Source organism: Camelina sativa, chromosome 18, assembly GCF_030686135.1.
Source record: "Camelina sativa cultivar CO46 ecotype springtype chromosome 18, ASM3068613v1".
Lineage (NCBI taxonomy): Eukaryota > Viridiplantae > Streptophyta > Magnoliopsida > Brassicales > Brassicaceae > Camelina > Camelina sativa.
Window position 1 is genome coordinate 3,459,477 of NC_141897.1, and position 67,110 is coordinate 3,526,586.

Below are 67,110 nucleotides of genomic sequence, written 5' to 3' on the forward strand. Positions count from 1 at the left end.
AAATTAATTGATTTACAAATATGATATGACATGATAGTTTGTTGTATTTTGATTGGTTAATTAAGAGGGAGTGAATAAAAATGGTTAACCCCTAAGGGTGAATCGAAGAATTTTTCTTACTAAATTGTTGCGTTCTTCGATATTAGATTTTTTTGATCACACTCACAGAGGAAAAGCCTAGGAAAATATATAAAAATTAACTAAAAATTAATTAATAAATAATAAGAAAACGAAATAATTTTTTTTTAGTTTTTGATATATTATCTTATTATTGATATTTTTTTTCTACATACAGGTTAAAGAAAATCATTTTTCCACATAATTAATATTTTTCAGTCAACCATTAGCCCATTATCTTTCGAAATAGTCTTTTCTAATGGACCGATTTTGAGAGGCGCATCCAAATCTTACTAATATTGATTATCAATATCATGTAGGTATCCATAAGGATTTGTTGACTTATATTGATTACCATATACTATTTTTTTTTTAAGTCTTTGTTCAAAATATTGTATTTATGAAAACATAATGAGTTGTCTGTATAAGGCAATATATAATTTAAAACAGAGGAAAGTTTGACTAAGTACATTAACTTTTGAATATAGAAAGCAATACTACCTTAAAAAGTCATATGTACATACAAATCCTTGTCACATGTTCATCATTCTATGGTTTCAATGTTATATAAATTATACCATTTGATTGAAGAAAGGAGACCACCATACTTTGATTAATTGTATGAAATAATTTTTGAATAGTCGATATTACGTATGGTTGATTGGTGGTGTCTGGTATAAGGGTTTTCGATGAATTTTTTTCTTTCTTCTTATAAATAATTTGATATTATCGTAATTTTTTCTTTGCAGATGTTTTTTAAAATTTCATCTTTGAAGCATATACATTTAAAGATCTTAAAGATCTAGCAACAAATTTTTGTTGAAACCTGAACTTTATTTTAAAATTTATTTCTTTTGATGAGAATCCTGTCAACGATTAGTTAGTTAAACAAACTTTGGCGCGCAAACCATTTATTCATGCCTTTATTAGTTTTATCGATTTTGCATGTAATTATAGTTTACAAGTTTTCAGTTTAGATTTTCAGTAGCATTAGTCTCTTATTCTTCGCCATATTTCCACCACCCAATTCAAGTATCGATATTACATTTCTTTCTAGGTTAGAGATAACAATAGAAGAAGAAGGCATCGCCTCAAATGAACTGACCGGCACTTGACTAGGATCGCAAAGAAAGTTAAAATCTCTAATTTCAGTCTTTCTTAGCAATCCTATTCAATTTCCGTTTTGTCCATCCCAGGTGTTGTCTTCTTATTCTTTTGTGATCTCTAATCCAGGAAAAATGCACCACTATAACTTGAATGGATGGTGAAACTATAATTATGAACGAGAGACCAATGTTACTGAATAATATAATTACATTTCTGGATTAATAACCATCACATTTCACGTTTGTGAAAGAAAAAATACAAAGAAATTATCAGAAAACTGGATGAATTATAAAGCCTTATCCTAGACCGTGCTTAGTTTCAAAATAGATGCAGTATTTTTGGCAGTATTCTTATTATATTCTTTTGTTTTAGAACTAGGATCAGACCCACGCTACATCGTGGAGAATTGTTTATTAATATATATATGATCTTAATAGCTTGGAATATGCTATATTTTCATTTTTGCAGTCGATTACATTAAATCATATATTTGGGTATTGAGTTTGGATAGAAGAATAGTAAAGAAAAAAAAAAGAGAGTATAAAATGAGTTTTGATCAAATATTAAATAAAAAGTTTAGAAAAAATACTAACAACACAAAATATATAGATAATTCAATTTGATCATTGAAGTAGTAGAAAATAGGAATCAACATAAAATATTATAAAAATATTCAGCTTGTAAAAGTTACACTAATATGTATGATGTGATGAACCATAAGAACAATTTATCATTTACCCAAAAATTTAATCTAATTTATCATTTACTCAAATTTAGCAAAACAATTTAACAACAACACAAAATATAGATAATTCAATTTGATAATTTTAGTAGCAGAAAATAGGAATCAACATAAAATATTATAAAAATATTCCTCTTGTAAAAGTTACACTAATAAGTAATATGTATGATGTGATGAACCATAAGAACAATTTATCATCTACCCGAAAATTTTAATCTAATTTATCATTTACTCAAATTTAGCAAAACAATTTAACATGTACTCAAATTTATCTAAATTGAAATTTAGCAAAACATTAAAGCCAAAAATTTATCATTGATTCTTTTAATTAATATCAAAATCATATTTCTTGAACTGAAAACAAATTAATAAGTAAAACCCTAAACTACTAATCCCACTTTTTTGACTACATCATAATTATCTATTATTTTGTGTTGTTAGAATTTTTGAACTTTGGTTTTATTTTTTATGTTGATGAGTTTTGCTTAGGATAGAATTTTACAGGGTTCTTCTTTAGATTCTCTTGAGTTTCCAGCAAGGGTAAAAAAATAAAAGTAAAAATATAGTTCATATTTTTAAGTTAAATTATTTACTAAAATGTAAAATAGTTCATATATTAAGTCAGATTCATAATTGATTTTGATAGTCGTAATCAGCATCATAATTAAAAATATATTGAATGAAATTTGGTACATACCGGTATAACATAAGAGTATATGAGTTTGATAGATTCACATTGTTTATGATGTTCCTGTAAAAGAAAAATTAAAACATTAATATATATATATATATATATATATATATATATATATATCATATTGGATAAAATAACATGAATATAGTAAACGAAATCATAAATAAACAAAAACATCAGAAAAACATAGAAAAGTTGGAATGAAACAATTGATGTTTTGTTCGTATGACTTTATATAGCGAGGAATGTGTGTCGATTTTTAGGGTTAGTAAATTGAAGTATTCTAGTAAATTAGTTTACATATATAAAGATTGAGATCTTACTGATTGATAGTATAGATAACTAAAGATTGAGATCTTAATGATTTGCGCTATCAATTATCTTGTTATTGAGTTTGATTTTTTTTAGGAATGTTTCTGGTTGAATTTTATATTGGATGATATAGTTTTCCTATTTATTTTATATGTTTATAAAGTTTGATATTTTGGGTTACGTTTGTTGGTCCGATTTAATATCAATAAATTTCAAATAAACATTAATTATGTATGTTTGTTAGTTTCCTAAATTGTAGGAACATATATATTATCGTTATTATTATGATTTATTTTTGGGAGAATTTATTGATGTTTACATTTATGATTTATTTTTTGGAAAACCCGATAATCCATTTATAACACCGCGGTTATTTTTCAACCGCATCCGACTCCCTTAATTTCGGGTTATTTTCAAAATTGACCCGACCCGGAATAACTTTTGTACTTTTATTTTACTTATATAGGGATTAGTACTAATTGTAGAGATTTATTATAGAAATATAAAATTATAGAAAATAACAATAAAACAATTGTTTTACAAATTAATCTACTTTTTATATATAGAGCTCTCTAAATTAACATGTGTCGAGATCATTTGAGTTAGAAATTTGAGAAACTGAACTTTATATAATAACTAGAGATGGATCTGTGGGTTGCACGAGTTTTGTTTAAATTTTAATCAGTATATTATATATAATTGTAGAATATAAATCTATGTATATATGTTTATTAGAGGTCATCCATTCTAATATTTTTAATGATGTGTGCATTGTTTATGTATGCTTGTTTTTAAATTATATATTTGTTACTATTACTTTTAATACATTGTCAGTTAGCTTATATGATTAGTAGCAGTGTATGCATCAACCACATATTGATATAAAATACGGCCTGAACAAATTATTGTTCCTAGAGATGTCAATTTTGAATGTATTTGGTATGCATAATACTCTCGCATTGTAACATATAATCTCTTCGAAGTATATCATTCTCTATATGGAAAGGTTCTTTTTATATAACCTTGTTCACCGTATGGAAATAATAAATGATATTGTAGAGACATGTACGATGGATGTAAAAATTTGATTTATTGTGGTTTGTCCATTTTTGGATGCACTATTATATCTCTCTCACAATTTGGAATAGACATGTCACCCAAAATAAGTCCAGCTATCTCGTCTCCTTTTGGAAGGTCAAATTGTCTACCACCTTCTTTATTTTTGTTTAATTTGATTAAGTATTATTCAATTGTTCCGGATTCGTATCTATCTCTAGCAATTCTGAATACTCTTGCTAACTCGTCATCAATCCACTGAGAATACTTTCATTCTAACTCATTCTTTTTTCTTTTGTCAAGTGCATTAAGACGATTTTGTAGTTCATGAGCGGTATCATATGCGTATAGCTGCACAAAAAGTGGTAGATCTCCTTCGACTGGTAGTAGAGAACTAATTTTATGGTAATTCTGACCATGCATACGAAAAGTGAAAGGACCATTTCATGAATTGATATCGTAATCAATTTTTTCACCCATTGATGTAAAAGCAATCACTGAATTCTATGCTTGTATATTTTTCCGAAACGATGTTGACCGTGACAATAAATCATCTCTTCCTCTCTCTATATATATGACAAAGATATGAGAGACTACATATCTTTATATAATAAGATTTTTTTCTTTCAAGATTAGACCAAGAATTCAATATAACATAGGATTGTTTTGTATATATATAACTAGAAAAGGATCCGCACGATGTGCGGGTATTGAAATTGTTGAAGAGAATAAATCATAAATCCTAAACAATATTTTTAAAATATAAAATTTATTTTATTTTTTTGAAGTAAATATATAAATAATTTTAGTTAGAGAAAAAAAACATATTTGTATCTACCTTCATACACTTATTTATATTTTTTTTTTATATTATAACAATTAGTAAAATAATCTAAAGCTAAATCATACCCCACCAAAATCAGATTTGTATTTACCATCATATACTTATTCATATTTTTATATTTTTAATATATGATAACAATTATTACAATAATCTAAAGCTAAATTATACTCCCACCAAAATTTTTGCCAAATACTCATCATTAAAAATATTATTACTGTCAAATTTGAAAAACGTTTCACAACTTATTACAAAATATTTTTACATGCAAAGAATTCATCAAAGCAACATATAATGTAGTAACCACATACAATTTTACTGTATGTTTCACCATTAAAATATGCTCTTAAACCTTAAATTATTTTATTGTTAAAATATGCTCTTTATCACCACCTATAAAATGTCTTTTAAACAAATTAAACAGATTTTATGTTGCTTGGCATAATTATAGTTCTTATAATTACTAAAATTATATTGCGACATAATTTCTTTAGCCATTAATTTTTTTTACTCCTAAGATATTTTGGATGAACAAATGGTGAAAATTATCTACCCTATTACAATGATTTTATGACCAACCCAATTAAAGTTAAAAAAATTGAAAGAAAGTTAATATCACATAATAAAAATAAAAATTTGAATATTATAATCATGATGGTATATATAAAGCCTTAGATAATTCAAATATGCAAAATAGAAACTTTATAAACAATCCAAAACATGATTTATGTCATAATCATGTTAAGGATCGATGTTTTATTTACTCCTCAGAAGTATTGCATTGTACCAAAACTACTTAGAACTATGACCTCATCTCAAATACTCTCAAATCATAAGTTCTCAACCTATTTCTATATGAATCAAAAGTTCTCATATATTTCTCTATATATCTGGATTTAAACGGTTTACGAACCAAATTTGATATAAACCCACATAAATCAGGTTTGAAACCAATTTTAAAACGGTTTATCTTTCAAACTTCCCAAATTACAAAATCGCTACCAAATACATCAACCACCGACTAATCTTTGAAATTTATAACGCTACTAACTGTAGAATTACTTTTGGAACCTCCATCAGTGGCTCCATCCTCGATTAATTTAGCGGGCTTTATATACTTTGATTTCATTTTGTTGCATCTGATAGCTTCCATTGAAGAACCCGCACGAATAAAGGACCCAAAATAGATCGGCAAAATTATATCAGAAAAAAAAATCAAAGTTTAAAGCTTTGATATAAATATGTAAAATTTTTGTAGATATAATGTTATTTTCTTAATTAGTTGTTCCTATTATGTTTCAAAAATAATTATTCTTTTGACATAACTTATGTTATTTATTTAGATTTGTTATTCACAATTTATTAATTAATAATAATATAAATGAGAAAACACATATAATATAATAAGCGTAAGATATCTGTTAGATTCGCTTCCAAGATATATGTGGTTAAATTTGATGGGTTACTATTTTCTTAGCTGCATAGTTGTAAGCTGGAGTCCCTATATTTTGTTAAATAATATTAGTCAATTATGAAAAAATATGTCTATGAAGCTGAATATGAGTTTTATACTTACGCATTGATTTAGTTTGTCGACTCATGCTTAAAGTGTAGCTATTTTTAGTCGCATATGAGGTTCAGCGGTAAGCGCTTTCTCTTTCATAACAATCCGATCATTATTCATAATGGTTATATTCCTTTTCTTGGCTGACTTTTCGTTATTTCCATAGTTTTGGTTTTCATCTCTAGTGTTCATGTTTGAAAATTCTAATTGAGTTTGATACATCGGAAAAATGTCTTCCTCTCTATATATATGACAAATATCTGAGAGAATACATAACTTTATACTTAAATTCTTTTTCTTTTAAGATTAGGCCAAGGAATTCAATATAACGTAGGATTGTTTTGTATAAGTTTAATTATTGTAAAAATTTTAGGACGATTCCTTTTTCTTTAAAATTACAAAATTTTATAATTAATACAATTTTTAATTATTATTTTAATAATCTACAAAATAATAAGATTTTGACACATGTCGTGATCTTATGAATTAGTAACTTTTGAAACCATATTTTATATAATAAGATATAGAGGGGTGTATTTACAATTATTTTCTTTTTAGGATTAACAAAAAAAAAATTAATATAATAAGATTACAATTATCTTGTTCTTCGTTTTACTTAGCTAGAAAACTGTGATTTCTGATCGTTAAAATTGACACATGACACGATCTGATGAGTTACTGATTTTGATTTTTAATCGTTAAAATTGATATGTGTCATGATCCGGTGAGTTTTTAACTTTGATCTCTGATCGTTAAAACTAACATGTGTCACGATCTGGTTTGATATTAAATCACTAAAATTGACACGTGTCACAATCTGGTGAATTTTTAACTTTGATCTATGCTCACTAAAACTGACACGTGTCACAATCTGGTGAGTTACCAACTTTGAGAACTAAGGTTTATATAATAAGATTATTGTAGAAGGATTTTCTTTAGGAACTACATGTATCTTTATCGTAACATTTTATTTATAATTTATTTTATGATTAGTAAATTTTTTTATTTTTTGATATTTTTTAAAAGATTCTTCTTTTTTTAAATAGAGATTTGTGTAAAGACACTTGTCACAATCTTATGAGTTAGTAATTTTTGAAATTAATACATGTCAGGATCCGGTAAGTTAGTAACTTTTGAAACCATATTTTATATAATAAGATATGTCATTCATAGTATACGACATTTTACATTCTAGTCTATTTTTTTCATTTCAATACAATAATGTAATTTTCTGTCAATTTATCTCGTCTTGTTTTGGTGTCTATTGTATGTATCATAGATATTGACGGTCATATTAAAACTAGAGAGAGCATATGACATTTGGATTCAGCCGAAAACCAAAACTATAGCTAACTGCAAACCACCTTAAAGAGTTTATATTTGAATTACGAGGAAACAAAACTAAAAAATAAAGAAAGGAGCAAGAACAAGCTCACTATGGCGAAAAGTCTTTACATACTATTTCTCATTGATTCCCACATCAGCTGGTTTACCTAATAAAATATTATTTGGAATTACCGATATCATATCTTTCAATAATCCAAACCGCGTGCACGTTTGAATGCTTTATTGTTATCTAGTGATCGGTTTTGACTATCCCAAGTAAACTTATACCGCAAGACTTTATTTATATAACTGTCTCACATTCAACCAAAACACAATCTCGGATACAGATCTGTGGACTTTAAATATGTGGGTTTAAGCTTACGAGTCATGAATTCAATTTTTTTAAGAGGTCTAATACCATCGATGATAAGATTGAATCACTATTTTCTAGACAAGTAATAGTCAATGAGAAACAAAAGGGTTAATATTTTTTATACGTTTATCATTTGTTTCTATAAGAACTAGAGGGTCAACTTATTAAAGATTAATGACTAGTTGGAGAAAATTAATAAAGTTTACGTTTCTATCCTGAAAACGACCCCTCTCCATTCGAGTACATAAATGAAAGTCTAAAATCATGAAAATTAAAGTTTAAAGAAAAAACATAACAAGATATGAGAAAGACAATGTTTGGTCAAGTACTAATTGTGCTTCTTCTTCTCGGCACCCACCTTTGCCGTATCGAGTCAGCTATTCCTTCTGGTCAACAACCATTCCTTCAAACAGGTTCGTGTTTCCTTAACACAAATATATACAAACTCACATATTTATAGGACTTCTTGATGAACATGGTCTCTAAGTAGCACTGAAACGGGTAGAGGGATTAGAAATGGGTACAGAAACGGAGATGGAAACCGGCAAAACGAAATATTTATAGATACGGACACGGCATGGATACTTCAATAATTATATAAGAAAAGATACACCTACCTTGATTGAGAAGTGATTAGAAAAGCTAATGAAAAAAAGAAGAGAGAGGAAAGCGTATAGAAAGTTTGAAAAACGTAAAGAGATGAAAATATACGTACGATAAGAGTGCTCGGAATTAAATTAAATGGATGCAAATATCACTTCTAGTTAAGGTCTAATATAGTTACATGGAAAGGCTATATAGGACTTGTTCAAACATTCAAAGCTTTACTTGTTAATTATAGCTGAAGTCTCCTAGATAGTTATAGTTCAATACCTTCAAAGCTTTACTTGTTCATTTTACCTTTAATTTTAGTTACATAAATTTTCGTTTAAGATGTTTTTTTGGTCGGCGTATTTGTTAATAAATACGGTGAGTAATCATCAATCTAGTACTATATACTTTATATAATTGAATAAAATTAAAATGAAGGGAGGAGAATGATGACTTATCATATGCTGATTGAGGGACCAGTAAGACCATCGCAAAGCCAACAAGGTGGTGGAAAATTTTCTAATGATGATCCTTCCAATCCCACCGATTAGTTTTTCGGTTTCTATTCAATTTCCGATTTCATGAAATCTTGAATTTTTACTTTCTGTTGCTTTTGCTTCAACTCACCGTAATCTATATCTTGTAGTTTACGTGATATTTCCGTTGTTTCTAGTAACAAAATTTCTGTTATCGCCTCATCATGTTCAATCTACGAACGCATAGTTCTTTCCATAACATTTCTGTATACATGTACTCTTGTACCAAGTAGATCATATCTTCTCTTTCACGGTGGAAGTTCCACCAGATCAGCATCTCTTGATTCGTAAGATTGGTGCCTTTTAAGTTTTTAATTATGATATGGGAGAAACTTAGAATAGTCTCTGGAACCTATGGAACGATAAATATTTTTGCCAATTCAAGACATTCAAAGTGACTGACCATGATTGAAAAAGTACTGGAGATAGACATCAATCTTCCAACCCTAATGATACATAATGTAATTGTAAATACTATATAAATTGGTTATACAAGGAAAACAAAAAAGGGATTTGGTTTAAGATGACTAATCACATCACGGATTCACATTTGCTAGGAGCTACGAAACAATTAACGATGGATAATATCATAATAAGATCGGATCTGAACTATTTTTTTCACTATACTTTGTAAAGAAGAATGGTCAATAAGTGAACAACAAAAAAGGATTATATCTTATTTTTATAAGTCGTAAAATTAATTGTTTGTTTTTATAAGAACAAGAGGGTCAACTTGTTAAAGGTATTATTGACTAGTGGAGAAAAAATAAAAGGGCCAACTTGAGTATGTTTTAAGTTTTTATTTGTTTCATTTTATCGTGAAACGTCCCCTCCGCCCTTTCATTTACATAAATATGAGTCTAGCCTCTAAAGTCAAGTAGAATGAAAGATTGAGAGATGAGAAACACAATATCTTCAAAAATGAGTCAAGTGCTAATTGTGCTTCTTCTCCTTTGCACCGTCCTTTGCCATACCGAGTCAGCTCTTCCTTCTGTTCATCAATCAGTCCTACTAACCGGTTTGTGTTTCCTCAATATTTCATGGATTTTTTTTTGGTATAGTGTCTGTATAGGTGTTGATAAATATGAGTAATCAAATCATTAATTAATCTACTGTACGTGTCTAACTAGGTAGGAGAATGATGGGTTATTATAAACAGAATGAAGGGCCAGTAAGACCATCGCAGAGCCAACAAGGTGGTGGACGTGATACTGCTGACGATCCTAACGTTGATTACGGCAAATATTAATTTTCTTTTTCTTCTGCTTTTTAAGTACTGAAATTTCAAGAGTTTTCTGAATAAAAATTTCAAGAGTTTAACATTTGAATCGTTTTCATTTAAAATATTGGAACGTACGGCTTTCCCAATCTTATGTGACCAAAAGCCTCCACCGAAGCTCTTTATTTGATGTAGAATGAGGTTCACAACCCTTTGGGACCTTATCTATAACAACCAAACAAACACTCTAATCATATAAATGTGAGCTTTAACTTCAGACTGAAACCAGAGAATATATGACATTTTTTATCCTGAGTTATCATACAAAACAGCGAAAAAAATAAGAAAAATAACACTAATTAATTTCAAAATCAAATTTTCAAGAGTTTTCTGAATCAAACCAAACAAAAAAAGCAAGAGCTCGCAACTCTCATTCGATAATGGACTGAATCACTCCAGCACCAACAGTCTTACCTCCTTCTCTAATAGCAAACCTCATCCCTTGTTCACAAGCAACAGGCACTATAAGCTCAACAACAATCTTAACCCTATCACCTGGCATAACCATCTTCGACTCCTCATCCTTATCATTCATAATCTTAGTCACTTTACCAGTAACATCAGTCGTCCTCATGTAAAACTGAGGTCTATACCCCGCGAAAAACGGCGAATGTCTTCCTCCTTCTTCCTTCTTCAACACATACACAATCGCTTCAAACTTCGTATGTGGAGTAATCGACCCTGGCTTAGCCAAAACCATACCTCTTTGTATATCAGCCTTTTGTATACCTCTAAGCAACAAACCTACATTATCACCAGCCATAGCTTCATCAAGAATCTTCTGAAACATTTCCACACCCGTAACCGTATAGTTCCTAGTCTCTCTCAACCCCACCAAATCAACAGTCTCCCCAACCTTAACCGTACCTCTTTCCACACGGCCAGTAGCAACCGTACCACGGCCAGTGATCGAAAACACATCTTCAACCGCAAGCAAAAACGGTAACTCGGTCTGCCTAGTCGGAATCGGGATATAACTATCAACAGAGTCCATAAGCTCATAAATCTTATCTACCCATTTGTTCTCACCTCTCTTAACATTAGGATTCTCAGTAAGTGTCTCAACAGCTAACAAAGCAGAGCCAGAGATAATAGGAATATCATCACCGTTAAACTCATAAGACGATAAAAGCTCACGAACCTCAAGCTCAACAAGCTCTAGAAGCTCAGCATCATCAACTTGATCTTCTTTATTAAGAAACACAACCATATCAGGAACACCAACTTGCTTAGCCAACAAGATATGTTCTTTAGTCTGTGGCATTGGTCCATCGGCACCAGAGACAACGAGGATTGCACCATCCATCTGAGCAGCACCAGTGATCATGTTCTTGACGTAATCAGCGTGACCAGGACAATCAACATGAGCGTAATGACGGTTCTCTGTTTCGTACTCGACCGTGGCGGTGTTGATTGTGATCCCACGAGCTCTTTCTTCAGGAGCTGCGTCGATCTCGTCGTATTTTTTGGCTACGCTGTTTCCCATTGAGGCTAAAGCCATGGTTAGTGCTGCGGTTAGTGTTGTTTTGCCGTGGTCGACGTGACCTATTGTTCCGATGTTGACGTGTGGTTTCTTGCGTTCGAATTTTCCTCTTGCGGCGCGTACGGTGAAGGAGCGACGGAGACGGTGAGGGGATGTTGTTGTTGTGGTGGTGGTGATGGAGAGGGATGTGATTGAAGGGAGGAAGGAGGAAGAGAGAGTTAAGGATTGTGGTTTAATGGAGATGGATGGAGAAGTGAAGGAATTGAGGAGTTTAGTGGAGGAGGAAGAAGAAGAAGTAGCGGCGGGTGATGAAATCGCCATTGAATTGGAGCAGAGGAGAGAATTTAGGGGAAGAGAGTGGAGAGATTTTGTGAAGAGAGTGTTTTTTTATATTTTAGGCATGAAGAAGGCAAAAAAGAAAATGAGAGGCTCTTATTTAGTTTTATCCGTTGCATTGTGTGCCGATCTTTATTTATTTATTTATTTATTATTAAAATTGAAGAAACATATGACAGGATAATGAAATTGTTACTTTTTTTTTTTTTTTTTTGGTTTTACAGATAGTGTATTTTTATATATTTTTAATGGGTTTAGTAATGAATTGTGGGTTGGATAAAAATTATTTATGGGATGGAGGAAGTTAAGATTTTGAGTATGAGAATTTTAGTTTTTTTTTTTTTCCAACCAAACACTAACTAGAAAAGAACTTTAATGTTGGTAGTTCAAAAAAACACCACTCGTGGCAGGAGGAAATTATTTAGGATATTAGAAAACGCAGATCAATTCTTAGATACTTGAATTTACGGGTAATTTTAGTTATTCGATCAATTTGGGAAATTTTTGGAGTTGTTTATAATTGAAATATTTATTGAAATTATAAGATGTGTATATCTTTTATACAGAATTATTTTGTTGAGACCATCAAAATAACTTATATTCTTTTTGTTGCACAAATAATATCATTCCACATTTTATGGACAATTGGCCTAAACTAAGTACAGTATGTTATAATTCTTTTTTGATAAAAAATGTTTTAAATAATTTATTACTTTTTCTATTGTTTAAATTTTTTTTTTAGGTTTTAGTTTTGTTTCGCAAAAAATTTCATTTGTATTTTTAATGAATAATTCCCATTTTACTATTATTCAGTTTTTTAATTAGAAAGAAAAAGTTGTTAATGTGTTTATAAAAAATACAGTAGAAATTTAAATGATTTTTTTTAATTTGTGAAAAACATGTCAAAATAACATTTTTGTGTGAAAAAATAAAATATTAAAATTTGTTAATAATTTGTTTTAATAAATATCTAAAATCTGCTCAAATTACTTAAATATCACTTTATCAGGAGTTATGGACAAATTAGCTGGCATAAATGGGGGAGTTTTATTCTAATTATTGTTTGGCTAAAAAAAAAAAAAAAACTCAAGTAATTTACAAGTTCATGGCCATATCGTTTCTTACGTGTAGCCTTATTGACCAACACAAAGATCTATATTGGAGAGAACAAATCGTGTCGTTTTTGTAATCACTCGTTTGTGCTGTTAAAACAGACAAATCCAATCCACGTGTGATTGCGCACTGATATTTTTATTTAACATTTTGGGCTATAGTTTTCAGGAAACGGTCTATGCCGTTTCAGGATAAGTTTTGTCCCGGTTCGTTTTGTTTTGTGTTTGTCCTCCAACAAAACCTATTCCGAAGAGATTTGAACACAAAATCTGACTTTCTAGAATCAAAAACAGTGCCGTTTGTACTGTCAATAAACGGCAAGACACTAACCGTTGTAATGCCGACATTTCAGACACAATCCAAAAGTCACTCCTGCTTTCTGAGGTGAGAGCCTGATACTGCAATCGATATAAAACTCAAGGATAAGACTTTTTGATGCAGAGAGATAGTTGAAACAAGCCAAAAAAATGGCAGCTTTGAGTTCCATGGCTATGTCATGTTTACATTGTCATTCACTTTCTCGCAACCAAAGTTGTTTCCTTTCATCCCCAATTCCAAAACCCTTGTTTAGAATCCCATCTCAGACGAAACCTAGATCCTCATTTTCCTTTTGCCTTAAGCAAAGTGATCGTGGCAGTGATCGTGGCAGAGACGAAGAAGAAGACAAAGAGGAAGAGGAAGAAGAGGAAGAGTGTTCGGTTGTGTCAGCCGTAAGAAGCAGATACAATGAGATTGTTATAGTGGATACTGTTGATTCTAGATATCTTCTTCTTGATTCCACTAGTGAGAATTTCTTAAAACCTCTGTTTTTGGATATCATGAGATCCTCTGATTGTAAACCAAGTTTATCATTTATGTAGGGAATGTGCATAGTGTAATCAACAAAGGAGGCCAGAATTGGACTGGATCTTATTGGGTATGTTAGATTTTTTCCATCATTAAGTTGTAAATATCTTACCTTTGGTTGTTTCTTTATTGATAAGTGAATGTGGTTGTTTGCAGGATGAGTCTGCGAGTTTGCCGCCTATTATCCCTGATGGTCCCATTGCAATCTATGGCTTAGTGAGCACTACGCAGTGAATCTCATACCAAGTAGTCGTCAATGATGTGTTTAACTTTTTGTTCATGTGTTTTAACTTAGGGTGGTGGAACAGCTGCAAGATTGATTCTTGAGTTATGGCCTTCAACGCAGCTTGAAGGTTGGGAGATCGATGAAATTGTAAGTAAGCTATATGATTTTTCCTTGCGGCATTTGGTTTGCATATTGAAATCTTGATTTCACTTTCAATTATGAACAGTAGTTGATTGAGAAATCAAGAAACTATCTCGGGCTGTCTGAGCTAGAGATACCAACATCAGAAGGCGGTAGACTTTGTATTCATATAGACGATGCTCTCTCTCCTTCTCAAGATGATTCAGGAAGATATGCTGGTGAGCATTACAGGTTAATAATGTATGTTGTTTCTCTTGTTCTTGTCTAAATTCTTGAATTTTTATGTCGGTTTAGGGATCATCGTTGATTTGTTCGCTGATGGAAAGGTCTTAGATCAGCTGCAAGAGGTACTTTATAACTGGTTATGGTATTATTAGTATTATATTTAGTCAACTTTTGCGACACTTTTGTTGAATTTGAATGTGTTCAGGTTGCAATGTGGCTGGAGCTGGCGAGTCGGTTAATGCCTAACGGTCGTCTTATGGTGAATTGTGCCGGAATCGAAGCAGAAATACAAAATGGAAAACCACAGTTGGTGTTAGATGATTTAGCTTGGATGTTGAATTCTACGGTCAAGGTCTTGTCAGAAGCATTTCCTGGACAAGTGAGTAACACATTTCATTTTCATATCCTCTTTTGTGACAATGAGAAGAACCAAAAGATCTTGCAATTAATTGTTGGTTGTTTCAGGTTAGCTGGAAGAGAACACCAGATTCACAAGGTCTCAACTTTGTTGCCTTAACTGGAGGCTTACCTGATCTTAGTGAGTGGTCTAACAAAGTTCCATTACGTTTGAGTGAAACAGTGAAGCTATGGAAGCTTTGCGAGACCCCTTTAGATATTGGTGCTTTGAATGCATCTTAATTCTTAACATCAAGATTTCTAATGATTAAGATTTGATCAGTCAATTACAGTGTATGTATGTTCTCTATCTGAGTTATATATGAATTTCACATTTCAACTCTTTCCAAATACTAAGGGCATCCCCATTGGAGGGTTTTAATTTTGAGCCTCTTATGTACTATTTGAATTTTTAATGAATATATTATGTACTGTTTAAAAAATAAGAACCTTGATCTCCTAATTAAAATTATCCCATCTAATGGTGGGATATAATTTTGAGTCTCTTATTTTTGAAAATATAGTTTTTTGAAATTAAAATTTTTCCATTATGAAAACTGTTTCCATCATAAAAAATGTGTTAAACAAAGAAATGCAGTCTGCCTTGAAACAAAAATGAAAACATGCCAAAGTTGTCCAAAACAAAACAATGTCCGATCAATTTTCAGGATAACCATTAGAAGCAGCTTAGCCTATCTTGGTTTGCATTATCTGCACAATTCAAAAGCCACACACCATTGAATCGAAAAGAGAATTTCCTCATGAACTCTTTATTTAAACATATGTACATAAAAACAAAAAAAAGCAGCAGCAAACCATTCTTCTTCCATGTGAAACTATCATAATCAGACAGTTTGCGTAAACAAAAACACCGATTCTAAGTTCTAACCAAACCAGACCTTACATCCAGAGAGGCTAGTTATCATCAAATCCCCATCGTCATAAAAAGTGCACTTTGCAACATCACATTAGAAGATAACTACAGATCTAAATAACCAAACTTTTACAGATAAAAAACATGAACGATCCCAACATTTTCTGATTCCAAGAGCTATCAGACACGAATTATTATACACTTTCTGATTCCAAGAGCTATCAAACACAAAAGGTTCGACATTTTCTGATTCCTAGAGACTATAAAAACAGGAAATATTTGACATTTTCTGATTACAAGAGCTATCAACTACAGTCTAAGCAGTTCCCATCTCAATATGGAGTTGAAGCTGAAAAGATTACCCTGATTCCAAGAAATTAACCAAAACACAAGTAAACTAGTAATTGGGTTAGTGTCAATACCTGGTGGTTGTGTATTATGTGAATCATAAGCATCAGGCCGATAGCATCAAAAAAAGTTTGAAAGAACAGGATTGAAGTGCTCATTAATGACAGAAAATGGACCTGTACCATGGAAAGTTCAGAATATTTACAAAAGCTGTTATCATATCAATCGTAAAGTAGAAGGGGTTTCTTAAATGTGTAACAACTAACTTAATTATGTTGCGAGGATTCCTACAAGATATATTGATGCGCTTTTAAACAGCTAAAAAATATGCACAATGCAAAAGGGAGATATATTATAATATACCTGCAAAGATTTCATAAGATATGGCTCTTCACCAAAGAAATCATCACAAAATATATACCTGCTAAAATGAAAACAAATGGGGTTGGGCGGTGAGGGACAGTAACACAAATATAAAAGGGGAAAAATCAACAGAACTCAGAAGTAATTGTATCCATAAGTATCTTGTGCAAGCTCCTGAAGAGCACTTCATAAGGATATTCACTACCGTACATTACAGAGAATAACCTAAGAAAAATCTATCTGTTTATCCTTTCTCATCCAACTAAAGACTATATAAAGGAGTTGCAGGATGGTGTAACAATCAAACAAAATAAAGAATATCACCTTGTTCATGGTATCAATGTATGCAGCACAAACATCAAACAGGGACAACCAACATGGAACCCATGAAGAGAATTATAAGCAGAAGGGTCACTCTGAAGTTCTTCTCCATCTTCGAGCGTATCAGCACCTGGTTGCCAAACCCTAGTTGGTATCAGAGCTATCTCGGAGGAAGACGCATCTGCCTTCTTCTGTCAATTCAAAAAAAAGACGAAAAAAAAAAAATCCAATTCACGCAAATTAGGTTTTGATTGGTGAATATCAGATTGAACAATTGAGCAAGAGAACAAGAATAAGATACCTTTCAGCTCTACGAAAGTACAACGATCAAAATTAAACCGCAGCCCAACAACATTAACAAAAAACGAACCTGAGCAGGTGTTGGGATAGAGGCCGGAATGGTTTTAGACGGCGGGGCAGGAGGCGGAGGATTCTTAGGACGAGACTGTTGAGCGGCGTCGGCGAGCGCAGGCCAGGAATCAGCTCCCATTACAGGAGCATCAACAGTCTCAAGAGGAGAAGCGGTTGTTTTCCAAGGAGACTTAGCGGCAACAACACCAATTGACGCTTATGATGTTGCGTTGAGAATCGATTCATTCTCCTCCTCCGATTCCAACCGATCCCATCTCATCCGATCGAGAGATTGGCGACAAAGAGAGAGGTGATATGTCTATATTTTGCATCTCCTTAGCATGCATTTGTCATACGTTTAGCTAGGATAACTAGTCATTTTGCATCATTTTAGAATCTCTTTTATACACTTTGCAGGTTTAGGAAGTTTTTGTACCATTCTTGCATGCATTGTGCATTTCGAAGTATTTCAGGTGTTTAGGAGACGTCGGAGACGCACACGATCCAGCCACTCTCAACCTCCACAATCGAGCCACTCTTGACCTACGCAATCGAGCCACTCTCAGGGCACCAGTCGGACCACTCAATCGAGCCATCACTCGAGCCACCAGTCTAGGGATTCAGCTTATGACGTCTTCATCAAAGTTGTAGAGAATTGAGTCATCTTTCCAATGCCGTTTATTTCAAGCCAATCGGAGTTGTAGTTCAAGAGTTATCATCGTTTTAGTAGATGCGTATACATCCAGCTCGAACCACTTTCACCGACCATGCTCGAGCCATTTTCACTTGCACGGCTCGACCCACTCCTACTCACACCAATCGAGTCACTGGACGCACACGGACGAAATCATGCATGCCAGGAAGACGCTCCGTCTGACACGCTTCAGGAGACTCCCGAACCGACGCTCTATCTTGTCGTTTTAAGTTTTAGGGATTCACACGTTTTTACTATATATACATTTTGTTAAGTCTTCGTTTAGGACATCTTATCTTTTATCTCATTTTCATTTTTGTTCTTATGGTTAACCTAGCCACCTAAAAATGTTCTCAGACTTGTAATCTGACATCTCCGAGTTTATTCGGTTTTTGTACTTGATTCCTTCTCAAAAGTTGTTCTTCTCATTTTTATCTATCTTATTATGCTTGGTTCAATGTTTTCTGTGTTTGTATCTTGGATAATTATTTTCGGATTTGAGTAGTGTAGTAGTCCTTGAGGATGTGATAGATTAGGTGGAGGATCTTAGGATGCAGAGTGTTTAAGCTTTGATTTTATGATTCCCTTCTGGACTAGTGTTAGAAATGCTAGTTTCTCTCTGATCAATTGGAACTAGGTTCGAGACATTTTCACACCCAAAAGGTGTTTGATGAATTGTCTTACCACCTAGTGCCAGAGACTTACGTTCCTAGCCTAAGAGATTAGTTGTCTATGATGTTTGTTGACATGAACGAACTTGTATGTCATGCCTGCTCAACCATGTTTCTCTAGCGAGAGCTGGGTATGGAAGTGGTTGAGTCTGAGTAGCTTTTACCAAGAGATTGGATTAGCTAAGTTGTGATGTTCGTTGTCTAGGGATAGATTGCTTGTGGCATGTTAAACACTCTGTAGACTAGGAGACCTCACCGACATCAATTACTCCCATCCTTAGGACCTCTTTCTTCCTGATTTTCATTACATTTCTGAGACTGTTTCGTGTCTTGCCTTTTAGTTCATGCTTAGACTCGTTTTCTGTTTTCATTCATTTTCGCTTCCTGTCATACATTCTCGTTCCTAGTCCTAGAACACATTTCCGTTTTGCATTTTGATTATTCTAGTATTGTTAGAAAAAAACACCTTCTTTGAATTGGCTTGACTTGTGAAATCTTGATTGCATCTTGAGTGATAGTAAGTTTCCCATTTGGATTGACACCTTAAGTACTACAACACATAAGGTTAATTGAACCTACTAGGAGACACAAAAATCCTAGTATCAATTTGGCGTTGTTGCCGTTTGGGAATTGTTTTGTTACATTTAAGATTTCAAGTTTTGCAAGATTAAGTTCTATCCCACTTATCATTCTGAGTACTGACTTGTTTTGGTTGTATGCTTGTTTGTTTTGCATCTCAGGAACCTGTTGATTGCAATGTTGCATGCAAACCAGATCAAGAGGACATCAGAACCTCCTTCCTGCTATCGACGATATCAATCGGTTACAAAGACCAAAACAAACTCGTCCTCTCACTGATCAACCCGCACCAGTCGCTATGGAACAACCGAATGGCAAAATCCGAGACCGCGAAACATTGGTGCTGGGGATGCACCAAATACTCATACTCAGCGTGATGGAATCATCCCTCCCGTCGTGCAGAACAATAACTTCGAGATCAAAAGTGGTCTATCTCCATGATCCAAGGAAACAAGTTTAACGGTTTGCCTATGGAGGATCCGCTCGACCACTTGGATGAATTCGACCGTCTGTGCAGTCTCACCAAGATCAATGGCATGAGTGAGGAGGGTTTCAAGTTGCGACTCTTCCCATTCTTCCTGGGAGACAAAGCTCACCAATGGGAGAAAAACCTCCCCAAGGGGTCTATCAATACTTGGGATGACTGCAAGAAGGCATTATTGGCAAAGTTCTTCTCCAATGCCAGAACTGCACGTCTCAGGAATGACATCTCTGGTTTTACTCAGAAGAGTTCAGAAACATTCTGTGAAGCCTGGGAGCGTTTCAAGGGTTACCAGAGCCAGTGCCCTCACCACGGATTCACCAACGAGTCACTGTTGAGCACTCTATACCGTGGTGTACTTCCAAAAATCCGCATGCTGCTTGACACTGCCTCTAATGGAAATTTCCTGAACAAAGAAGTGGATGAGGGATTGAAACTCGTTGAGAATCTCGCTCAGTCTGACGGCAATTACAATGAAGATTATGACCGCACAGTTCAGGGTGACGCCAGTTATGAGGAGAAGTATAAGAAAGACCTCAAGAACGTCACTGAGAAGCTAGACCGTCTCTTGCTAAGTCAGCAAATGAGCATCCACTACGTTTCTGAGGATGACCCTTTCCAAGTTCCAGATGGGGAGGGTGAGCAGTCTGAGGAGATCAGCCATGTTCAGAATTAGGGTGGATACAACAAAGGTTACAACCCCTACAAGACAAACCCCAATTTGTCTTACCGAAGTACCAATGTTGCTAATCCACAAGATCATGTGTACCTGCCTCAACAACAACATCAAGGTCAACAAAAACCTTTTGTGCCTTACAATACGGGATTCGCTCCAAAAAAACAGTTCCAGCAGGGTTACCAAGCTCCCTCAGGACCACCGCCAGGATTCCGCCCACAACCAGTTCAGCCTACTCCAGCACCAGATCAAGAAATGAAGCAAATGATGCAGCAACTTCTTCAGGGTCAAGCTAGCGGATCTATGGATACTGCTAAGAAGTTCGCTGACCTTAGTCAGAGGATAAAATGTTCTTACAATGATCTGAACGTCAAATTTGAAGCTTTGAATTCGAAGATAAGGTATATGGAAGGCCAATCCGCTTCTACTTATGCACCAAAACCAGGCCAATTCCCAGGGAAATCTGTTCAAAACCCCAAGGAGTTCACCAATGCCATTACGCTGCGAAGTGGGAAAACATTGCCTCCCAGACAAGGAGTACCTGACGTCACTGAGGACAGTGAGGAATTAGATGGGGAGGATTTAGTTCAAGATGAAGCTCAGATCAAAGATCCAGTCGAAGAAGTCAAAGATCCAATCGAGCCAGTGAAGCAGTCCGAACCTGAACCAGTTAAGGAACCTGTCGTTTCTGATGACAATCCTGCGAGATTCATCCCTCCACCATACAAGCCTCCTCTACCATTTCCAGTGAGGTTCAAGAAGCAACTTACTGAGAAATACAAAGCTCTGTTCGAACAACAAGTCAAGGAAATTGAGTTGAGGATGTCATTGCTGGATGCATTCGCACTTGTTCCCCAATACCAGAAATTCCTCAAGGATTTAGTGATGGAGAGATCAAAAGAAGTTCAAGGCATGGTGGTACTAAGTCTTGAGTGCAGTGCAATCATCCAGAAGAAGGTTGTACCCAAGAAGCTCAAAGATCCTGGATCATTCACTCTACCCTGCTCCATTGGACCTATGTCTTTTGATAGGTGTTTATGTGATCTTGGCGCTTCAGTTAATTTGATGCCATTCTCTGTAGCTAAGAGGTTGGGTTTCACAAGGTTTAAAGGTTGCGACATCTCCCTCATCCTTGCAGATAGATCAGTGAGACTTCCACATGGTATTTTAGAAGACTTACCTGTCATGATCAGAGACGTGGAAGTGCCAACCGACTTTGTGGTTCTGGAGATGGATGAAGAACCGAAAGATCCTCTGATCTTAGGAAGACCGTTCCTGGCGACTACTGCAGCCATCATTGATGTCAGAAATGGCAAGATTGATCTCAATCTGGGCAACGACTTCATTATGAGGTTTGACATCAAGGATACTTTGAAGAAGCCGACAATAGGAGGACAAGTCTTCTACATTGAAGAGATGGATAAGTTGGCTGATATGTTGTTGGAGGAATTAGCTGAGGAGGATCATCTCAAAACTGCTCTAACCAAGGATGGAGAAGAAGGGTTCTTGCATGAGCAGACCACTTGTTACAAGAATCTGCTAGATTCCCATAGAGAAACGGATGGATTAGAGGAATTCCAGCAGCTATATGACTTAGAGGAGGTACGTGCAGTTGATACAGAGAGTTCAGAACGTGATATCTCCCGCTCGACCGACGTCAAGACCCGACTTGAAACACCGACGTCCCGCTCAATCGAGTCGCATCCCTCCCACTCGACCGTGATCACTCCTGATCCCATGCTGACGACTGGTCGGAACTGAAAGCTCCAAAGGTAGAACTCAAAACTCTCCCTTCCGGACTCATGTACGTTTTCCTGGGAAACAATTCTACTTATCCTATCACAGTGAATACTAGGGTGAGTGATGATGAATTGAGGTTGCTACTAACTGAGCTTAACAAGTATAGAAAGGCTATAGGTTATTCCTTAGTTGATATCAAGGGAATCTCACCTAGTCTTTGCACACATAGGATCAATCTTGAAAATGAGTCTTATGCTAGCATTGAACCCCAAAGGAGATTAAATCCTAATCTGAAGGAAGTAGTAAATAAAGAGATCTGAAAATTGCTTGATGCTGGAGTTATCTATCCTATCTCTGATAGTACTTGGGTATCCCTAGTGCACTGTGTACCTAAAAAGGGGGGAATTACTGTGATCAAAAACGAAAAAAATGAGTTAATCCCAACTAGAACTATCACAGGACATAGGATGTGCATAGACTATAGGAAGTTAAATGATGTATCTAGGAAGGATCATTTTCCTCTTCCTTTCATTGATCAAATGTTAGAAAGATTAGCTAGTCATCCCTACTACTGTTTCCCTGATGGGTATAGTGGATTCTTCCAAATCCCTATCCACCCATATGATCAGGAAAAGACAACATTTACTTGTCCTTATGGCACATTTGCCTACAGACGCATGCCATTTGGTTTGTGTAATGCTCCTGCTACCTTTCAGAGGTGCATGACGTCAATATTTTCGGATGTGATTGAGTAGTCAATGGAAGTATTTATGGACGACTTCTATGTATACGGTTCCACTTTCTCCTCCTGTTTGTTAAATCTGTGCAGGGTATTGATGCGATGTGAGGAGACGAATCTGGTGTTGAACTGGGAGAAGTGCCACTTCATGGTTGAAGAAGGGATCGTTATGGGACACAAGATCTCTGAGAAAGGAATTGAGGCTGACAAAGCTAAGATTGAGGTCATGGTTCAGCTTCAACCGCCTAAGACAGTGAAGGATATCAGAAGTTTTCTGGGACATGCTGGGTTTTACAGAAGATTCATCAAGGACTTCTCAAAAATTGCAAGACCACTAACAAGATTGCTGTGCAAGGAGGTGGAGTTCGAATTTGATGCAGCATGCTTGGAAGCTTTCAGAAAGATAAAGGAAGCCTTGGTTTCGGCACCTATAGTACAAGCTCCGAATTGGGATCATCCGTTTGAGATCATGTGTGATGCTTCAGACTTCGCAGTTGGAGCTGTTCTGGGACAGCGTATTGACAAGAAGCTCCATGTTATCTACTACGCAAGTCGCACCTTGGACAAGACTCAAGTAAGGTATGCAACCACAGAGAAGGAGCTCCTAGCAGTTGTGTTTGCATTCGAAAAATTTAGGAGTTACCTTGTGGGCTCGAAAGTCATAGTGTATACCGACCATGCTGCTTTGAGACACATCTATTCAAAGAAGGATACCAAGCCAAGATTGTTGAGATGGATTCTGCTACTTCAGGAGTTTGACATGGAGATAGTTGACAAGAAAGGCATAGAAAACAAAGTTGCAGATCACTTGTCAAGAATGAGGATTGAAGATGCTGTTCCAATTGATGACTCAATGCCTGAGGAACAACTTCTGGTCACCCAGGTTTGTGAGCAGATGTGCTACTTCAGGAGTTTGACATGGAGATAGTTGACAAGAAAGGCATAGAAAACAAAGTTGCAGATCACTTGTCAAGAATGAGGATTGAAGATGCTGTTCCAATTGATGACTCAATGCCTGAGGAACAACTTCTGGTCACCCAGGTTTGTGAGCAGATGCATGACACAGAGCTTGACAACCTGAAAATCAGATGCATGGCAATCACTTCTCAGACTGCACCATGGTATGCAGATGTCGTGAATTACAAGGTCTGTAGAGAAGTTCCTAATTACATGGATCCTTACAAGAAGAAGAAGCTTCTCAGAGAGGTCAACCACTACTTCTGGGATGAACCCTATCTGTATAAGAGAGGTTCTGACGGTCTGTTCAGAAGATGCATAGCAGAAGGGGAAGTGCAGGGAGTGATTGAGCACTGTCACGGTTCCACCTATGGAGGCCATTTCGCCACATTCAAGACAGCTCAGAAAGTTCTTCAAGCGGGTCTCTGGTGGCCAACCTTGTTCAAAAACACTCACGGTTTCATCACCAAGTGTGATGCTTTTCAGAGGATGGGCAACATCACAAGGAGGAACGAGATGCCCCAGAATCTGATCCTGGAAGTAGAGATATTTGATGTTTGGGGAACAGACTTCGTGGGACCTTTCAACCCTCCAACTAATGGTAATGTCTACATTCTGGTAGCAGTTGATTACGTTTCCAAATGGGTCGAAGCCATTGCCAGTCCTACCAATGATCACAAGGTTGTTCTAAAGCTGTTCAAAAGTATAATATTTCCAAGGTATGGGATACCCAGAGCAGTGATAAGCGATGGTGGTTCTCACTTCGTCAACAAGGTATTAGAGAATATGCTGAGAAAGTATGAGGTCAAGCACAAGGTATCTACTACGTATCATCCTCAGACCAGCGGACAGGTTGAAGTCTCGAATAAACAAATCAAGGGGATCTTGTCAAGAATTGTAGGAGTTTCAAAGAAAGATTGGTCTGTCAAGTTGGACGAGACACTCTGGGTGTACAGAACACCGTTCAAGACGCCAATAGGTAGAACACCATTTCAGTTGGTATATGGTAAAGCATGACACCTCCCTGTGGAGGTTGAGTACAAGGCGCTTTGGGCTATCAAGCTGCTGAACTTGGATATTGACACTGCTCAGGCTAAGAGAACTCTTGATCTATATGAGTTGGAAGAAATCAGACTTGATGCCTATGAGAGCTCAAAGATCTATAAAGAAAGAACCAAAAATTTTCATGATAAGAAAATTGTTGTCAAGGAGCTCAAGGCTGGAGATCAGGTTCTGCTTTTCAACTCCAAACTTAAGTTATTTCCTGGAAAGCTTAAGTCTAGGTGGTCTGGACCTTTTGACGTCAAGGAAGTTCTGCCTTTCGGAGCCATCACTCTTCTGAACAAGGATGGTAGCGAGTTCACTATAAATGGTCAGAGAGTCAAGAAATATTTAGCTGATCAAGTCCGACCAGAGGGGTCTTCTGTGCTCTTGTATGAACCCTAGAAGGCATAAAAAACTGAAAACTCAAGCTAGAGACTTTAAACAAGCTCACTTGGGAGGAAGTCCCAAAGGTATCACTGTAAATATTTTTCTTTTTAGGATCCTTATGTTTTTGATTTTTGTTTTTGGTTTTCTTGTATTCAGGAATCTACAGAAGGGAAGAGAGATAGAGGATACAGAGAAAAGCAAGGAGAGAGGGGTGAACTTCCTTCTAAAAAAAAAAAAAAAAATTATAAAAAAGAGAGACAATCACGTGAACTCTTCTTCACCACTCTCCCATCAATTCGCTTTCTCCCTCATGTCAACTCCCCCATCCCTCTATTGTTCCCCCTGACAAGACACATCACCTTTGTGTCCTATCTTCCCACATCTCCCCTCTTCCACACTCCTTTTCTTCCCCACTTGCACACTCCTTCGAATCTCCTTCATCATTAAACCTCACCTCATTACCACCACTTATCTTCACTCTTCACCTCCCTATAAAACAATCACTCTAATGTCTCTCCTTTCTCACCAATAATTCGACCTTCACTCCCTCACCTTGCAACTCGACCGTGAATCTCGTCGTTTTCATCCCATCCTCGATCGACGTCGTCACGGCCGCCACTCGCTCGATCCACTGCCGCCCAACCTGCAACCGTTCGAGCTACTCACATCACGTCTCACTCCCTACAGCTCCGCACTCCACTGCTCGAGCCACTCACACGTGCTATCAGTGGACAAGATCATCAATCCGATCGAGCCATTGTCACCATCTCTCTCGCTCGAGCCACTCTTCTCTACCCCGCTCGAGCCACTGTCAAATTCCGATCATCTCCGTGACGCGTCAATCGAGCCATATCCGCAACCCTCTCACTCTGCTGTACCGATCAAGCCACGCTGTTCTCGCCAATCCAACCCCTGCTCGAGCCATTCACAATCGAGCCACACGCGCGAGACACGCTCAACTTTTGATCGAGGCATATCCACTCTCACCAATCAAGCCGGTTTATAATCGAGCCACTATCGATTCTCTCCTCCGCTACACTTCCTCGTTCGAGACACACGTCTACGCGGTCCAACTGTTCCGTTCGAGCCACCGTCTTCACTCTGTCAATCGACCATCCCCGTGATCGAGCCACTATAAAAATCTCGATCGAGCCATACTCACTCTCGTCAATTCCTCCACAATGTCTGACAATTTTTGGGACGAGATGTATGAGATGTATGGTTGTGAGGTACCATGACGTGTTGCTACTTCTAAGCCGCCTACGCATGGCGCTGGGTCAAGCAGACTAGATAAACCACTCTCTAAGAGAAAGAGTCGCGGAAAGAGGCCGGCACGAGCTTCAAACTCAAAGGAGGACGGGAGTGATTACGAACAAGAGGAACCTGCGTTGCGCTCAGAACAAGCTCCTAGAAAATCGGTCCGACGGAAGAGCGCTGAGACGAAACTAACTCCCAAGGAATACTACGAGCTGTTCCAGCAGTTGGAATTCGATGGCACAAGGTATCCCCATGTGGAGACGATGCAACAACTTTGGATTGCAGAGGATGTTCAGTATTTGTTTAGGCAGTGCCATCTGGAGAGACTCATGAACACACCCAGGAATGGATACAAGGAGGAGACAATTCAGTTCCTCTGCACTCTGGAGATGCACTTATATGCGGATGAGCCGGGAATGATGTTTGATGGAGGTCTGGGTTATATTACATTTCGCGTTCACGGCCAATTCTACGCTCTCACCCTTAGAACCGTCAAAGAGATGCTTGGATTTCCCGGCGGGACGGGGACTACGCCGCAGTTCGACCGGAACGAAATATCAGCACTCTGGGCGACAATTGGAAGCACACCCACATTCACTTCATCGAAAACGAAAGCGTTGAACCTGAGAAATCCAGTGTTGCGTTACTTCCAGAAGGCAGTGGCCAATGCATTCTACGCTAAGGAAATTAAGGGATACATCACGAACAGCGAGCTTGAGATGATTGATCTAGCATTTAAAGGACTCTCATTCACGGCAATGGATGGAACCGAGCTGCAAGGTGACACGTCCAACACTTCCGTCTCGCTCTACCTCCTCAACTACATGACGTTATACAAAACTTGGGTCTCGAGACTCAACAACAACAACTCTCTCGGAGTGATATGTATGGGCGGCGTGGTGACTTGGTTTCTTGAGGCAACTGGTGTCCCATTACATTCCGAGCCACACTCACCACACAGGATCGACTTGAACAACCTGCGGCAGTTGCGTACTCTGGAGCGGGGTCTGAGGCAGGGACGTTTTATTTACAAGTTTTTGCATCCGGAAGTCGGTGCATCGAGATTACTCCTGCCTTGCGTCGAGCAGACTACTATCTTGAGGGGTGAACATGTAGAGTTCATACCTCCCACAGACACTCTGTACGAGTCTGGGGATGAGGTGCAGCGGATAGAGATTGCATATTCTGAAGCAGAGGCCGAGCCAATGGAGGAAGACACCGAGGAGTACCGTCCAGAGCAGTTCTACTTAGAGGAGTACTCATACCTGAGAATGGCTAAGGGGGTCAGAGCAGCTCATCAACGCCTCAACCAGCTTCAGCGATGGGGGGAAGCCAGAGACAAGGCGCTCAGCAGCTTCACCAAGACTATCAAGAGCTTCATGCGCAAGTTTAGCTGCTCGACTTCCACAACCGCTATCCCTAGGTCTATCCCCGAGGACACTAGACCAATGTCAAGACGTCCTTCCACGACCCTAGCGCGAACACCTTCTCCGAATCCTTCTCCAGCACGTCAATCTTCATATGTACCTTGGGAGCGTCAGCTCTCACCCGTTCCTTCACGCCACTCGTCACACGAGTCTAGGGGGAGACAGAGACGCGGTTAGTGAGGTTCCAGAGCCTCTTCTAGTCGGCGATCAGCGCATCATTCCGCAGCTCAAGCTGAGCAAGAGGTTGAGCAGCGAGATGAAGGTCAAGGTGATTATCAGGATATGCAGGAGGTTGAGCAGCCGGTCGAACATCAAGACCTTCATCAGCCTACCGAGGTGGTAGTATCGGACCATGGTGAGTCTAGAGTCGACGACATGCAATGCGATGACCAACCGAACACAATTCAGAACACGCAAGCAGTTGAGGTAACTCCCGCAGATCCGGATCAAGGCAAGGGACAAAGCCAGTACAACGCTCCTCCTTGGGCGAGCACCAACTCCTTCTTCTACTACTGAGGTACTCCTACCTTCCTTTGTATATACCATTTCATTGATGCATTGTTTCTGTTGTGATTCTCAAATACTTCTGCAAATTTTTCCTACACAGGAGATTGTGTAATTTAAGTTTGGGGGAAGGTTTGAGATGATATATCTGATGTTGTGTTCTGTGATTCTTATTTCATATTTTTGTATCATATCATGTTTGAGTCTGCATTTATTTATTTGCATAGAAAAAACAAAAAAAAAATTCAAAAATTTCGACAAAAAAACAGAGTGTGTTCATGTAGCTTACACTTGCACATTAGGATTGAGTCTAGTGTCATTCATAAAGGATTGTTGCATTTAGAATAGGGGTTGATGATGATTGTAACCTTGGTAGCATGCTGAATTCAATAGGATAGCATCAAGGCCCTTGTTATTAGTTCTTTGATGCATGTTGATTGAACTTGAAATTGTAAGATTGAAGCATGTTTTGAATTGATATCATTCCCTATATACCTGTACCTAATCCTGACTTGCAATTATCCTGTTATGCATTGAAATTGAACTCATGGATACCACATACATACTTGGATTATCTTTCTCCTTTTTACCACCTTTGTTAATCCAAGTAGCTGATTCCCATCTTTAGAACAGTTCCCCACACCATTAACCAACCCTTCTTTCAAGCCAATTATATTCTTGAGTGTCAGGCCTTTTTCCGAGTTGAGCTTGTTAGAAAGTGTTAGGTTCTAACCGACAAGAGTAGGATCCTGTGTAGTTCTAGTTCGCGTTATCCGGACTAGTAGGAGTAGGTGAGAACTCGATTTTGGGCATTAGGTATGGATTTGTGCAGAAAAATGAAGAGTAAAAAGAAAGTTGAGGGTAGAAAGTCTTTAGGAGGGGATGTGTTTTCAAGGTTTACAAGTCTAGTAAAGGATTTGGGTTGAGCGAAATAATGAGTTATTGGTTCTGGGCATAAAACAAAAAGATTAGACAAAGAAAAGAAAATAAAATGTTTAAAATGTCTAGAGTCCTTAGAAGAAAAGAAAAAGAACCTTACCGATAGTAAAGATTTCCCAATCCGCTAGAATGATAAGAAGTGAACTCCTCCTAAGACCAAATCTAAAGAATGAAAGAATGGGTTTGAGATGAAGTTTCTGATGAAGGGTAGAGATAAGACCAACTTCGGTTTGGAATGTTCTTTCGGTAGACAGGACGCTGCTTTTGTATGTATCAGTTGGTTTCAACCTTTAGCCTTCTCTTAAGCTCAACTCCTTGTCGTGAGAGAACCTTGTTCTATATTGATAAAACTACTTGAGAAGGAGATCATCTATATCTCTGACCTTTTACCCTAGCCAAATGAGTTCAATGACATTGCTTAGCTTGATTCACGGTTCTTTGTTAATGAATGTTAAAGGGAGTGGTTGATAGGATTGCATGTGTAGATCAAAGAAATAAAGTTCTTTCACCATGCATCATAGAACTAAAAACAAGGATCTTGATTCTAACTATTCTATCCAGCATGTTTTAGGTTCTGAGACCCCAGCTTCACACCTCTCTTCCATATTTTGTTCTTGATTGTTTGCTTGAGGGCAAGCAAAGAATAAGTTTGTGGGAGTTGATATGTCTATATTTTGCATCTCCTTAGCATGCATGTGTCATACATTTAGCTAGGATAACTAGTCATTTTGCATCATTTTAGAACCTCTTTTATACACTTTGCATGTTTAGGAAGTTTTTGCATCATCCTTGCATGCATTGTGAATTTTGAAGTATTTCCGGTGTTAAGGAGACGTCGGAGACGCACACGATCGAGCCACTCTCAACCTCCACAATCGAGCCACTCTCGACCTACGCAATCGAGCCACTCTTAGGGCACCAGTCGGACCACTCAATCGAGCCATCACTCGAGCCATCGGTCTAGGGATTCAGCTTTTGATGTCTTCATCAAAGTTCTAGAGAATTGAGTCATATTTCCAATGTCGTTTATTTCAAGCCAATCGGAGGTGTGGGTCAATAGTTATTATCGTTTTAGTAGATGTGTATACACCCAGCTCGAACCACTTTCACCGACCATGCTCGAGCCATTTTCACTCGCACTGCTCGACCCACTACTACTCACACCAATCGAGCCACTGGACGCACACGGACGAAATCACGCATGCCAGGAAGACACTCCGTCTGACACGCTTCAGGAGACTCTCGAACCGACGCTCTATCTTGTCGTTTTAAGTTTTAGGGATTCACACGATTTTACTATATATACATTTTGTTAAGTCTTGGTTTAGGACATCTTATCTTTTATCTCATTTTCATTTTTGTTCTTATGGTTAACCTAGCCACCTAAAAATGTTCTCAGACTTGTAATCTGACATCTCCGAGTTTATTCGGTTTTTGTACTTGATTCCTTCTCAAAAGTTGTTCTTCTCATTTTTATCTATCTTATTATGCTTGGTTCAATGTTTTCTGTGTTTGTATCTTGGATAATTATTTTTGGATTTGAGTAGTGTAGTAGTCCTTGAGGATGTGATAGATTAGGTGGAGGATCTTAGGATGCAGAGTGTTTAAGCTTTGATTTTATGATTCCCTTCTGGACTAGTGTTAGAAATGCTAGTTTCTCTCTGATCAATTGGAACTAGGTTCGAGACATTTTCACACCCAAAAGGTGTTTGATGAATTGTCTGACCACCTAGTGCCAGAGACTTACGTTCCTAGCCTAAGAGATTAGTTGTCTATGATGTTTGTTGACATGAACGAACTTGTATGTCATGCCTGCTCAACCATGTTTCTCTAGCGAGAACTGGGTATAGAAGTGGTTGAGTCTGAGTAGCTTTTACCAAGAGATTGGATTAGCTAAGTTGTGATGTTCGTTGTCTACAACACATAAGATTAATTGAACCTACTAGGAGACACAAAAATCCTAGTATCAAGAGGGATAGGAAGAAAAAGAACACAATTGGACCAAAAAAATTGCTCTATATTAAACAGAGCCAACGATTTAGCGACACGTCATAATCTCTAATGTGAAATTGAGGTTACTATATAAGAGGAGCTCTTCAGTTTTTTTCCATTTTCTAATTTATTTTTTATCTCTTTTCCCTTAAAACCCCACGTTAAAACCTCTGTTGGAGATAACCTAACCAGTGTATGTTCTCTAATTGTGAGAAACAAATCCTGTCGTTTCTAAAACACACGTTTGAGCTTTGTTAAAACGTCCCAAAGACTTGACTTTCTATATACAAACCTCGTGCCGTTTGTATAGTTAATAAACGGCAAGACACCTACCGTTGCAAAAATCGAAGTGAAGGTAGAAAAGGAAGAGAAAAGGATAAGACTTTGAAGCAAAGAGAACAAACCAAAAATGGCAGCTTTGAGATCTATGGCCATCTCATCTCTACATTCACTTTCTCAATACGAAAGCTGCTTCCTTTCATCTCAATTTTCAAAACCCTTGTTCATAAACCCTCCTCAGAACAAACCCAGATTCTCAATTTCGTTTTGCGTCAAGCAAAGTGACCGTGAAGAGAGGCAAATTCAACAAGAACCTAGCAAAAAAGATGACGAAGAAGAAGAAGACTATTGGGTTGTGGCAGCCGTAAGAAGCAGATACAATGAGATTGTTATAGTGGATACTGTTTCTTCCAGATACCTTCTCCTTGATTCAACTCGTGAGATTCTTATAACCCTAATTGCTCTGTTTTTGGATAAGTAAGCTTGTATTATCAAATATCAAATCCTCTGATATTAATTTAAATCTCATTTCTGTAGAGAATGTGCATAGTGTCATCAATAAAGGAGGTCAGAACTGGACTGGATCTTATTGGGTATGACATTGCTGAAATGTTTCTCATTTGAGAGATCAATGTGGTTTATGTCAAAGAGAACAGAATCATATCAACATTTTTTGTTGTAGGATGAGTTTGCGAGTTTGCCTCCTATTATCCCTGATGGTCCTATTGCAATCTATGGCTTGGTGAGCACTGTGCTATGAGTCTCATTCTGATTGTCTGAGATATGCATAGGTTGATGTTGTTTTACTCAATGATGTTGTTTACATGTGTGTGTGTGTGTGTTTTATTTTAGGGTGGTGGAACAGCTGCAAGATTGATTCTTGAGTTGTGGCCTTCTATGCAGCTTGAAGGTTGGGAGATTGATGAAATTGTATGTAAGAAGCTATCTTGACACAGTCAGATTATCTTGCGGTGTTTTTTTTTTTTTTTTGGCTTATTGGAAACTTGAGTTCAATGTGTTTTCTTGTATGGACAGTAGTTGATTGAGAAAGCAAGAGACTATCTTGGGCTGTCTGAGCTTGAGAAACCGACCTCACAAGGCGGTAGACTTTCTGTTCTTGTAGATGATGCTCTCTCGCCTTATCAAGATGCTACAGGAAGATATGCTGGTGAGATTTCAAGATAAATGTATGTTGTGTCTTCTATTGTTCTTATCTGAAATCTTGGATTCTTATGTTGATGTAGGGATCATTGTTGATTTGTTTGCTGATGGAAAGGTCTTAGATCAGCTGCAACAGGTATGGTTATTAGTATTATTTAGTATTATTTAGTCACACATTGACACTTTGCGTATTAGTATTTTGATTTTTGATTTCCTTTAGGTCCCGATTTGGCATGAGCTGGCTAGTAGGCTAATGCCTAACGGTCGCATTATGGTGAATTGTGCTGGAATCGAAACAGAACTGCAGAATGGAAAACCACAGTTGGTGTTGAGTGATTCAGCCTGGATGCTGAATTCTACCGTCAAGATCTTGGCAGAAGCATTTCCCGGACAAGTAAGTAACACATTTCATCTCCATCCTTTTTGAATGAAAAGAAGTAAAAGATTAAACCCCATTTGCCACTTGCATTGCAGGTTAGCTGGAAGAGAACACCAGATTCACAAGGTCTCAACTTTGTTGCCTTAACAGGAGCCTTACCTGATCTTAGTGACTGGTCTAACAAGGTTCCAGTTCGTTTGAGCGAAACAGTGAAGCAATGGAAGCTATGCGAGACTCTTTAACAAACCGATATTTTCAATTGCATTTTAACATGTGCCATCAAGAAATCAACCGAATTATTGAGTTTTGAGGAATCACCTCAAGTGCAAAGATTTGATCAAGAAGCTCAAATGTGTATAGTGACAACAAGTTTGTTCTTTGGTCTTTTCGTTTTGCAGATGTGAGCTTGACTTTGAGTTACAAGATTCTGATTGAGCTGTTACTAATCTTACTCAGTCATTAGATCTTCTCTTAGCTAACTAAAATCAAACACGTTAAACTAATTTTTTTTTCAGTTACTCCTTTTTAGCCAGACAAAGTTTCTGGACCGCTCCGATTCGACCGAGTAGACAAATAATTCGAAAATTATATAAAATAGAAATTTACATTGTAAAATCTAATCCCTTTAAAGAATAAGTTATACAAATTCGCAAGTCTAATAAACCTGCAATTCCTTCGTACAAAATAATGATTGATAAACATACTCTCTAAAAACTCATAATAAAATATTTTCAAAGAGACACATGTACAAAGTGGACATTTGACATCAATAATGAAGTAACTACACAAGTTTTTTTATTTTTAGTTAGTTTGTTAATTTGGTATGACTAATTGACTATTATCAAACTTGCATAGGAACACTCAAGGTTTTGACCAAAGTCTTGATGCTCTTCTCTCAAAGGTATAATGGTTCAAACTAGACTAGCTTTGAGAGTTTTACTTCAAATAATTAAAATCCACTATATGACAGATGAAATGAATGATTCTCCCTAGATTTAGGGTATACTCAATCATCCACATGAGAGTTGGGTTGTGAATAGTACTCTATAAAAAATCAAGAAATGGGTTGGGCTAGTAAAAAATCCCAAACGTTTGTTGAGTTCAAAGGAATTGCCTTAGAAAAAAAGATTATTTGATTTTTAATTCAGGAAAAAGAAGACTATTTTATGGAATTAAAGAACCCCCAATATTACTTACTTTTATTGATGTGTTTTGAGTTTTGACATTTGAGCCGGACCTGCCCAAGTGATACGAAAATACACACCATCCATAACATGATATAAACTCGAGACTAATTTTTGGAGAGATACAGTCTAAATCCTTTCTTTGGATATTCAAATGAGTCGTAAAGAATTGATTTCTGACTTGGATCAATAAAGCAACTCTTCCAACCAAATGGGAACCACTAGTCCACCGTCATGTGGTTAACATGACATAAACTCAGTTTAAATCAACCTTTAATATTTTATGACTCACACACACGAAGGTACAGATCGATATCACATCAACCAACATTTTTTCCGCCGGTTGAACTTATTATATCAAACGAAGATGGATCAAATAATTAAATTAGTCAGTAGTCAAAACAATGACTTTGAACACTTAATTAAAGATAAGTCCGAATCCAACAAAACTGATAGATATTTTTTATCTCCTAATAATATTATCAAGGAAGATTACGAAACTTTTAATTGTGTCTAAGAGAAAAACGAAATTCCAGTGATGCAGAAGAGTGCGTACCACGTCATTTGAGTAATAATAAATTTAAAAGTGGTTGCATATAATTAATATGTGCATATCTTGAATATCATGTTCTTTCTTGCTTGCACGTATGTTACATAATGTAACTTACATTGATATCAGAAGGAATTAATCTTAAGATTCCATGTTTGTTGCCACGATTAGAAACTATAGTAGAGAATTCGTTTCTGTAATTATCAAGCATAAGTTTTTTAATGAGTCAATTCAATCCGCAGATAAGGCTGAGTTTTCTAAAGAAAAAAAAAAATGAAATTTACGATTTGTATATATAGTATAGTTTAATTCTGGACAATGTATAAAAACTTATCTTTTCGTTATCGAAGTCATTAGACTAAAGTCACTAAACTCGACTTCATTCACAGATTCAAGAGTTAAGTTACATTATGTGTGAACTAATGTTTTTTTTTTCTTAATACACTGATCATAAAACTACATATATATATATATATATATATATATATATATATATTTTGGTTTTTTTAAGGTGAATATGAAAAAGAGAATTTAGAAAAATAAGAAGTGATTGTATCATAAAACATATAATTCAAGCAAGCAAATTAATGTATAGAGTAAATTCACATGGATAATAAAACAAATAAACAAACAAAATAAATTATCCACACAAAGACAACCAATACTTTTTTAGAAAAATGTACCATGAAGAAAATTCAAGCCTTTTGTGGCTCTGCCGCCGGAGTTTCCGGTGCCTTGGCCGGAGTTTCGACCACCTTAGTTTCCGGAGCCTTGGTCAACGGAGTCTCAACCACCGGCGCTGGGGCAACCACTTCTTTCTTCACCTCCTCCACAGGTTTCTTCTCTTCCACGGCTGGCTTCTTCTCTTCTTCCACGGTTGGCTTCTTCACCTCTTCCACGGCTGGCTTCTTCTCTTCCACCGTCGCGGTCTTCTTCTCCTCTTCAACGGCCGGCTTCTTCTCCTCCTCCGCAGCTGCGGGGGCCTGGACTGTAACCGGAACCTCAGCCGGTTTAGCCTCTTCTTTCTTCTCTTCAACGATTTCTATCTCTTTCTCCCCGGTTGCAATTACTTCCTCCGGTTTGGTTTCTTCTACCTTGGCTGGTTCTTCGGTTTTGACAACCTCCCCCACAACTTCAGCATCTCGTGGCTTCTCCTCAACAACATCAGTCTTTTTTTCTGGACTCTTCTCAAACAATCTCTTAAACCTTGGAACAACCTTTGATTTCCAATAACCCATCTTTTCTTAAAGATTAATAATCCAGCCACCAACAAAAAAAAAAACCATTCTTAGAACTTTTCTATATATATGTTTTTTGCGGTTAGTTTACATTAACATAACGAAAACAAAACATCTTCAACTTATATAAACCTAAACGACTAAAAAGAACGAGACAAGATGATCTGATTCACATCGATCAATCTTAGATTCATGTCTATATTTGTTCATGAAGAAACTTACCCGAGATGATGAGGCTTCGTGAGGTTCTTTGTTCTTTTTTTTGTTTGTCTCTGATTTTTTGAGAAACCCTTCTCGTATTATAGAAGGGATTTATCTTCTAATCACAGTTTTGGTTTTATTTAGAATGACGTTACTACCCTTATCCCTTTCTGTCGTTGTCCCCTTTTTCCCCGTTGGCGCCAGAACCGAATCTGTTGGCTGGTACACTAGTCCGGTTTAACAATCGTGAACCTGGAGACAGATACACAAAATTAGAAAACCAATACATCTTTTGAAAAAAAAAACTATATTTATCAAATTCATAGATCCGATTGAGTAATTTGGAAAGAAATATAAACCGTTGATTTTGAATATTCGGGTTTATTGAAAAACCGGTTCAGACTCAAAAAAAAAAAAAAAAAAAAGACAGAGTTGACTATGATGAGAAGGGTAGACAATGGCGATAGTATTGTAATCATAGTTGGCAAAATATAGAAAATGTGATCTGCCATGGTGATCTGGTATTTGGCACATCCATATTTTAAGGTAATATTAGTCTGTTTAAATTTATAGTTATTTTAATATTTCTAATTTTAGTTTAGACAAATATATAATTTTACAATTAGTAGATTTTTTTAGTCAGCTCATTAGCTGTAATCTAAAATTCGTGTCGCTGTCTTGATTTAAGAAACTAAAATAGCACCAAATTGGAGATGTGTATCCTCATACTCTGGCTTTATATTAAAAGGAAATTTAGTCTGAACGAGATTATTTTATTTTTGAATAGTTAAGACAGACATCCCACCCACAATATCTAAGAATAAAAGTATGAAATCTTCATCATGTAACATGGTTTACACTCCTCTCTGTCTCACAATATAAGTTCGATATAAAAAAAAAAACAAACAAACAAATTCTAACTATTTGATTTATTATAAAATATACGCCAAAAAACACTTTGGTATTACCAAAACGGTTATAAATTTATAATTTATAAAAATACCTTAATGTTGTAAACTAGAGAAACTCGAATGAGGTTTTCTCTTCTTATTATTATTGATTCAATCGAACATTACATATATATAGGGATAGATAAACTCTTAGTATAAAACCGACTAGGAATAGGAAATAGGCAATGGACCTTCGGCCATGGGCCTTACATACTAGGACATGTATGAGCCGGTTATGGAAGATCCACCATCCGTGTTTTACAACACTCCCCCTTGGATGGCATAACCGTGCAAATGCTAAGGGATCTCCATAATGCGTTTGGGGGTGCTGCATCATTAAAACATTACCAGGAAAACCCATTGGGACAAAACTATGGTGAAGGAAAAAGAGTACAGCACGCATTACTCCCCCTGTTCCAAGCATCACTAAAAGTCTTTAAGTCTCCGCATTCCAATCTAGTGCGTGAGCTTCTTGAATGTTGATGTCGGTAATGATTTGGTGAAAAGATCGGCTGAATTGTCGCAAGATGGAACTTGTACCACTTAAACTTCTCTGACCTTTTGTAGTTCATGTGTGAAGAAGAACTTCGGTAAATTGTGCTTTGTCCGATCTCCCTTGATATATCCTTCCTTGAGCTGTGCGATGCAGGCTGTATATTGTGTTCGTATATAATTGTTGGTTCTTTATCGTCGACCATGCCACAATCTGTCCTGATATGTTGAGTCATTGACCTCAACGATACACACTCACGGCTGGTTTCATGCATTGCCAAAATCTCTGCATAATTAGATGATGTGGCCGCAATGGTTTGCTTCATAGAACACCACAAAATAGTTGTACCACCGTGTGTAAATACATAGCCGTTTTGAGACCTAGCATTATGCGGATCCGATAAATAACCTGCATCAGCAAAACCAACTAAACCTTCTTTGTTATACTTAGTATAAAATAAACCCAAATCAAGCGTTCCTTGTAGGTAAACGCAACACATGTTTGATACCGTTCCAGTACCTTTGGGTTGGACAAGAGCTAAATCTAGCTAGGAGGTTCACGACAAAACATATATCTATTCTAGTGTGGCTAGAGAAGAACATTAAGGCTCCTATAGCACTGAGGTATGGCACTTCCGGACTGAGAACTTTTTCATCGTCCTTCCTTGGACCAAATGGATCATTATCCAAATTTAAACTTCTCACAACAATTGGCTAGGCAATGGGTGAGCTTGGTCCATATTAAACCTCTTGAGTACCTTTTTAGTATATGCCATTTGATGGACAAGGATCCCATTATCTATGTACTTAAGCTGCAATCCCAAACAGAACTTAGTTTTACCTAGGTCTTTCATTTCAAACTCTTTCTTGAGATATTCAACTGTTTGGACGATTTCCCTAGAGGTTCATAGGATATTCAAATCATCCACATATACTGATATGATTACAAATCCTTTGTTTGCAAACTTCTTTATAAAAATACATGGACTGATGGAATCATTCTTATAACCTTCTTTAGCTAGGTACTCACTTAGTCTATTGTACCACATTCGCCCACTTTGTTTCAGTCCATAAAGGGATTTGTTTAGCCTTATGCAGTATTGTTCTCGAGAACCGCTCTTATCTTTGAGCTCAATACCCTCTGGTAATCTCATATAAATTTCATTATCCAGTGGACCATATAAATATGCGGTCACTACATCCATTAGCCGCAAATCCAGTTTTTCTCTTATAGCCAGACTTATTAGGAATCTACAAGTTGTTGCATTCATCACAGGGGAGTATGCCTCCTCATAATCTATTCCGGGTCTTTGAGAGAACCCTTGTGCTACAAGCTGTGCCTTATATCTCACGATTTCATTATTCTCATTTCTCTTTCTTACAAAGACCCACTTATGTCCAACTGGCTTTATATTGAATGGTGTCCTTAAGATCGGACCAAACACATTCCTTTTCTTTAATGAATTCAACTCCACATCAATGGTTTCTTTCCAATTTAACCAATCTTTACTTGGACTGTACTCTAATATAGATGTGGGTTCATGATCCTCATTTATTTCAAGTGATATCTTGTATGGAAATATTTCATCGATGTCGACATCTTTTCGGTTCCATTGTATTCCAGACATAATATAATTGATTGAGATCTCATTATTATCAATACCTTCAGGACCTTGAGGTTCAGCGTCCCAAACCTCATTTAGTACCTTAGGATTTGCCGCGACCATGTCTATAATTTCTTTAACCTCAGTGTTATTTTCACCTTTCTTAGATTTCCGAGGGTTCTTATCTTTGGAACCTATTGGTCTACCACGTTTCAAACAGGCCTTAGACTCTGTAACAACTTGATTATTGTGTTCCTTTTGAACATCAATACGTACTGGTGCATTACAAACTGGTATGTACGATTTTATTACTCTCTTTGGGTTAGCAAAGGAATCTGGCAATTGATTAGCTAGCTTTTACAAATTTATAATCTTTAGGACCTCTGCCTCACATGCTAGAGTCCGAGGATCTTGCCAATTTAAGGATGTTTGAATCCATAAAATTTCTTTGACCAGCTTGTTTGTCTCTCCACCTAACATAGGAAATTCGGATTTAGCAAACTGACAATAAGCGTATCTGGCCTTAAAAGAATCATCTGTAGTTGGCTCAAGATACTTAATAATTGACGCAGTGTGGGAACCGGATGGATCAGCTTGACCAAGGAACTCTTTAGAATCCTCGCTTGGGACCTGCTTCTCGTGAGATGAATCTAATCAAATCTTCACAAGGCTTCTTGCTCTGATGAACTTAATCGAATCAAGACATAGGACAGAGAATAATCTCGTTTTATTAATTATCAAAAGCTGCATAACAAAGAAGTAGTAGCAACACTTATATAGAGAACGATAAAAAAACCTAGCTACCCAAAGAAAAGGAAGTAATGATAATTCAAAAATAGAAGTTTAACATAACACCCAAAACCCAACGACAAAGAAGAAAAGGAAAACGGTCTTTTATGCAACACTTGATGTCCTTCATTATGTAATTCCGAAATGAGTTGAAGCCGAAGGCTACATTCCGGGATACATAAACGTGAACCATGAAACAAGAACTCCTCATGAAGCGTATAGTGAGAATTCAAACCATCCAAGAAGCATGTCGAGACGAAAATTTGTCTTGGCTGTTAAGGTGTTTGAGTGCGTCATGGTCGGTGTACAAAACAAACTCCTTATGGAACAAGTAATGCCACCGATGCTTAATGGCCTGAACAACAACATAAAGTTCCAGATCATAAGTGCTATAACGAGATCTCGCACCAGCCAATTTTCACTAAAATAAGCAATTGGCTTATGACGCTGGCTCATAACTGCACCAATTCCAGACTTTGATGCATCACAATGCAATTGGAAAACAATACTGAAATCGGGAGGAGCCAAAATTGGAGCCGAGCTAAGCTTTTTGCGAATCACGTCAAAGGCTTGTGTAGCTTCGGGAGTCCATACAAATGTACCAGCTCGTATACGATCTGTGATTGGAGCCATGAGACTACTAAAGTGAGGCACAAAACAACGATAAAAAGATGCTAAACCATGGAAACTTCGAGTTTCTGAAAGCGTTGTTGGGAGTGGCCAAGATTGAATAGCGGAAACCTTATTAGGATCAACGGCAAGGCCCTGAGCTGAAATGATATATCCTAGAAAATGCACCTCAAAAGCATCAACCTCACATTTTTTTAAAGTGGCGAACAACTTATCTCGACGTAGAACAAGAAGCACCTCACGTAAATGCTCCAAGTGATCTTCCAAGGAGAGGCTAAAAATCAGAATATCATCAAAATAAACCACAACGAATTTACCAATGAAAGGGCGAAGAGCTTGGTTCATCACACGCATGAATGTACTGGGTGCATTAGATAACCCAAATGGCATAACCAACCACACAAACAAACCCTCACGCGTTTTAAAGGCAGTCTTCCACTCGTCATCGGGACGAATGCGAATTTGGTGATATCCACTTTTCAGGTCAAGCTTTGAAAACACTGATGCCGTACCAATTTGATCCAACAAATCATCTAAACGTGGGATAGGAAATCGGTAACACACTATAATCTTATTAATAGCACGACTATCAACACACATTCTCCAAGAGCCATCTTTCTTCGGAATGAGTAACGCAGGGACTGCACAGGGGCTCAAACTCTCACGCAAAAATCCTTTTGTAATTAACTCTTCAACTTGCCTTCACTCTTCGTGCTCACTTGGACTCATACGGTAGTGTGGTCTATTAGGAAGAGACGCATCAGGAACCAAATCAATCTGATGTTGGATATCACGCAAAGGAGGCAAACTTGTAGGTAAGTCTTCAGGAAAAACATCAACAAACTCATGAAGCAAAGTAGTAAATGCATTTGGAACAACAACTAAGATGGAATATGGTACAACGACTGAAACAGGAGGTGACACGACGTCTGACACAAATGACATCGCAGGTGTGGTAACCAAGACAAACACAATATCGGAGTCTCGCATCGCAGTCTAAAACATAGATTTCTGAAGTAGTAACACTGGATTATGAGGCATAGGTTGTGTCACAGATGACGTAATAGAAGGAACTGGAGGCAATGATGGTTTCAACGTAAAATTTCGATTGTTAAAGCGAAAAGTATATATGTTGGTGAAGCCATCATGGTGTACTCGGCGATCAAATTCCCAAAGTCGACCCAACAAAAGATGACACGCATCCATAGGAACAACATCACAATATATTTGGTCTTTGTAAGAATCTCCAATTGAAAAAGCGACCAAGGCACGTTGCGACACTGAAATTTCACTACCTTTTTGTAGCCAAGCGAGTTTATAAGGAGAGGGATGAGTTTCCGTAGTGAGTTTCAACTTTGTCACAGATGAAGCAGCAACAACATTCTCACAACTTCCTGAATCAATAATGAAACTGCAGACTTTGTCATTTATTGTGCACCGTGAGTAGAAAAGATTATTCCGCTGAGGGAAGTCTTCTGTTATACGTGGAGCCAAACAAGAACGCCTAAGTACCAACAAATTACCAACATCAGCTTGCAATTCTTCATTATCATTATGCTCATCATTATCCAGATTATCATCATCATACACAATCTCCACGTCTCTACCCATAGAATCAATTAGCAGACCTCGACGATTACGTGTTGGACAAGCAGACTGCCGATGACCTGGTTCTCCACAAGAAAAACACCTCAAAGTGCCCAAGCAATTAGGACGCAATGTGTCTTGAGGCACAATAGCAAGCTCACCTTTCGGTGCTGCAGTATCAGAAACAGAAGTTGAAGAACTTGGAGGCAAAGAATTACGAAACGGTCGTGAAGAACTCCAACTTGAAAAATTTCCACGAGTTTGTGCTTCAATTGTAAGGGCTTGTTGATGAGTTTCAGCCACTGTAAGAGGATTGAAAAGATTGATTGTATGTTGAATTTGTTGTTTTAACCCACCAACAAAACGTGCCACAATTTGTGGTTCTGTATCATTTATATCAACTCTCGTTATAAGCAGAAAAAATTCAGTGGCATATTCTTCAACAGAACGAGGACCTTGACGTAAATTGTGCAAACGCTGAAACATCAAGTGGTCGTAGTTGAACGACATAAATGTCTTGCGCATCTGCTTCTTTAATTTATCCCATGATAAAATTCTTTTTTTTCCTAATCGAACTCGAGATGCTTTTAGTTGTGTCCACCAAGCTGCAGCTCTATTGCGGAATCGCATAGCTATGACTGGAACACAACGTTCTGGAAGAACATTTTTGAATTCTAGGATCTCCTCCACATTAACAATCCAATCAAGCAGCTCTTCTCCAGCTTGTCCACCATGAAATTCTGGAATTTCAGACTTGAATCCATGCTCCCAACGAAAATCTTCTTCATCGGCATGTTCGATCACAGGAAGATGGTTCTTACCATTGTTGTTTAGTCCAGCAAAAGGATTTTCATCAAATTCAGCATCATCTTCTTCTTTCACGACTTCCTCACGTGGTGGGGGAACCTGGCGCGAATTCATAAACGTGATTGCTAACGTTAGATTAGCAATTTGGGTTTGGAGATCAGCAAGTGCTTGACGAATGATCTCAGCTTCGGTGGGAGGTGTAACTTTCTTTGCTCTCGGCATCGTAACTGGAACGTAGCAAAGCTCTGATACCAACCTGGCGCAGCGTGGGAACCGGATGGATCAGCTCGACCAAGGAACTCGTTAGAATCCTCGCTTGGGACCTGCTTCTCGTGAGATGAATCTAATCAAATCTTCACACGGCTTCTTGTTCTGATGAACTTAATCGAATCAAGACAAGGGACAGAGAATAATCTCGTTTTATTAATTATCAAAAGCTGCATAACAAAGAAGCAGTAGCAACACTTATATATAGAACGATAAAAAAACCTAGCTACCCAAAGAAAAGGAAGTAACGATAATTCAAAAATAGAAGTTTAACATAACACCCAAAACCCAACGACAAAGAAGAAAAGGAAAAAGGTCTTTTATGCAACACTTGATGCATAAGCTGCATCAATAATGGTGGGAGAATCATATCCAACATATATTCTCATCCTCCTTTGAGTTCCCATCTTAGTTTTCTGTGGTGGAGCAATTGGTACATAAACGACACACCCGAATGTTTTTAAATGGGATATGTCTGGCTCATGACCCGTTCATAATTGGGATGGTGAATATTTATGCTCACTAGATGGCTTGATGCATATAAGCTCAGCTGCATGTAATACTGCGTGTCCCCAAGCCGACAGAGGAAGCTGCGACCTCATGAATAATGGTCGAGCAATTAATTGGATCCGTTTAATGAAGGATTCAGCTAATCCATTTTTTGTATGGACATGTGCCACATGATGTTCCACACTCACCCCTATGGACATACAATATTCATTAAACGCTTGGGATGTAAATTCACCAGCATTGTCTAGACGTATAGTCTTAAGTGGAAAATCTGGAAAGTGTGATCTTAGTCTTATGAGCTGGGCTAACAATCTAGCAAACGAAAGGTTTCTAGTTGATAATAAGCAAACATGCGACCATCTGGTCGATGCATCAATAAGGACCATAAAATATCTAAACGTCCCACAAGGTGGGTGTATTGGTACACATATATCCCCTTGTATTCTTTCCAGAAAGTTTAAAATCTCTTTAGTGACTTTTACTGGTGATGGCCTTATAATGAGTTTTCCTTGTGCACATGCTACACACGTGAAATTCTTAGGAATAACTCTTCTCTCTTTTAGAGTGTGCCCTTTAGAATTCATAATTAGCTTACGCATCATGTTAGAACCCGGATGGCCAAGCCGGTCATGCCATAAAGTGAATTGTTAATTGAACATATTATTCATTGCCAAATTAGCCTCTATCATATTAATCTTAGCATGGTAAAGACCAGTGGCTAGTGCAAGTATAGACTCTAGGATTCTCTTAGATCCTTGGGTGATTTCAGTAATATGTAGGAACTCTTGGTTTCCTTCACCTTAGTTTCAACATGTAGACCATTCAAACGAATGTCTTTAAAACTCAATAAGCTTCTCTTTGAGCTGGGTGAATATAAGGCATCACTTATTTCAAGATGTGTGCCATTAGGTAATAAAATATGCATGGTCATAGCCTTCAATTAAGCTCGCTATACCCGCAATTGTACTAATATTGGCATTTTTCAAAATGAGATTAACAAAATATCTCTTATCCTTCAAAATCGTGTGGCTTGATCCAATATCAACCACAAGTATGTTCTTGTCCTCAGCCATTTTTAAAATGGACAAGAATTTATGTTTTAAAACATAAACAAATAATTTTATAATGAAGGAAATAAAATAATTGAATTTAAACCAAAATTATATTTCAATAAAAACCAAAGTCATAAAACATAGAGAATTAAAAAAAATAAAAAAAATCAATGTTTAATTATCCTCTTTTAGGCAATCAGAAGTTTCATAATCCAATTGGTCATCATTCTCATGGTCGAAATCTCCTTCACCATCGAGATGAACCAAGTTAGCTTCTGGACCATTTTTCAAACTCTCTTGATAGAGATCAATGAGATGCTTACGTGTTATGCACGTCTTAGCCCAATGATTTGACATACCACATCAGTGACAAACTGATTTAACTTTGTGTTGCGGTTTGAATATTCTGCGGCCTCTACCACGGCCACGACCGAAGTTGGACCGGTTCCCACGGCCAGAACCACCACGTCCTCTTCCACCACGGCCACGACCATGATGCTTATCTCTATGAACGTAGTTAGACTCTTTGGTCTCCTTGGGCTTTTGATGCTCTTTCTTAGTCATGTCAACCTTGTGAGCCTCTGGTAAGGGGGTAGATCCAGGAGGTCTCAATGCACTGTTCATCAATAATAGCTCATTGTTTTGCTCAGCAAGTAGCAAACAAGAGATGAGGCTTGCATATGTCTTAAAACCCTTTTCACGATATTGTTGCTGAAGCAATATATTATTGGTGTGAAAGGTTGAGAATGTCTTCTCCAACAAGTCCTCCTCAGTAACCTCCTTACCACATAATTTTAAGATGAAGACTATCTTGAATACCTCTGAATTATACTCATCCACGAATTTAAAATCCTGAATCCTTAGGTTTTTCCAATCGAATTGAGCTTTGGGTAGGAGCACCGTCTTTTGGTGTCCATATCTGTTTTTCAACTCTGTCCAAAGCTCAAGAGGATTCTCAATGGTAAGGTACTGGTTCTTGAGACTCTCAGCAAGATGATGGCGTATATGCAAAATCGCCTTATATCTACTCTTCTCAGTGCACACATTATTATCCTCAATGCATTTGCAAAGATCCTTTGATTTCAGGTTGATTTTAGTGTCCAATGCCCATTGGAGATAGTTGTCTCCAGAAACGTTAAGGGCAGAATATTGGAGATTGTTGCACTTTGCCATATTCCACCGTTTGGAGGTTGACTGGAATTGATCCGGGAGCTAAAGACCTTGGATTTACTTTGAACTTGATCACTATCCTCGGCCTAGACACGAACAAGAACTGATCACGAACAGGAGCTGACCACGGACACGAACGGAAGCTGATCGCCGAGCTTGGACGAACATGGACTCTATGTGCGATGGCGGTTTTAGGGTTAGGAACTTTTTCTCAGTTGGGGTTTAGGGCTATCGTGCTGATAACGTGTTGTAAACTAGAGAAACTCTAAGGAGGTTTTCTCTTCTTATTATTATTGATTCAATCGATCATTACATATATATAGGGATAGATAAACCATTAGTACAAAACCGACTAGGAATAGGAAATAAGCAATAGGCCTTCGGCCATGGGCCTTACACACTAGGACATGTATGGGCCGGTTATGGAAGATCCACCATCCGTGTTTTACAACACCTAAAATATTACTAAAACAAGATCTATGAAAAATATAACACACTCTATAAATTTACAAAAAATACTTTCAACACAATTGTAATATTTTAATTCGTTTAGAGTTTAATTTTAAAACACAGTTATATTTATGGTATAACTTTTAGAGGGTAAAGTTTAGAGTTTAATTTTAAAATATAGTGATATTTTATAACTCTAAAGACAATGTACTAAGTTGAAAATAAAACTTACCTTTGTGTTAATTGTGAGAACTAAAATAACCTAAAATAGCAGTAAAACATGTTTTATGAAAAATTATAGCACTCTATCCATAAATTTCATAAAAAAGCATTATTTGACACATTACAACATTTTAAATTGATTATGAAATGAATTTAGGTATGAATTTTCCATTTTATATTTAGTGTATAGTTTTGAGGGGTAGAATTTAGTATTTAGAGTTTAGGGTTTAATATTGAAAATGTAATTTTGAAATATAGTAGTTTTCTTTATTCTTTTAAAATACTTAAAGATAACGTAATGATTTACATGTTTTTGTTTTTACGTGAGTAATCATAATAACCATTAAACTATGTAACTATAAAATGAAAAAGACCAGGGTTTTTCTTGTTATGGTGTGATTCGGTTTACTCACCAACTCTTTGTCTTTATAGTAAATGGTATATTGCTATCATGGAGAGAAGATGATGTCTTACTAACATTCCTTACTTGTCTTTTGTTAACATGCTTATCGTTTGCTGAATAGCAAATTTTAATTTGTTCCCAAATGTAACAATAACCCAGATACAAATAAGTTTATATAATATGGTAATAATTTTTTTTAACATCTATACATATGGTAATTATATATCTATTCACATTAGTTTTTATTTTATGAAACTAAATTGTAAAAACTCATGTATTTCACATTAAGTATTTGTGTCTTAATTTCTTTTCAGAGACGTATAGGTGACCAAATTGTAAAAACTAGATATGGAGATTTTTCTAGTCACGTAATAATACGGATTTTATTAAATCATGCCCGCAGTAGAACATTCAGTTTTCCTTTGTGTTGAACTACAGATATAGATTTGGATCGGACAACCTTAGCATGAGCGTGGCAACAAGTGGATTTTTCAGTTTCAACACTGTTGGGTGTGGATCTTCACCTCGTACAAAGCCCGGCCCGTTAACAATCCATAAAAGCTCAAACGAATATTGAGGCCTGAATAGGGGTATTATGGTCTTTTCGAAGAGACGGACCGATACGGTATTCTATAAATAGAGGCATAAGGCGTCAAAAAAAAGGATCAGTGAAAAATGAGCAGAGAGGGTTAGAGAAACGACAAGCGATTGACTACGCTCCCGTCCAGAGCTTAAGATCAACGAGCTTGTTGGCTCGTCTTTTCTTTATCGATCTTTTGCCCTCGCTGTTTTAACTCGTCTAGTACACTTTGTAACCCGACTCTATTTTGCTCTGGCACCAAATTATAAAAAGAATTTTGACATCCTTTCCACCAAACTAAAATCTCTAATTGTTACCAATCTGGACATCAACAAACACGATCCCAAATGTTTCCTCGACCCCAACTCTCTCTTCTTGGGGAATTATCCAATCAAAAGAATGCAATAACATAGCCATATTGTAAAGAACAACCCTCTCGACCATAGCCATTCCCGCACACATCCTGCGACCAGACCCAAACGGTAGATAATTGAAGGCATTTCCGTTGAAGTCACAAGACTAATCAAGAAACCTGTCAGGATCAAATTTTAGTGGATCCTCCCATATGTTTGTATTCCTATGGATCGCCCACACATTGATGAAAATCTTTGAATCTTTAGGGATGGTAAAGCCGGCCACCACGGTGGTTTGTGAACAGTGGCAGACCCAGAAAATGTTTTTAGGGAGGTCAATTATAGAACAAAAGAAATATTTATATCATATTGGTGGTTTGAACTCTGGTTCGGAGAGGTCAACACTAAAGAATTTTACCATCTGTGCTACTGAAACTTTATATTATTACATGTAAAAATAACTATTTTATTAGTTTACCCAGGTCAGGTGACCCACCATCTTTCTTCCTAGGTCTGCCGTTGTTTGTGAAGGGCGGCGAGGAACAAGGAGTGGAATAATTGTGTGAAGCCTTAGAGTTTCTTTCATAATGGCGAGAATATATAGAAGTTTAGAGATGTGAGATTCCTTCACTACTTTGTCTTTACCCACAATTTTGTCAAGCTCTTGTTGAGCTCTCTTCATGATATCCCGGTTGTGTAATAGCTCGAACATCGCAAATTCTATGACGTGTAATGATGTGTATGTACCAGCGAGCACCATGTCCTATACAATAAACAAACCAGCTTTGAAAAAATATATTTGCATTATGAGGGAAAAAAATAGTTAACGTACCATGAGCAACGCCTTGACATCGTTCATGTTTATTTTTGTCTTCTTATCTTCTTCATCCTTGACTTTCAACAATACATCCAGAAAATCCACAACTCTCCCATCACTGTCCCTATCCATTTCCAGCCGTTGGTTAATGATCGGTCAAACATCCGGTCCATCATATGAGCCGGTCTTCACATACGCTTAACCACACCCTGAAGATCAAACCGGGAAAAAATTAAGAGATATTAGGCTTTAGCAAGAAGATCAGACCGTCGTGCCCCATAGCATCTGCGTCAGAACATTTAAAATCATCAAGAATATATGTTCTCCCAGGTTAATGAGCCACCACAAGAAAACAAGGTCATAACCGACGGAAGTTATGATGGGCATCTGTGTGTCAGGAATTACCAACAGTGTACCGACATATTTCTGACGTTATTAGAGTTTGTCGATTTTCCATCGGTAATATACTGACAGACATAATCCGTCAGAAATCTGTCAGAATTTCTGACGGATTACTGACCAAATTCTATCGTCAGTAACGTCCATCGAAATTTGGTCGGTTAATATATCCGTTATTTTTCTTGTTCTTATCTTATAAATATCCGTCAGAAATTCCTCGGTAAATGTATCTGCTATTGTAGTCATTTATATTATTCGCTTTCCAATGGATTTCTTACAAGTTAAATTAATATCCGTCAGAAATTCATTGGTAAATGTATCATTTTCATAGCGGTTGAAAATTTCAAATTTACTGACGGATTACTGACGGATTCCGAACGGACTAATGACCATAAAGACGGACTACAATTTGGCTGAGGAATGTGTGGATGCGATAACAAATTTTGTGAAATAAATTTTGCCTGAAGGTAATCATTTTATAGGTATATATTACGAGATTCAGAAATTAGCGCCCGTCTTGGTTTTCCATATCAAATGATAGATGTATGCGAAGATAATTGCATGATCTATTTGAGAGAAGATGAAGATAGGAGAAGGTATCGATTTTGTCAAAAACCAAGATATCATGAAACATGCGGTAGGGTTCCAGTTCCACATAAGCGGATGTGGTATTTACCGATCACAGAAAAGCTGAAGTGATTATATTAATCTGAGCGTACGACTGGTCCAATGAGATGGCACGCAGAACATAGATCAAATGGAGAGATTACGCATCCTTGAAATGCAGAAGCATGGAGGCATTTCCAATATCTGTATCCGGATTTTGCGTATGAGCCTCAAAACGTGTACCTAAGATTATCTACAGATGGTTTCAATCCATTTGGAAAGCATGGGAGGCAATATTCGTTGTCTGCCGGTAATTGTAACACCTTATAACATACTGCCATCTTTGTGCATGCGTCGAGAGTTTCTTTTCCTTTCTATTTTAGTTCCCAGTCCAAATCATCCAAAGAGATCTCTTGATATGTTTCTCCAACCGTTGATATATGAGCTGAAAATATTATGTGAACATGGTGCTTCACAATGATAATCCATGGACGATGAAGTAAAGGGCTTGGGCTTGCTATTTTGACCAACATGAGAATAATAGATGGGTTTGGCTCGTGTTTGCACTAATGGGCATGTCCTGAGGCCTAGGTCCACTAGGGAAAACCCTAGGTTTCCAAAAGAACGTCACAAAGGATGGTCAGATTGTCGGTCGCTCGAGACTGACGTAGAGATATGCGGTGCAAAGGGATTCTCCGATGTGTAAAAGATAGGCAGGAACATACATTGGCTGTGGTAAGAGTCGTCATTATTAACTTGGTCCACTGGGGAAATTCTAGTTTCATAACCGATTGCCGAGATGAGAGCTGGCTGGGGCGACTGTCTGAAGTTAACAAGGATGTTTAAGAAGTAGGGAATATCTCTAGTGAGTGAAAGTTTGGCGGAAACAGGCAGTGGCCTCGGTTTGAATCGACGATAGAAGCTAAGTCCACTGGAGAAAATCCTAGCTTCATAGTATATTGCCATAGTGAGGGATGAGAATATTTATTTCCCAAGATTTGCAAAGACAATCTCTCCGGTGAGGTGGAGATCGGCGGGAGCATACAATGGTTTTGGTTTGGATCGGAGAGAAAATTTATTAGGGTTCGAGTAAAGTTAAAAAAGGGGAAAAACGGGGAATAAACTTGAAAAAGATACACTAGAAAAAGCAGATATGAATTGAACATGGAAAGGGACGAATAGATCCTTACGCCGGCGAGCAAAAGCCTCACTGGCACGCCGGAAAATTTGGTTGAAAAGGCCTCCTCAATAATCGTGTCTAGGAGAAAATTTTAATTGCATAAAAGAAAAGAGCATTCTACGCTACCTAATACCTAATATGTAGTATTAACTACCTAATACCTAATATTTAGTAATTATCTAGCAACTTGCAAGAAACAAACTCAGAGATTAATATGGCTACCTAATACCTAACATCTAGTAATAACTAATAAGTTAACAGGGAAAAAGATGAAAAGGCTTTGAGAGATTGTTCTAAAAATGGTATATTACCTAACATCTAACTAGGATTTCCATTGCATATGTGAGCATCATTTTTCTATGTACATATACATTATGTATTATCACAATTATCTCATCATTTAAACTCGGTTTTCATTAATTGCCATCAACTCTACAATTTTCCAAGTTAAACACGTTTTCCCGAATCCTCTCTCTCTCCCTCTCTCTCTAAAGTTTGCAGAAAATAAAGCTTAAGGGTTCTAAAACCCTAAAATCCTATTTATATCTTTCAAAACATGTGAGAACTTAATATTGGCATTAGAGAAAACTTTGGGGCAGCTTTGTAAATCATCAGAACTTTGAGAAACTCGGACTTGTCTTGGTATGAACACTGCATCGATCGATGTCAACACCTACATTGGTCGATGCATGTCTCTAAACTTGTCTATGAACTTCACAGCTTAGCCTTAATGCGTGAATATGCTCCAAATCCTCCTATTTTGCTCAATTATGCTCCATATGTGCCAATAAGTACATAATCTTGTAAAGACTCAAAAACAACATACAAAACAAATCAAAAGACTCAAAAATTACAATTATATCATGTTAAAATCCGTAAAAACCATAATTTATCATTGATCATGAAATTCCAACTTACAAAATTTCCATATATTCAAAATTGTCTTTTAGGTATTTTGAAAATGTTCTTATGTGAATTTTTTTTTAAGTAGGTCGATAATAATCCCTTAGAGCATGGTCCATGAATGATAATCCCTTAGACTTTGTGATTTCAAACTATTTTATTTAAGTTATGCTTTCTTGTTTGTTGACTGCTCAAGTAAAAACCGAATACATATAACTACAAGGTAGTATATTCGAGGTCGATCCACAAGAACCAATGATAATTTGTTTGGTTTTTCGTTATCAAAGAGCAATAATAAAATGGTTGATCAAACAATAAGATAAAGTGTTGTGTTCTAGGAAATTTCTTTGGGATTGAGGATAAAGGTGTGACACACCGGTTTCAGCGACATGCGGAGAGATTTAAAAGATTTGATTTGGCCACCTATATCACCGAAATTGCACTTATCTTTTCGGTCAAGGGTCCTGAGAGAACTACAGAGTTAAGCGTGCTTGAGCTTTAGTAGTCTCAGGATGCATGGGTGACCTTCTGGGAGGTGATTGTCGGAACTGTGCGAGTGAGGACAAAACACAGGGAAAGATCATGTGGTGATTTGTAGGGATTGTAACAAGTCTTTAAAACCTCCCAGTTGTAGCAAACCGACCGTCGGATATTGATGGGATCACGGGCTTAGTGAGAGGACGTGAGGCCCATTAAGGAAGGTGGGCCCATGGACTGGGATTGGACATTGGGCCCACTGAGAAGTGATGGTCGGGGCGTTACAAGTGGTATCAAAGTCGAACCCATACGAGTGTAGACGTTGCGATTTGTTAGTGGTGGTGAATTGTGACACCCCGGTTTCAGGGACATGCGGAGAAGTTTAAAAGAATTGATTTGGCCACCTATGTCACCAAAAGTGCACTTATATTTTCGGTCAAGGGTCATGAGAAACTCCAGAGTTAAGCGTGTTTTAGCTGGAGTAGTCTCAGGATGGGTGACCTTCCGGGAAGTGATTGTCGGAACTGCGCGAGTGAGGACAAAACATAGGAAAAGATCATGTGGTGATTTTTAGGGATAGTAACAAGTCTTTAAAGCCTCCCAGTCGTAGCAAACTGACCGTCATATATGGATGGGCTCACGGGCCTAGTGAGAGGACGTGAAGCCCATTAAGGAAGGTGGACTCATGGACTCGGATTGGACGTGGGCCCACTGAAAAGTGATGATCGGGGCGTTACAAAAGGCAATCAATGAATCAAGGGAAATTAAGTAAGAACCGGTATAGAACATAAATCACGATAACAGACTAATCCTCTCTTAGGAATTAGCCTGTAAACATGAAATCAACAATTATTAATCTTTTATTTGTAATCATGAAATCAAATTAGCATTAAACTTAAGTCTAATTAGTTCATAAGAATATCTATCATCAACTCTCGTTAGCTAGAGGAGTGTTGATCATCTCAAATTGATTCCGACATTTCGTTAAATACTTTTGCTGTGTAACATAACTTAGGTTCTAGAACTAGGTGATAAAACTAATTCAAGCATTAAACACATTTAAGATGAAGAAACCAACATCGATTAGCACTAACTAAACATTCTATTCATAAATCGATCCATCCTGAAATCGCTAAAGCACGCTTACACGTGGAGTTCTCTCGGGATGTTTTATCGAAAAGTAAGTGTATTTTTGTGACATAAACTGTCAAAATCAAATCTTTCAAACATTTATGCCTAGGGTGTTACACATTTCTTGAAACTAGGGTGTTACACATTTCTTGAAACTAGGGTGTTACACATTTATGCCTAGAACAAGTTTAGAAGATGGTGCTTGCATTATTAACATGTGAAAGATGAGTTATAGAGTGATGTGAAGAAATTGATTAATCAAAATCATCATCTTCTTCTTCTTTTTTTGGTTTGAGTTTGGTAACTAATGCAATCTTCTATAGCTAACTCATCTTCTTCATCTCCCACTATGTCGATTTAACTCCTTGCAATGTTTCCACTAGTTATTCCTGTTTGTGACGGGACATGTGCAAACACTACAAAAAAGTGTACACTGATAGCATCATACGATAGCACATATTTCGTAAGTGCTATTAAAAATAGTATTCAGATTTTGGTGCCTATATCATAGCATTTCATTAACGCTAAGCCTAAATAATAACAAAGAATAAAGCTATAATTACTCAAACCGCCAACAATGAACCAAAATTTAGCAAAATTTTAATTTACCGCTTAACACTTAAACAAAAACCGTTCAACACTTTAAAAAAAAAATACTCACTTGGTTGTCTTCACTCTTCACACTAAGCAAGACCTAAGTTTTATTTTCATTTTTCTTCTCTTCTACTTCGTCTCTGCTCCTTCAGATCCTTCATCCGAAAAAGCAAGCTTCTTCTCACTCTTTTCCTCTTCTTCTGATTTTGTCGCTAGTTTTGGTGGATTTTATCAGTTCCACCTCAGATTTAGATCGATTCATCATCTCTTTGTCCCAGATCCATCAATTGGCCTCAGATTTCCAGATCTATCATCCTCGACGCGGCGATGCAACGGCAGGGCTTGTCTCTGACTACGCCTTCAAGCTATAACGTCGCTGTTTCTATTGTCGTTGATGTCTCCTTTTATCTCACATGATTCCAGTTTCGGGTTACTAACAGAGATTTCATTGAGGAGGAGCAGAAGCTTGGTGGAGTTTGATTTGGAAAGCTTTGCTTGGATTTAGGGTTACTGCGTTCGTTGTCTCGTTTCGTTTTCTATAATGGTCTACTAATAGAGATAAAGGATGGGCTTGTGATTCTTTCTAAAATTACAAAGAGTTCAGGTTAAAGTTTCAAACTTTCTTCTAGCTTCACTTTACATATTTCATGTTCAACTATCTCAAGATGTCTCTAAGTTTAGGTTTGGTTCTCGGCTGAGCTCAAAGTGTTTCTTTCTAGATGTATTTTTAAACCTGATGAAGTTTTCCAAAGGTTTTATTTATAGTTGGCTGGATGACTCTAATTTTCTTTATTCACCTATTGTTTCTTGTGCTTCTCTCTACGCTGCTAGATTTGTTTGGTTTGGCAGGAATCTCAAGTTTTGAATTAAGACTTGAGCGTTGGTCTGCAAAGAAGAGAAGCAAGAGAATCATCATTGTTGTGTCAATCCCTAATTTCTGTTTCAGAATTGGTAAAATCTGCTTGAAATTGGAGAACTATAACAGAAGAATTTTACTTCTTGGTTTGCAGGTGTAGTCGACAACAGGTTAGTCCATATATCCAATGTCGTTGATATCTTGCAGGCGTTCTTACTGAGCTGGATCATGAGGAAGAAGAAAAATTGTCAAGGACTGGTTAGTTATTTGTCTTTACACATAAATGAACAAATGTTCTGGAGATTGAAAAAGTAAAGAACCTTTGATTCATGTTTTAACCTTCGATGTTGCAGGAACGAAGGTAAATTGTTGTAAGAAGTGCAAGTGGTTATCTCGGTTCGAGAAGTTTGTCTATGTTCTTGATGAACACTTGCGGGACATGCTCGAAAATGAGTTTTATGTTGGTGCTTACAAGGTATATTCACTTGGCTTTTAATGTATGGTGCTTACAATGAGTTTTATGTTATTTTTCAATAACTCTTGTGTTTTTCTGTTATGGAATATTCAACATGACTTGAGCTTTTAGATCACTATTCACTAGAGTGTCTTATTTGGTGGTTGCAGTGCAAAAAGTAGACCATGGAGATGAACAATCAACAATGGAGGTTGTTGGCATAAAGAGAGAGATGGACACACGTTCTCAGCTTGTGTGGTTAGTGTTTCTATCTACAACACATTTTAGAGAGTCTGTTTCTAGATTACAAAATTTAGTTTTGTTTTTTCACAGTTCCAGGAGACGTGATAAGTACTCTCAACGAACACAAAGGACCATTTTTCTCCTGAAGTGGAACAAGAAGGGTGATTATCTTCTTATTGGTAGTGTTAATAGAACCGCAACCATTGTTCATGACCTTCGAGAGCATACCAATGGAGTTCTTTAATCCAATATGAATAGAAGTACTTATGATATTTTTTGAGAGCTTTTTTTGATGAACTACTTTATAAAATTATAGTTATATATCATTTGATCATTAATGGAAAGAAACATGCTTTGTAAGTTTGTAACAAATTGGTTTTGTAGCATATAATTAATTGGATTTCCAATTTATATATTTGGAATAATATATCAATACATCATTTTATAATGTTGCACATAAAAATTGCTACAATACAGTATAATATAACAAAAATTACGAGCTATCAAAAAATATATTAAAACATTTGATTAGTGCTATAATAGAACGACATATAATAGCATATCAAAAAATGTTATTGTAGGGTGTGATCCTATTATAGTTGGGGCAGAGATAGCGTTTGATAATTTTGATAATTAGCTATCAATGATATATAATAGCATTTTTCTAGTATTAACAAAACTCATATTTCTTGTAGTGAAAACGTGATGTAAAGATTACAATTGAGTTCATAAAGTGGGACCGTCAGATCAGTTACAATAGCATGTCCCTGTTTTCAGCACGTTTATATATACACGCACCCTCGAAATATTTCAATTCATAACGTTTTACATGCAACAACATAGGAATAATACATATACACGTACGGAACATTAGAGTTACTATCGTCAATTTTTTGGTTAGCTAATACTTTGGGGCTTTGGGCTTAGTATTAACTCTAAACGGAGTAGCGGGTAATAAACGCCTGAATGTTTGCAATTGCAATTGTGTTGTTAAATTAGCTACGTTTAGATTTTCATATTCTAGTTTAGTGTTGGCCTGGCCTATTTGCTTTATCACCGTCGGCTCAAAGATCTAATTAACATTGCGAGGAAACGTAGGTAGTTAATTAAATATACACATTTTATTCAAACTCTTTCTAAAAATATAAATAATGCGATTGAACAAATCTAATGGCATCAGAGCCGGCGCTATGTTTTACTTGGCTACAAGCGAACCAAAAAAAAAAGGCTGCTTTGCACATGTTTATACTAATTTTTTTCAAATTAAATAATAAAACTGGATTTGTTTAACAAAAGCACTAAAAGTTCTAAAATATCAAAGATCGTTATTTTTTAATTTTGTGAAAATGATTCTTCTTTCATTTTTACTTGCAAACTCATTCCTTTAAAAAAGACATCTTACTAAAAAAAATATTAAATATTAGCATAAACAAAAGATATATGGAGAATAATGTAAATAAGAAGAACAACTTTAAAACTATATATGTTAGAATCACAACAAAGAGAAAAAGTTTACCTAATAAAATCTAAAATAGGTATAAGATCTATAGGCAAAATCAATGATTTGAGAACAAAAAAATGGTGAATCCAGAATCAGAGAAATAAATAAATAATATTGAACAAGGAGATAAAGGATGTGAGTAGAGAGGCTAGAGGAAGAACGGATGACCGCTAGGGTTAATTGATATTTTGTGTTATGGGACTCGAACAGAGGAAATGAAGATGAGAATTAACTAACCACTACCACCAGACTACGTATACTTTACCAAATTATACGGACGAAATATGTTTAATAAATAAGCGGCCTCAAGCAAGTGGTTGCTTCGCTTGTATCTGTGGCCGGCTCTGAATGGCATTTTCCTCTCCTTATTTCCTAAACTCATAGGGTGTAAATAGTTACACAATTAGAAAGGTTAAATGAGCTGAAAAAAATTATTCAATCAATTTTCACCATTCCATTAGAAGTAGTTGAAGAAGTTGATAAAAACTATTCAATCCATTCAACCTAAAAAGTTAAAAAAAAAAATAATAATCTTATAGCAAAAATAATGTTCAACTTTTGAAAATGAATGGATTGAATAATATTCAACTCAATTATTTTCAACTTTAATTAATTCAACACAATTAATTCAACCATTTGCAGCCATAGTGCTTAAAAATTTCCACTAAAAAAAAGAATACCAAAATTGCCATCAACTCTGATCACTTCCGTTGTGTGTGTGTATATATATATATGTCTACCGTCTACCAAGTTATATCAGTTATCACTACTCTCTCTCTCTCTCTCTCTCTCTCTCTCTATGGAAGCACTAAGAAATCTCGATTGGGAAAACTTTTTAAATTTTACAGAACTGCCATCCTCTCAATGGGGTGACCAGTTTCTCCGATTTTCCATGGCTGATTCGGTGAGTCCATTTATTTCAATCTGACTACCTATATATGTTATGATGTCTATATAAATTGAGGTGTATATGAAAAGATATTTTTAATGATTTTGAGGTCCTTGAAACAGAGATTAAACTACTAAAGCCTGAAGTAATAGCGAACATATTCATGTTGCCTTCCAGTGACAAAGACGGACTGAAAACAAAAATTCTTTCGATTCATTTTCTGGAGAGTCTTGGTCTCTCTTATCATTTTGAGAAGGAAATCGAAGAGAGCCTGAAACATGCTTTCGAGAAGATAGAAGATTTGATCGCTGATGAAAATGATTTGGACACAATCTCAGCCATGTTTCGGGTTTTTAGAACATATGGTCTAAATATGTTGTCCGGTAAGTAATCTTTTTAAATAAGTCCTAGTATGTTGATAGTCTTCCAACTCGGATGTGTGCATATATAATTGATATATTGAAAAATATATATATATATATTTCCATGAAGATGTTTTCAAAAGATTTAAAGGAGACGATGGTAAGTTCAAGGAATGTTTAATAGAAGATGTCAAGGGTATGCTAAGCTTCTACGAAGCAGTGCACTTTGGGACAACGACAGATCATATTCTGGATGAAGTTTTAAGTTTCACACTGAACCACTTGGAGACACTAGCTACAGGTCGCAGAGCGTGTCCACCACATATTTCAAAGCTTATACAAAATGCTCTTCACATACCTCAGCACCGGAACATCCAAGCGCTGGTTGCAAGGGGGTATATCTCGTTCTATGAACACGAAGAGGACCGCGATGACACACTTCTTAAGCTAGCCAAGCTCAATTTCAAGTTCTTGCAGCTTCATTACTTCCAAGAATTAAAGACCATCACAATGTATGTGTGAATGATCTAGTTTTCATCTAAGATAGCTCGGGTTCTTTCTGACAGCATCTTTTTATTCTTTTTTCATATTTTGGTAGGTGGTGGAGGGAATTAGAACATACATCAAACTTTCCACCTAACTTCAGAGAAAGAACTGTAGAGACTTGGTTTGCAGCATTGATGATGTACTTCGAGCCACAATTTTCACTTGGGAGAATTATGTCGGCTAAGTTGTACTTAGTAATCACATTTCTAGACGACGCTTGTGATACTTACGGTTCAGTTCCTGAAGTTGAAAGCCTGGTAGATTGTCTGGAAAGGTACCTTAATTAGCTAAGCTATATCTATATATATATACATTGCAAAGATTCATGTTTTAAATCGCAAAAACCTATTATGAGTCTAGCATGGATCCCCATAACCAATGTCGTGTGATATACTAACAGATGGGATCCGGATTACATGAATAATCTTCAAGGTCATATGAAGACTGCCTTCAAATTTGTGATGTATCTTTTTAAAGAGTATGAAGAAATATTGAGGCCACAAGGAAGATTATTTATGATGGATAAGATGATAGAAGAGGTGAGTACGTAAACTTTTATTATTCATGACCACCAAACCCAACATTCGCTGGATGGTAATAAGTTGTACCATGTTTAATTTTTTTTGGTAAGTAGTTCAAGATAATTGCAAGGACAAACCTCGAACTTGTCAAATGGGCACGGGGAGGTCATGTTCCTAGCTTTGATGAGTATATAGAGTCTGGTGGAGCCGAGATTGGTACATATGCAACCATAGCATGTTCCATCATGGGACTTGGAGAGATTGGTAGGAAGGAAGCTTTTGAGTGGCTAATATCTAGACCGAAGCTCGTTCATGTATCTTTATTAGCCAAATTCAAAATTAGTCTCCAAAAATAAAAATTGTAGGTGTCAGATGTGTTTTTACTGATAATAAATTATGTCTTACATGAATATATATCATGATAACACTAAATTAATATAAAGAAAAAATTAGCCAACTTAATACAAAGAGTTTTTTTAACAATTCTACCACATTTTAAAAATAAACTTATTAGTTCTACCACATTTGCTAACTCTTTTTACGAAATACCACAACCAGAACAAAAAAATATTAAAATAGCCTTCATCATTTTCTTATTTTTATCAAAAAAAAAAAAATTGTTTTGTTTTGTTGTCTTGTCTTTTCGGCTTTCTCAACTCTTTCTTCTTCCATTAATTCTATCCCCATCTCCAACGAACACTTATCTCATTCTGTTTTTTTTTCTCATCTCTTTCTGCTTCTATTAATTATCTCCACATCTCTTCAAATTCACAAAATCAAACACACAAAAACTTTTTTTGTGTCTAAAGTTTCTAACTTTTCTTTCAAAAAATCTCTTTTTTTTTCTTTGTCGACTCTTTCAGAAGCTCAACTGTGTTTTTTCCCATATCATTCACCACTGCCAGAGCTATTAATTTGGCAGACAAATTAAACACACGAGGTTGTCCACTGTTGATCTTGTGATGGACAAGTTATTTTACAAAGATAAAAATTTATTTACTCCATAGACCAGTTTTACAGTTGTCCAAAATCATTACTTGTCCACTATTAATCATGTCATGTACTACATGTTTTACAAAAAAACTAGTAGACAACATAATTGACAAATGGACAAGTACTTTAAGTTAATGGACAAGTTTGTACTCCTCAACTTGTCTATGAGACAAACTTTGTCCACATAACTAATTTTGTCTACAGACTTATGCTACTCCACCCACCAGATCTCTAAACCAAAAAGACATATAGATATATTTGTAAACTCTACATAGCCTTGAGATAAATTTAAATTAATTTAATATAATCTACACCACTATGGGTCCCATTTGTCTGTCGAGTGGAAACAATTAATGCATGTCTATGTTGTGGAAAGATCAAATATATATATATTAACCTAATTGATCGACAACAGCTCACAACTTCAAGGATATTATTGTCTTTTTAAGTAGCATTTGTGGTAGGGGAGAAAAGGAGTTTTAACATATGGTAGAATTGAAAAGTTTGTTAGTAAATGTAGTACTCTCAACAAAATTTCTTTAATACAAACTTCTCTTCGCATAATTTGTATGTTTTGAATGTTTTGGTATATATCTTCAGGAGGATATGGAAAAGGTTACAATGCAAATGCACTCAACTATTACATGAACGAACACCGAAATACAAAAGAGGAAACCAATAGAGAACTACAAATGATAAATGGAGATATGAACAAGATTGTAAACAAAGAGTGCTTGAAGAACACCACCATGCCACGCCGAATTCTTATGCAATATATCAACTACTGGCGCTCATTGGATGTTTTCTATACCAATGATGATGTCTACAACCACCGCGAAGGAAAACTCAAGGAATATCTGAGCCTTTTGCTCTTTGATCCCATACTTCTTTAGAGACATGGGATGCATAAAATGTTTGTTTCTTTTGGTTTTCAATTTCGATATGCAATGGTGTTGTGTGATTGCGGTTCTATTTGATCGTTCTGTGTTTGATCATATTTTCTTACTACAATAAAATTTTGGTGTGTTTGAATTTCATATATGACTCTCCTTTTTTTTTTTTTTCCTAAAATCACTAGTAAAAACAACTTGTATAGTTACAAAATAATGTGTAGGTATAAGGAGGTATTCGTAGCGAAAAATAATTTGTTACTGGATTGAGACAAATTTGACTTGTAACTATTTTGTCGTCGCAGAATTACGCGTTGTAACAATCTGTAGCAAGTTATTATAAATTAGCTACAAACGCATATATAGGTATTTGCTACTACTTGTTACAATTATCTACAACGTTTCGTTACAAACTGCGTCAACAGTATTAGTAGCGTTTATTTACAAAAAGCAACAAATTTTCTGTGGATAAAGAACTCACAAAAAGCTACACGGTACTTATCGATACTTTCTTACCGATTGCTACGTTTTTGGTGTAGCAGAGTAGTGACTATTTACTTCAGATATTTTGTAGGGATTAGATACGCGAAGTTGTAATAAATTAGCCACTATTTCACACAATTTGAGGCGTAATAAATTATCTATGAGTGGTAACAATGGATTTGTAACAAATTAGATACGAAGTTTTTGGTAGAAATAGTTTTGTGTCGTGAGACCTGCACATTTCGACCTGTAAGTTTCTTACGATGTTTGTTGCCTTGTGATGCAAGGTTTTATATGTAGCGCCAAATTTGTCAAAAAAATAATAATTTGTTAAACGAAAGTACACAAAAGATAGATAGAGTTTTACAATCAGACAACAAACAAAAGCAGAGTTTTAAACAACAGAACAGAGCAGAGTTGTAACCAACAGAAAGAGCAGTGTTAGATGGTTAGAGCCTTTCCTGAAGAGGTTAGATGTAAAGGTTTACGATCACAATATAGAACCAGATCTCTCCGTGAATTTCTAGAATCTTTTGTTTTCCCTGCCACATTTAGCAACGTGTTAATTATATTGTCAAAAAAATTCTTTTCAATATGCATAACATCAAGGTTATGCCGAAAAAGATGTGTCCTCCAATATGGCAGCTCTCAGAAAATACTATGCTTATGCCAATGATGCGTCTCTTCATATCCTTCGATCTCGGAGTTTACATGGCAACCACCACCACATTCAACTGTTTTCTTCAATCCATAAATGTTATCCAACTGATGAACTAAGATTTCTTCTCCCGAGCGATTATATGGTGCTGATTTGATGACAACATTGTTCTTTCGAAAAGCTCTTCTATTTTGTCGAAAAGCAAGATCTCCTGGCAAAACTCTTCGATGACAGTCAAACCAACTTGATTTGCGACCATGCTTTAATTAAAAAGCATTAGTGTCTTCCATACAATACGGACACGATAATCTTCCATGAGTTGTCCATCCAGATAACATCCCCATTGCCGGAAAATCACTAATCGTCCGCATTAGCACTGCTTTGAGATTGAAATTCTGCTTTAAATGCTTGAACACCAAATGCCCATAGTTCCTGCAACTCTTCAATCAACGGTCGCAAGAATATATCCAAATTTCGTTTTGGATGGTTTGGCCCGGGCACTAAAATAGAAAGATATAGATATTGTCTTTTCATGCACATATCTGGCGGGAGATTATATGGAGTTAGAATAATAGGCCACAACGAGTAATTACCATCGGATGATCCAAATGGGTTAAACCCATCTGTACAAAGGCCTAGGTAAACATTCCTACTGTTAGATGCAAACTCAGGATAAATCTCTTGAAAATGTTTCCACGCCTTACCATCTGAAGGATGTTCCATCTTACCATCATGAGAAGTGTGTTGTGCATGCCAACTCATATGTGGTGCTGTTCTCTCGGATAAATACAATCTTTTTAATCAATCGGCTTTTGGCAGATAGAACATCCTCTTGTATGGAATACGTTTTGCAGTTGAGGGGTCCTTTCTAGACCTCTTCTGTGGTTTGTACCTTGGATGCTCACAAAATTTGCATATGAGTAAATTCTCATCAGCATCACCCCAATAAATCATGCAATTATTTTCACATACGTCAATCATATGGTAAGGCATAATCAATCTACGCATCAGCTTCTCTGTTTCATAATAGCTTTTGGAAGCATAAGATTGTGGTTCGTCTTAATGTGCATTACATCAGCAGCTAACGAGAATTTTGACAACCCTTCAACGCAATTATCATAAAGAGGTTCACTTGCTATGTTTAAATGGTCGAAAAAATTGCTGCTTCCGAGTTAGGAACTTCCCAAGCATTATCATGTACAACACCTTCACCAGAGTGTTCACCACTCATCCCACTAAGACAAATAAAAATGTAAATTAAATTATTACCTGACGTTTAATATGTTAATTACATATTCTAAAGGTCAATATTAATTAAACTTTCAATATCTATTAACTTATATAAACCAATGCACCATGGGACGTAACTCATATTTTAACAATTTAAATTATATTACGTAGCTCAAATTCATAATGTTTAATATGTGTATCATCATTTTTTAACATGTAACAAAATATTAAAATAACGCCTTTTAATGACAATAGAACATTTCATTTTCAGTTTGTTAATTAACTTCTGCTTTTTTTTTATTAACCATACTTTATAAACATTATTTCAAAACAAATCATTAAGTCATTCTAAACATAAGTTATCTTGTTTGTGGCATGAAGAATTCTCCTGTAGAATCAAATTCTCCCATGTATGCATTATAATCCCATTCTGTTTCGGCTGTTTGATTTGTATTGTAATCATAATTTTTCATTGCCGTCTTGATGTTGGTAAGCAGGTTCGAACATCTCTCCATGACCTGTCCAAACATAGTAGTTGGGTTGAAATCCTCTATTATATAAATGTCCATGCACAATGTTCGAAAAAAAGAAGCTCCCCATTGTTACAAACAGAGCATGGACACCAAATTCTTCCCCCGTCATATAACTGCTGACTTGCAAAATTCAAGAATTGCTCTAACCCAACTTCATATTCTACGGATACTTTTGGCAGATATGGATCCATATGCTTATACATCCATCCTCGTTGAACTTCAATATTATTGTGTGAGGAAGACATTAGAACAAGAACTAGATAGTTTTTTTATTGATACTTACAGAATAGTTTGAAGGAAAATATGTAAACGAAAGGTTATATAGCTCAAAGAAAAAAATGCAGAAGAAGATATAAGTATTTGAGAATACAGAAGAGAGCATTTGTGATTTTAAATATGAAGAGAACACATGTATATATAGTGTGAGATATCGATCCATGTATTCAAATGAACGGTGACAATTATAAACTAATGGTGATGGCTCTATATACAACTTGATTGATATGACAACCCACTACAATTGCTTGATTCCCTACTCTATAATGCAAACACCCATATCTCTTCCCCACTATTACTTACACTACATTGCGACACTATGTTCACTACAGTAAGCCACACTTGTCTCTGTCGCCATTTTGCTACAAGTGGCTTGTAGATATTTTGTTTTCATTTTGCTACAAGTGGGTTGTAGACAATAATTGCTACGCCTATTTCGTCACACATCATAACTTTTGTTACAACTAAATTGTAGAAAAATAATCTCAATTTTTTAATTCATGGCTACAAACTATGTTGTCCCTTGATTTGTAGTAAAAATTTTACAAAATAGGTTCGTAGTTTTTTGTAGAAAAATTGGTACGAAAAGTTACTAATTTGTAACAAAATCGATAAACTAATATTTTGTCACTAATACGTAGCTTTTTGTAGATATAATTTGTTATCACTAATTTTGTAGCAATATGGACGATTTCTACTAGTGAATATTTGAACTTTATTTAAAGGGAAAAAAACTAAATTGACCCAAATTAAAAGATTAATTACTTAATTAACTCATAAAATATGAGGGTTAGTTGGATTATTTTTATGCCTAAAATACCCTTTTTTGCTTTGTCAGGAAAAAATAAAAAGTCTAATTTACCCTTTAAAAAATTCCAGCATTTTTTTTAAAAATAAAAATATTTTCAAAAGTCTGTCGGACTAGTTGTGACAGATTTGTTTATTTACGATAGATTTGTTTTTGCACGACAGGTTTATTTTTGCATGTCCGACAGATTTATTTTGGATGACAGATTTATTTGAAAATAGTTACGACAGATTTATAATTAGTGACAGATTTATTTTAAAGACAGACTTATTTTTGAAGACACCACAGACTTTCATAATATATGGCAGATTGGTTATAATATGTGACAGGTTATTTTTCACTGTTGTTACAGATTTATGTTTTTCGCTAAAAATCTGTCGTATTGTGACAGATTTTTTTATGAAAAAATAATTACTAGTTTGATGTCTAGTGATAACAGATTTATTTCATATTACAACAGATTTTTTAATTTAACTAACATCTGTCGTTTGATAACAGATTTCTTAAAGTTTTTAAAAATTGCTAAAGAGAACCTACATTAAAATCATATGTTATGGCAGATTTGTTTATGTTATGACAGCTTTGTTTTTGGCTTCAAACAATCTGTTGTTTGTTAACAGATTTATTACATGTAATTATAGTGACAGCAGATTTATTTTATGTTATGGCAGATTTGTTTTTTGTTATAATAATTTTGTTTTTGGCTTCAAAAAATCTGATGTTTGTTACCAAATTTGTTTAGATTAGTTGCCTCGCCATTAAAATCAATAATTGTTTCTCTATTTTATATTTATGTATCATATTTTTATACATTAACATAGGTATATGTTTTGTGTCATATTTTATAGCTCTTTTTTTTGACAAATCATAATTTTATATATCAGATTTTTTTTCTAGAGGTTTGAAGAAAATTATATTTTAAACATCAACACAGATATATTTTTTAAATAATATTTTTAATAATATTTTATTTCATTATAGTTTTATTAAAAAAGTTTTCGATTTTTTTTTCAAAAAAATCATATTTTAATACATAATATTTTTATAAAAAAAAATTTCAAATAAAAAAATTTAAAAAATAATATTTTAACTTATTATTTTATACATTATATTTTTCTTTTCTTTTTTTTTGTTTTATTCTTTTTCTTTTTTCAAATTTTCGATTTTTCTAATAAAAAAGGGCAATTGTCATGGATACCATCATTTTTAGTTTTTGTCAAAAATACCACAAGGCCCAATAATTTCCATTTCTAA

At 36.1% G+C, this 67,110-nt stretch overlaps 7 protein-coding genes, 1 non-coding gene and 2 pseudogenes across 15 annotated transcripts; 4 read left to right on the top strand and 6 right to left on the bottom strand.

The window, feature by feature from the left end:
* Positions 1-8,305: 8,305 nt before the first annotated feature.
* LOC104760448 (serine rich endogenous peptide 12) lies at positions 8,306-10,581 on the top strand. The gene is made up of 3 exons (XM_010483374.3): positions 8,306-8,545; positions 9,162-10,277; positions 10,390-10,581. The coding sequence occupies exons 2-3, from the start codon at positions 10,157-10,159 to the stop codon at positions 10,506-10,508; spliced, it is 240 nt and encodes a 79-aa protein (XP_010481676.1). The 5' UTR covers positions 8,306-8,545; positions 9,162-10,156; the 3' UTR covers positions 10,509-10,581.
* Positions 10,582-10,730: 149 nt separating this feature from the next.
* On the bottom strand, positions 10,731-12,473 carry LOC104760449 (elongation factor Tu, chloroplastic). The gene has a single exon (XM_010483375.3). The coding sequence runs from the start codon at positions 12,340-12,342 to the stop codon at positions 10,909-10,911; it is 1,434 nt and encodes a 477-aa protein (XP_010481677.1). The 5' UTR covers positions 12,343-12,473; the 3' UTR covers positions 10,731-10,908.
* Positions 12,474-13,690: 1,217 nt separating this feature from the next.
* Positions 13,691-15,655, top strand: LOC104760450 (uncharacterized). The gene is made up of 8 exons (XM_010483376.3): positions 13,691-14,253; positions 14,331-14,386; positions 14,473-14,532; positions 14,612-14,689; positions 14,772-14,901; positions 14,978-15,030; positions 15,114-15,287; positions 15,374-15,655. Exons 1-8 carry the CDS (start codon positions 13,938-13,940, stop codon positions 15,545-15,547), a joined length of 1,041 nt encoding a protein of 346 aa, XP_010481678.1. The 5' UTR covers positions 13,691-13,937; the 3' UTR covers positions 15,548-15,655.
* A 106-nt stretch (positions 15,656-15,761) lies between these two features.
* LOC104760451 (protein HEAT STRESS TOLERANT DWD 1-like) lies at positions 15,762-17,938 on the bottom strand. 3 transcript variants are annotated; one of them, XR_015588237.1, is made up of 5 exons: positions 17,581-17,935; positions 17,214-17,398; positions 16,890-16,947; positions 16,601-16,702; positions 15,762-16,015 (listed from the first exon to the last, which is right to left on the bottom strand). XR_015588237.1 is itself a non-coding variant. In XM_087497623.1 (5 exons), exons 1-2 carry the CDS (start codon positions 17,698-17,700, stop codon positions 17,219-17,221), a joined length of 303 nt encoding a protein of 100 aa, XP_087353749.1. In that variant the 5' UTR covers positions 17,701-17,938; the 3' UTR covers positions 15,762-16,015; positions 16,601-16,702; positions 16,890-16,947; positions 17,214-17,218. The 3 variants fall into 3 exon arrangements, 2 of the variants coding, with proteins under 2 accessions (XP_087353749.1, XP_087353751.1); XM_087497623.1 differs by having other exon boundaries at positions 17,214-17,401; positions 17,581-17,938; XM_087497625.1 differs by having other exon boundaries at positions 16,890-16,950; positions 17,214-17,401; positions 17,581-17,932.
* Positions 17,939-20,197: 2,259 nt separating this feature from the next.
* On the bottom strand, positions 20,198-20,304 carry LOC147921460 (small nucleolar RNA R71). The gene has a single exon (XR_015589841.1). It is a non-coding gene; the product is annotated as a small nucleolar RNA R71 (small nucleolar RNA).
* Positions 20,305-31,943: 11,639 nt separating this feature from the next.
* LOC104760503 (uncharacterized) lies at positions 31,944-33,933 on the top strand. Of its 4 annotated transcripts, none has more exons than XR_015588841.1 (8): positions 31,944-32,364; positions 32,465-32,520; positions 32,610-32,669; positions 32,780-32,857; positions 32,963-33,095; positions 33,172-33,224; positions 33,309-33,482; positions 33,563-33,933. XR_015588841.1 is itself a non-coding variant. In XM_087499199.1 (8 exons), the coding sequence occupies exons 4-8, from the start codon at positions 32,850-32,852 to the stop codon at positions 33,707-33,709; spliced, it is 516 nt and encodes a 171-aa protein (XP_087355325.1). In that variant the 5' UTR covers positions 31,995-32,364; positions 32,465-32,520; positions 32,610-32,669; positions 32,780-32,849; the 3' UTR covers positions 33,710-33,933. The 4 variants fall into 4 exon arrangements, 2 of the variants coding, with proteins under 2 accessions (XP_087355325.1, XP_010481745.2); XM_087499199.1 differs by having other exon boundaries at positions 31,995-32,364; positions 32,780-32,861; positions 32,966-33,095; XM_010483443.3 differs by having other exon boundaries at positions 32,000-32,364; positions 32,966-33,095.
* A 1,798-nt stretch (positions 33,934-35,731) lies between these two features.
* LOC104760502 (plasma membrane-associated cation-binding protein 2) lies at positions 35,732-37,155 on the bottom strand. Of its 2 annotated transcripts, none has more exons than XM_087499013.1 (3): positions 37,000-37,155; positions 36,662-36,892; positions 35,732-36,439 (listed from the first exon to the last, which is right to left on the bottom strand). In XM_087499013.1, exon 3 carries the CDS (start codon positions 36,437-36,439, stop codon positions 35,897-35,899), a length of 543 nt encoding a protein of 180 aa, XP_087355139.1. In that variant the 5' UTR covers positions 36,662-36,892; positions 37,000-37,155; the 3' UTR covers positions 35,732-35,896. The 2 variants fall into 2 exon arrangements, with proteins under 2 accessions (XP_087355139.1, XP_087355138.1); XM_087499012.1 differs by having other exon boundaries at positions 35,732-36,444.
* An 8,347-nt stretch (positions 37,156-45,502) lies between these two features.
* Positions 45,503-46,501, bottom strand: LOC147921461 (uncharacterized; annotated as a pseudogene).
* A 1,504-nt stretch (positions 46,502-48,005) lies between these two features.
* LOC109130539 (cytochrome P450 76C2-like) lies at positions 48,006-49,584 on the bottom strand (annotated as a pseudogene).
* Positions 49,585-58,432: 8,848 nt separating this feature from the next.
* LOC104763114 (alpha-barbatene synthase-like) lies at positions 58,433-61,871 on the top strand. 2 transcript variants are annotated; one of them, XM_087499014.1, is made up of 8 exons: positions 58,451-58,575; positions 58,646-58,939; positions 59,049-59,430; positions 59,517-59,738; positions 59,865-60,003; positions 60,099-60,327; positions 61,073-61,099; positions 61,582-61,871. In XM_087499014.1, the coding sequence occupies exons 1-8, from the start codon at positions 58,467-58,469 to the stop codon at positions 61,869-61,871; spliced, it is 1,692 nt and encodes a 563-aa protein (XP_087355140.1). In that variant the 5' UTR covers positions 58,451-58,466. The 2 variants fall into 2 exon arrangements, with proteins under 2 accessions (XP_010484833.2, XP_087355140.1); XM_010486531.3 differs by lacking the exons at positions 61,073-61,099; positions 61,582-61,871 and having other exon boundaries at positions 58,433-58,571; positions 58,679-58,939; positions 60,099-60,447.
* The last annotated feature ends 5,239 nt before the right edge of the window (positions 61,872-67,110 follow it).

Coding starts and splice junctions, on each gene's coding strand:
- LOC104760448 (XM_010483374.3), top strand. CDS start 10,157: ATGAGAAACACAATATCTTCAAAAATGAGTCAAGTGCTAATTGTGCTT. Junction 10,278..10,389: donor TCAATCAGTCCTACTAACCG/GTTTGTGTTTCC, acceptor GTGTCTAACTAG/GTAGGAGAATGATGGGTTAT.
- LOC104760449 (XM_010483375.3), bottom strand. CDS start 12,342: ATGGCGATTTCATCACCCGCCGCTACTTCTTCTTCTTCCTCCTCCACT.
- LOC104760450 (XM_010483376.3), top strand. CDS start 13,938: ATGGCAGCTTTGAGTTCCATGGCTATGTCATGTTTACATTGTCATTCA. Junction 14,254..14,330: donor TCTTCTTCTTGATTCCACTA/GTGAGAATTTCT, acceptor TCATTTATGTAG/GGAATGTGCATAGTGTAATC. Junction 14,902..14,977: donor TGATTCAGGAAGATATGCTG/GTGAGCATTACA, acceptor ATGTCGGTTTAG/GGATCATCGTTGATTTGTTC.
- LOC104760451 (XM_087497623.1), bottom strand. CDS start 17,700: ATGGGAGCTGATTCCTGGCCTGCGCTCGCCGACGCCGCTCAACAGTCT. Junction 17,402..17,580: donor CTATCCCAACACCTGCTCAG/GTTCGTTTTTTG, acceptor TTGAATTGACAG/AAGAAGGCAGATGCGTCTTC.
- LOC104760503 (XM_010483443.3), top strand. CDS start 32,058: ATGGCAGCTTTGAGATCTATGGCCATCTCATCTCTACATTCACTTTCT. Junction 32,670..32,779: donor CTATTGCAATCTATGGCTTG/GTGAGCACTGTG, acceptor GTTTTATTTTAG/GGTGGTGGAACAGCTGCAAG. Junction 32,858..32,965: donor GTTGGGAGATTGATGAAATT/GTATGTAAGAAG, acceptor TATGGACAGTAG/TTGATTGAGAAAGCAAGAGA.
- LOC104760502 (XM_087499013.1), bottom strand. CDS start 36,439: ATGGGTTATTGGAAATCAAAGGTTGTTCCAAGGTTTAAGAGATTGTTT.
- LOC104763114 (XM_087499014.1), top strand. CDS start 58,467: ATGGAAGCACTAAGAAATCTCGATTGGGAAAACTTTTTAAATTTTACA. Junction 58,576..58,645: donor TTCCATGGCTGATTCGGTGA/GTCCATTTATTT, acceptor GTATATGAAAAG/ATATTTTTAATGATTTTGAG. Junction 58,940..59,048: donor TGGTCTAAATATGTTGTCCG/GTAAGTAATCTT, acceptor ATTTCCATGAAG/ATGTTTTCAAAAGATTTAAA.